The sequence below is a fragment of the Setaria italica genome, chromosome V (assembly GCF_000263155.2).
Source record: "Setaria italica strain Yugu1 chromosome V, Setaria_italica_v2.0, whole genome shotgun sequence".
In the NCBI taxonomy this organism is placed as follows: Eukaryota; Viridiplantae; Streptophyta; class Magnoliopsida; order Poales; family Poaceae; genus Setaria; species Setaria italica.
In genome coordinates this window covers 31217539-31289627 of record NC_028454.1, presented here as the reverse complement: position 1 = coordinate 31289627, position 72089 = coordinate 31217539, and the positions used below count along the sequence as shown (strand labels likewise).

General features: G+C 44.6%; 3 protein-coding genes across 4 annotated transcripts in view; all 3 read left to right on the top strand.

Moving 5' to 3' along the window:
- Positions 1-72, top strand: part of LOC101777187 (inorganic phosphate transporter 1-11) — a 2125-nt gene extending 2053 nt beyond the window's left edge. Inside the window, exon 2 of the mRNA XM_004969303.2 lies at positions 1-72. This exon is cut by the window's left edge and continues 759 nt beyond it. The gene's annotated coding sequence lies outside the window, so the exon portion shown is untranslated.
- Positions 73-13921: 13849 nt separating this feature from the next.
- Positions 13922-20998, top strand: LOC101776106 (restin homolog). Its single transcript, XM_004969300.3, has 4 exons — positions 13922-14059; positions 14224-14289; positions 16730-16897; positions 17221-20998. The coding sequence occupies exons 3-4, from the start codon at positions 16843-16845 to the stop codon at positions 20745-20747; spliced, it is 3582 nt and encodes a 1193-aa protein (XP_004969357.1). The 5' UTR covers positions 13922-14059; positions 14224-14289; positions 16730-16842; the 3' UTR covers positions 20748-20998.
- Positions 20999-62747: 41749 nt separating this feature from the next.
- LOC101775706 (putative leucine-rich repeat-containing protein DDB_G0290503) overlaps positions 62748-72089 on the top strand; it is a 13180-nt gene continuing 3838 nt past the window's right edge. The window contains exons 1-4 of one of the 2 annotated variants that reach the window (XM_022826541.1): positions 62748-62956; positions 63130-63195; positions 68239-68405; positions 68731-72089. The exon at positions 68731-72089 is cut by the window's right edge and continues 945 nt beyond it. In XM_022826541.1, the coding sequence (XP_022682276.1) occupies positions 68351-68405; positions 68731-72089 (3414 nt within the window). In that variant the 5' untranslated portion in view covers positions 62748-62956; positions 63130-63195; positions 68239-68350. The remainder of the gene's footprint in view (positions 62957-63129; positions 63196-68238; positions 68406-68730) is intronic. The other variant, XM_012846256.2, reaches the window with a different exon arrangement.

The following is a 72089-nucleotide window of genomic DNA, read 5'->3' as shown; positions in this document are numbered from 1 at the left end:
AACTTATGTATGTCAAGGACTCATACATTACTGTGTATTTGTGGTGCTAAAACAACCAATCGTTGTATAAGCAATTTTTTACCCTCATGGTTCATGACTCCTTGCTATGTTTTTTTTTTCCAAATGGATCTATCTATTCATTCATCAACAAAGTTATGTCACTAAATTAGTAAATATGTCGAATTTTCAAACGTCGGATCTCAACAAATTGCTCAGATTGCAAATGGCTCACATATAAGCCTCCTCAAACCTATCCTCTTATTGCTCCTTCCCCGCCGCCCCCTAACACCACTGGATCTATCTATACACATGCAAATGCGCCGCGTCCCCACCTTGTTGGCGCCGCCCCTGGTGCCGGCACGGACCGTCTTCCCCATCCACCGGCCGCAGACATTTCTAACCCTACCGTCGCCTACCCTGTCCCTTTCTTTCCTTCCTCTTCCTCTGACTTTGGTGTTCCTGCTTTCCAACGCCACCTTCCGGTGATGGGGTGCCACCAGATTTGCCGCCCTAGCTAACTTCTTCGAAGTTCTAACTGTGGTCCACCGACGCATTGTCATCCCGCCCTTGTGACTTCCATGATTGTTGGGCTGCCAGGTTCTTTGGGCATCTCCTCTATGGTTGCACGCCACAAATCCTCCAAATCCGAGCCCCTAATCCTAAAGCTCGTTGGAGTTAATGGAGGTGATGCCGCCGGGCACGGAGGGGATGGACCTCAGCATGAATGTCGTCGCCATTCTGAGGTAAAATTCGACAGATTTCCTAAGCAAATATCTAGTGTAATTCTTTTATATTTCTTAATAGGCATGTCTCCTGGATAATATACTAATTTTTACATAAGTCATTTTTAAATCCAATGAATGCCTCATTTATAACATAATTCTTCTTTTTTTTCTCCTACATCTCTCCCGCGCCACCGCCACATCTCCTCTCTTCACCTCAACAAGCTATTTATGGTGCCAATAGCCTCACCTTGACGCCTCCTCGCTCCCTAGGCCGGCTCCTTTTCCCCGCCTGAGCCACCTAGCAAGTGTTTCTTGTAATCTTGTTCGACTTTGGTGGCTCGAGCTCCCTCACTACCTCCTTAGCCCACCGATGGGCTCTCACCATCGCAGTCCCACTCGCCTCCCGCAAAACCGCTAGCCAATGAACATCGTGGTACGCTCTACAACCACTACCACAGGTAAGTCCTCAGTTCCCAAATGCTATAATGCTAACCTAAAGTGTTTGTTAAAAATTTGGCTGATTAATAGATAAACAACCGGTCAGTCGATTTAAGAGGAATAAACCTCATTTCTAATTCGTAAGACCTCCTAGCTGTAACTATATTGTAATTTTTTTTTGAAACTGTGGACCCGGCAGAGATTGCCAGGTTTGTATTAATTAATAGAGAAGAGAGTTACAGGTCTAGGTCAAAAAAACCAAAAAAGGCGAAGATCGTACAGAAATTAAAGTGAATTTACTTTTACAAAACAATCACTCCTCTATGTGCCAGATATTGCCCAAGTCCTCGTGCGCCTGCTAAAATCCAACATCGTGCTTCCTCCTTGATTTTGTGAAAGAGTTGATTCAAACTTTTAAACTTCTACTGAAAAACTCTTTCATTGCGCTGCTTCCAAAGTTCCCATGACACAAGAATGATAAGGGATCTTAAACCCTTAAGAGGCGCACCAGGCATAGCCCCTAGTTATGTCCACCATTCGGTGACGGATGAAACTGCAGACCAATCTGGTCTGGGGATTGCTCTGGGTGGTACGTGGGTGGCCGTCCAATCGAAAATTTTATCCCAAAGTCGAACTATGTAGCGGCAATTTGCTAGCAGGTGTAGCAATGTTTCATCATGCGTATGACAAAGCATGCATACTCTTTGATTCGGCCATCCTCTTGTAATTAGTCGATCTGTTGTCCATAGCCTGTTTCGGAAGGCTAACCATGAAAAGAATTTGCACTTTGGCAACGCCCACATCCTCCATATGAGTCGCTCCATATCAGACGATGCTGAATTTTAGAATTGTGCGCTATATGCCGATGCCGTCGTGTACTCGCCGTGTCGAGTAAGATTTCATGTTATGGAGTCTGGCACGTCCGGGTTTAGTGGGATTGTTCTCGTTCAGTCCCAAAGGATAACTTCAGTGTAATCAGTTCGCTTGACAGGTATATTTGTCCGTTTTCAGCTTATTAGCTAAAAATCCTGCAGCTTTGGAACACGAAATAGATCGGGGTCGAACCTTTGAAGAAAATCCCCCACTTAAGCAAATGATATCACTAGTCCTACGTATGCTATTTATGTCGCGAGTAATACTAATACACCTAAAAAAACCTACAAAAATTATCACCCTACATCCCGATGTCGATTTACAGTCGCCAGTTAAAAGATTTCACATGGATACATTGGACGAGATTGATTGTTGTCAGCGTCAGAATTCTTATAGAACCTTTGGTATGTGTTGCATTACTTCTTGAGGCTACGCCGGAGGTGACCGGATCGAATTACTGAAAGTTCGTAAAAAGCGTAGAGGTACCAAGGATTGCACGCATAGCTTTCCTTTCCTGATTCTGGAGCAAACTGGATCAATTAATCGAACACCATTAATTACACCTTAATCAGCGCCAAATTCGAAAGTAAATGATTGATTTTAAAAGAGCTTGTAGGCGGAGGAGGCGTCCAAGGGGTGGATGAGGTAGGTGAGGACAAGCGCCACCAGCATCAGCACGTAGGCGATCCCCTGGTCTACACTTGTTCCTGCCAAAAACCATGAACAAGAGATACCAATCATCATCACCACCATCATCATCATCAGAAGAAGAAAAAGAAATCCCTGTCATCAGGCTGACAGGCTCTTCTTCAATTCGACGCAAACAACGTAGCTGCATAGTGCACTCCTCCCACCTGCATCGGGTACTCCTCCCAAAACCCTCCCCAAGAAAGAGAAGCATGCAGCAGCGAGACTAGAAAAACAACGGTGAAGAGAAGGGGTGGAGATGACTGACCGTCACTGGCGGGTGCTGAGGCGGGGGCCTGGGCGTTGGCCGCGGCGGCGAGCACGGCGACGACGGCCATCACAAGGACTACGGAGGCTCTCGAGATCGGCGCCATCTTTGGGGGGGCTGTTCCTGTTTGTTCTCCTCGCGGGAACGGGGTGGCTGAGACACCGATCAAAACGACGGGCTGCTCCGGGTGCCCCTCCCTCTCGCTCGATCTGGGGGGATCAGGACGAGAAGGAGAGAGCGCGGCGGCGATCGGCGTTTCGACGACTCGGCGGTGCAGGAGGGGGCGCCCCGATTTATACAGCCCTATATCCGGATGGTCGAACGCGAACAGGCATGCAGGCCGAGCCGAGACCCGATCGAGAGGGGACGGAAGGCCTCGTTCCTCGCGCGCTCGGATTCAGGTCACGTTCGGTATCTTTACCTGTCGATCGGTTTCTTTTACCTGGGATGACGATGACTGACGAAGCCTCGCCCGTCGCCTATGTTTAGCATCCGGCGGTTGGAAACTTTGGAATCTGCACCCGAGTCCAGTGTACTATGCCTGAAGTTGTGCAGTGTAAGCAGATACAAGCCTACGAGGCTACAACATGGAGAGCATTTGCGCGCAGCACACAGAGCGACGATCGCAGTACCAAAAAGGTGAGACGATGAGCTCAAGAACCGTACAAATACAAATCTCTCTGTATTTGTTGGTGTCAGTTCACAATGTTGATGCGCCATGTATGGCGCATGAACCATAGACATGTTTCACCTTCACTCGGCCCCTTCATATAACGGAGAGGTATTTCAGACTGACAGACTGAACTCAGGCAGCTGTCAGAACAGATACAGAGCCACATCCGGTTCGCACGGCCAGCAATCAATTTTCCCCCCCGGGATCCAGCATAACCAACCAAACGAACTCACAGAGAATTAACACCAACGTTGATCCGAATCCGAATTAATTGCCAGAACCAAGAATGCAACCAGCAGAACAGTCGATCTGCCGATCCACAGACCACAGGATACAGCAAAATCATTTTCTCTGTCCTACAGATTTCCAGCTCATACTCTTTATCACCTCATCATCAACATCTTAACATGGAAACTAAACGAAGGACATCAATGAGCTCAAACAGTATGATCTTTTAAGTGCAATGCAATTAAAGAAAGAGAGTTACTGCAACCCTGCAACTGCTAGTCATTCTAATCGTTATGATGACTAGTTTCAGCATGAGATGTATAGTACATCACAACAAAACATTGTAACCCCTTCCAGATGATTATGGTAGGGAACTAAGGATATTCTAACCTTACCATGTACTGTTTTGTCACTTTCAGCGGAAGTATGGGTCCTCTTTGTTCCTGTAAATACTGAACAACTGCTCGGAGAATCCCATTGCTACTCTGGCAAGTAAGTCAACGCCCCCAGAATCACGCTTCGCTAGTTCCTCAGCGGTTCTTTTCAGCGGCCCCTGAAGGTTGCCATCCAAAAGAAATTCCGCCAACGAAGCCGCCCTAAAGTAGCAGCATCAAACGATTATAACTTCAGAAACCACTATGGCGAACAAAGTACTGTGGCATTGTTAGACACATAATATTACTATAAATGTCGTTTAATAACTAAGTCAGCATGAATAAATATATTAACTTTGGCAAAGCGTTGCCAAGCTGAATCACAATTTTACTAAATAACGTAATGCATAGATATCAGAATGTTGTAAAAAATATTGCTAGAAATAGCACTGCAATGGTCTTTTATACAAGGGATTGAGCAATGGATCTCAAGGAAAAGGTTTTATACTGGGGAAACACCAGAATCGTAATTTAACTAATGGTCTAATGATGCTTTGCTGAGTTTAAGATTCATGCATAACGGCAACCCATGCCATTGCTTGACTAAATTACAGGATATCTACTCATAGCCATTAAATATTAAACTAGAAACTAAATACTACGCTCATAAGCTCATTCAAGGGGATACACATTTCAAAGTTTAGGATTTCTTTTTGGCATCAGAACACAGTTTGGAAACTTGAACTGAACTGGAGACATCACTTACTGGTATAACCAAATACAAGGCCATTGCTCACTGGTACCACCATACCCATGTTGGAATTAAATTCTTACAGAATTCAAATAAGAATGGCCATTGCTCAAAGTGAAATACAAATTAAGCAACTAGAAAGCTCACAAGGTCCACGACTTGCAAATTATGTGATTTGTGCTTGATCTTGCCTTCAAAATTCCATATGAGTTAAACTTATATGCATGTTAAAGCAGCTTGTTGCTGAATAAAATACAATTCTGAGACAAGCTATAGTACAAAGTTAAAGCCTATGCCCGCTGCTGTCATGCAAAAAACAATATAAGTGTGGACACAAATATGGTAATTATTCTAAAGCACATGCCTTTTAACCTCGAGGGAACTCAATTTCAACATACCTGTGTACATCGGATTTGTTGACTACAGTATATCCATCTTTTCCTTCTTGAATTGATAACTTCTTTTGTCGGAGAAGAGCACAGGCAGCTTGCATACAGATCTCATTATTTACTAGACATGAGGTATACACTTCTGAAGCAGATTCCCAGTTCCTTGTAACTTCTGAAGGCAATGAACTCTTTACTGGCATTTTCTCTGAATGCAGCGTGAGCTGGTTATTCGGCTGCAAGGAGGTGGGCCTCTCCGATGGCATTTGCTCTGAATGCAGCGTGAGCTGGTTGTTTGGCTTCAAGGAGGATGACACCTGCTTATCTGAGGTCCTGAGTCTGGCTCCATCACTAACCTCCCTATTCTGAACTGTACCGAGCTTAACATTTTGCTGCCCGATGCCATTAGTTCCTTGCAACACATCTGTCTTGAGCACTTGGCCTTGTGTTTTCTGTTGCTCTCTAATATCTCTCGCAACCATACAAGCTTTCTCCCCAAATCCATTAGTTTCCAGTGGCGCCTTCATCTTGTGCATTCCACCATTTGTTTTCCCCTGCTCTCTGATAGTATTGAGAACCAAGCTGACAGTTGCATCCAGCGCAGAACCAGTGTTCTCCTTGGGCGTTTCAGCACCGGCTCTCGCTGATTCTCTCACCTGAAAGGGCGGACCAGCAGCAGAACCTTGTTTGCCACCAATTCTTGCTCCGTCTTCAGCACCATCGGCCTTGGAGGATTTCTTCTGGGAGTTGTTCCCAACAGCGGAATCGGTGGGCGGGAGAGTCGGCATTGCCCTGGAGAGTCCTCCGGCCTCCCTCGATTGGCAAATCCTCCCTTTCCCCTGCTCGACAGCTGCCACCTTTAGCTGCTGAGAGGCACCGCCTCTCTGCCCCGCACTTGCCTTGGGGGCTCCCCTGTTTACGGGAGGCCTTTCCGGCGGATGATCCCCCAAAGAAGGTCCGACGGAATTCGCCTGCACATCTCCATGCCCCTTCTTGGGTTCGCCATTAGGCACGGGTTGAGGTCCCCGCCGCTTCTTCATAAGCTGGCTCAGCGGGATTCTATCATCGTCGTCGTCGGGCGAGCCCACGGGCGCGTTCCTCTTGCAAGAAACCCCAGCGCGGCGCCCCTCCCGGCCCTCGGGCGCGGGCCCCTTCGCCTTGCAAGAAACCCCCGCGGCATCCGGGCGGAATTCCCCCTCCTCCCAGTCATCGTCGTCGTCGCCGCCGCTGTCGCAGAGATCGATGACCTCGTCGCGCCCGTCGCCCCGCGGCGCCGGGGCCGCGATCGCACCACGGGAGGGGAGCCTGATCGGCCCGCGGTGCGCCGCCTGGAGCGCGTGGTAGTTTTCCCGCAGGGCCTCGAGCTCCGCGCGCGCGTCCGCGAGGCCCGGCTGGACCTCCGCGAGCACGGCCTGGGCCTCGGCGAGCGCGGCCTGAACCTCGGCGAGCCTGCGGTCGCGCGCGTCGAGCACCCGCGCGGCCGCGTCGTAGTCGGCCCTGCGGATGGTGGTGCGGAGGTACGCCACGAGCTGCGGGCCGGAGAGGCGGTCGAGCGCGGCGTTTCGGTCGGAGGCGTCGGCGCCGGAGCCGGAGGACATCGTGCCGGCGGGGCGCCGGTCGGTGGTGCAGCGCGGAATGCCCTTGGCTGGCCGGGGGCACGGCACGCACGTAGGAAGAAGAAATCGGGGGGCCGCGGTGTGGTGGATGGGGACTGGTTGGGGTTTTTGGCCTCGAGGGTCGGGGGTCGGGCCGGAGTTGGTGGAGTGGTGGAGGGACGTGCTCCAGCGGAGTTGGGGCTGGGGGTTTCTCGCCTCGATTGTTTCGAGGAACCGAAGCGAAACAGGGGGGACAGAGACGGCGGCGGTCGTACTCGTAGCATGGGGGTGATCCTTCGGCTTCCTTCTTCTCTGCTGGCTGGACCAAGGTCCAAAGACTCAGGACTGGGCTTTGACCAAGGACGAGGGAGCATCTTCTTCTTCTTCTTCTTTTTCTCGGTGAAGAAGCAGCAATCAAGTGCAACCAATCATGCAGCCATATGCTAAAGAAAATAAAGGAAAACAAAAAACGGCATGCGTTTCGGTTGGTACCAACGACAAAATGTTTTTTTTTCTTCCACGAGAACATGTCAAGCTAGCTTTAGTTTCTAAGCTAAGAGCAACTCCAAGAGGAATCTCACCCCAATACCTTTTTTTAGGAAAAAAGAGAGAAAAAATGAACTCCAACAATCCACCTAAACCTTCCCTAATTTTTTAGCGGTGCTAAAAAACAGCCTGCCACCGCGTATATTTTAGCGTTGGCGTTCCTCCCCCAATCCTGATTCCCGCACGCCCGCGCGTCCCTTCCGATGAGCCCAATACGATGACGTGGCCTGTGTTTGAAATATTGGGAGCTATTTATTAGCGATCTGCTGTGGACTGGTATGTTTTTGGGGGAAATTTTTTTTAGGAGAACTCCCAATACATAGTTTTGGGGAAGAATTTTTTAGGATACTCTTGGAGTTGCTCTAAAGGGGTGTTTGGAAAAGGGGTGCTAAATTTTAGCACCCGCATTTTAGTCACTTTTAGCCACTAGTGCTCCCAATACCTAGGCTAAAATGGAGGGGCTAAATTTTAGCCCCCATAATCCATTAGCCCCTCAAGAGGTGCTAAAATGGACTAAAGGAGCTAAAAGTGGTCCCCCTATCCAAAATTCCTTCCCTTGCCCCTCTCTCTCTCCTCCCTCTCACTCCTCCAACATGGGTAAATAGGTCTTTTGTCAACATAAGTGCTAAACTTTAACCCCTTACCCAAACACCCCAAGGGCTAAACTTTAGCCTCAACATTTGAGAGGGCTAAAGTTTAGCCCAAGGCTAAATTTTAGCCCCTCCTTCCAAACAAGGCCTAAGTTAATGGGATATCCAAATATCCATTTCATTATTATTAGCAGAATTACTTTTGCAATCTCTCAATAGTCTCATCACAATCCAACTACCATATTAGGAGAGTCATAACTCCTCCTTTATTTAGGGGAGAGTTAGGGTGAATTTTTGGTTGTCTCAATAATTATTGGGAAAAGGAAAAAGTAAACGAAGTCTGTTGGAGCACTGTACTTTTTACAAATTCTTCTAATAAACTCTACTCTAACGGAGAAGACGTACCATTTAGGCCTAGCGACAAACGGCCTGTTCGGTTCAGCTTATTCAGCCGGCTTATCAGCCACCAAACAATATTTTCCTCTCACAACAAATCAGCCGTTTCAGCTTTTCAGCCGGCTTATAAGCTGAAGCGAACAGGAAAATGATTTTTTTTGCGGTATGCACCCGACTAATTTCTAGCATGATGTTTTAGTTCCAAAAAATATTCTTGTATGTTGAGGTCTTTCCAATTCAAAATATATGTAACGGTTCAGTTACAACTATGTGGTGCACGTATACTCCCACAGCAACCGACAAAAACTCTATGCCATCGCCTTTTCAAAATATGAATTTTCTTGGACACAAATAAGAAATAAGGAAAATATCCAAATGTGATATTTTTTCTGTCTTTGAAATAACACTTATATTAAAATATTATGTTTCCAAAATAACTAAATATTATTTGTAATAAACCTTATAGCATGTATCTAGCATCTACTTGAAGGGATACAAGTTGAATACTCTAGCTACAATAAATTATATCTACTGCGTTCGTCCAGGAAACTAAGGGGGTCATGTATCCTTATCACTAGACGCACAACACAACAGAAGAAGAGTTGGAGCAACCGATCCAATATAGATGTGCATCGGCATAGAGGAAGTAGTCGATCACGATCGCCTCATCCTCATCCAGCAGCAACCTCGTGCCGTCGTAGCCGATTAGCACAAAAGAAACACCTTCACGGAGTCCACACGTACAAGAGAGAAATACTTTTGCGCTGGTGTGCTAGCACCGCGCGCGCGGCAAGGGTCTCGGGATTAGGTCGAGAGGAAGTGGCGGCTAGGGTTTTATGGCGTGGTGGGATAATACGTCCCTAGCCCCACCCCTCATATTTATAGAGTACATTAATAGACTTCCATGTTGTAGGTCCATTTATACCCTAATTCCTTGTGGATCAATTATCAATTATCATGTGGACCTTTATTCTCAATTATCACATCACAACACTAATAGCACCTATCTTACATGGCCAATCCATGATTGTTTTCATTTATTAATTTCTATAAAAATGGATTAAATCTGGGATCGGACCCAATTCAAAAAAGGTAAAGTCAAGCTTGGCTAGAGGATAAAAGATGGTGCATTGCATCCAACAGCGCTTGCGAAGCATCCCAATCTAGCCTTGTTGCTTATCACATTCCCAACGGCTCAAAGACAATTATAAAAGGGCCTCTAGGCTATTGATTAGAGCACTTGAGTAACACCTAGCATGCTCGGATTCGACTCTCCGTGGAAGCAAATTAAACGGATCTAGAAATTATATAAAAAATAGGTAGGAACTTCCCTACTAACTTCGATAAAACAGGTCAATGACAATTCATCCACAACGTTTTATACATCAAAGGGGCGTTTCATAAAAAAAACATGGAAGGGGTGATGCTTATGTCATTGCATCTAGATCTCTCTCAAGTTTTTTTTATGCACACGTAAAGTTGAAAAGTGTATCCAGGCTCTCTCTAGTGACCAAAAGACTAATGAATATATTAAGATATGTAGGCAAGGTGTGTAAAAACTTGTGATTGGGTATGATATGCAAATTACCAATGATCATGATGTATGCGTACAAGAGGGGAAGATTTAAATTCATTTTCTATTTTGAAATTGAGTTAGTTACGTCGTACTATAAAGAGAATAAGAGGATGTGCATTGATGAATCCGTGGATGTTAAAGTGCTCAAGGATCAATCTAGCTATCCATGACACGCGCGCGCGCGCACAAATACATTGAAAGGATGGTGCATAAATCATTGTAGCGAGATCTAACAGATTTCTCTGGGTTTTTTTTACGCAAATGTAAAGTCTACTCTATACACACGGTGGTCAACAGCACGTGCATCATGATCGGTCTCTAGCAGAGAGGCCATGGCCCACGGGGCAACCGACGGCGACGACGGTCGTCCACGCTGAACAGCACAACAGCTAGAAACCGATCCTACCGTGGGCTGAGACTTAATTGGGCTAGGCCTTATAGACACAAACCGAAACCTTACGGCCCACGTGCACATTTTATTTTGGGCCAGACCGCACACCACTCACTAGGACGACGTCACATGATTCTGTCATTCAGACAAATCCAGGAAAAAAAAAAGGTCGCTGATGGGTTTGTTGGAACTGGACTGGACTGGAGCGTCTCTTATGCCCTCCCTGTGCGTGCTCCCCAGCTCCGGTGGAATGTGAGTTGATCGCGCATGAACCAACTGCCAACGTTACGGAGCACATGACAGATCTCCCTGCTCTCGCCGTAGAGGGCAGTCTTGCATATATGGAGACAAAGACAAAAGGCTTCCCCGGAACAGCTAACCGATGCGGCTCTAGCGCGCATATGTGCACATGCACCTCGTACAGAGTCCAAGCATGGGCGACGGAGGCATGCACAACGGGCGCTGCAGCTAACATGCTCGCACAGTGCCATCTTGTCTCGCACCCCGTACAGACTACAGAGGCAACGGATCGGCACCCCACAGGCCACCAGGGTCACATGCTCCGTCCACGTCCCCGTTCCGTTGCAGGTGGCGAGATCGACCGATCGATCGATCAGCGCTGCCGAGATCTGAACCCCCAATCGGAATTCGGAAGGAATATTGGGTGAGGGGCAGTGTGATGCCACGCCAGTATGGATGGATCCGTTCCACACCGATTTTTATCTGTAGCTCCTCCACAGTCCGCCTCCCAAAAAGGAGTCAGCTCTCCTATATAGCTCCCAAGTTGCAGTTTTTCTGCTCCAAGGAAACCAGCATCAGAGATTTTCTTTTTTCTTAAAATTCTACAACAGACAAATTCCTACGTGAGAACTGCTTCGGTACTCATCTTTTAACTTTTAGCACAAATCTTAAAGCAGCCCACCAACTAATTAATTCATTTTCTTAATTAATTTTCGCATGGGCCACAAATGGGCCTGGCCCTACCCTTGTCCAGCCCATGCTCCCCCAAACTCATGATCCATTCTCATCCGCTTTCCCGCTAGTCCGTTCCTCCGATCCCCTTCTTCGGAACCGTTTCGTTTCACATGCTGGCGAGCGCTCCACGGTGGTGGCGGCGCCATCGAGCAGTACTCCACGGAGGCAAGGCCATTCATGCCATCCACTCCCGCAGGCACCGTTTCGTTTTGCGTGTCTGGTGAGGTGAAGGCGGCCGCGGCGGCAAGTACGGCAGCAAGGTCATTCGTGCCATGGCAGGCAGCCAGCGGCTGCAGGCTGCAGCTAGTGCTCCACGACGGCACATTGCTAAATGTCATCCGAATCAGATGCAACATGACAATCTCGACCAACTCCCACGAAGAGCGAGCATGGTGCGATTGAAAGTAAACTACTGTTACCAGTGTGAAATTTCCCTGCATCTTTGTCCCATTCCAACGCTAACTTCATATACATATACTTGAGCACAAACAATGCACAAAGTGTGTGACGTCCATCAGGGCGCGGCAGGTGAGTTGAGGAGTGCGGTGCGTGATCTCGTCTGGTTTAGATGTAAAATGAAACAACACCGACGGCGGAGCCCTCAGGTCGATGGCATCGAAACAAAATAACACCGACGAAGGGGATCGAGGGGAAAGGAAGAGACGAGCAGCGAAAGTGAATGGGGATGGATCATGGTGTCGCGGGCGTGGGCTGGGGAAGGGTCATGCGAAGCCCATTTGGGACTAATATGAAATTTAATTAAGAAAATAATTAATTAATTAGTGAGTTACTTAAAGATTTGTGCTAAAACTTAAAAGAGGAGTATCGGAGCAGTTCTATGTCCAAACAACAATCTCTTTATTTTATGAGTCGTCATACTTATCAACGTTGTCTACATCAATTGCATACTTGCACGCACCGCATCATGTGGTTACATTACAAATTGTTACTATCAAGCTTAGGGGGCTTGAAAAAATAAAGGGAAAAATTAGTTCCTATCAGATGCTTGACTGCTACATGCGCTTCGTTAGGTTGCACGGATAATTCGATACTACACGGATACGTGATACTTCGATAATCCGATATGCTATTTTTCTAAGCGCCCTTTTCCTATTCATCATCATGCTCCGGATACATATGCTCCAGATACATATGGTTCTCACGTTGCTCATCTGACGTACACAAAGGTATACCTGTCACTAGAGAGGGAATGGACAAACTCACTTTTGTTCACGCCCAAATCTAAAAATAATTATTATCCACTCTTTACCCTCTCCAATCCCACACATATTCAATGGATAAATTGTACCCTCCATATTTTAATAGGTATATAATTTTCTACCGATACCCTCCCTATTTAAAATGGGTGTGGATTTGGTGTGGGTATATGGATAACCAGTGAGGCAGACACAGAGGGTTACAGTTTATTACTATTATATGCAGATAGCAGATGAATGCTATGGAGTCCACGGAGCTGAATCCCCAAAATATTCTTTCCTGGGCAAGGCAACATGAACAAAAGCAGAGCCGCGCACCATCTGATGGACGAAAATGAAGGAGGCCGTCCTCGTCAGGCCCCAACATTGCTCCACAAACGTGACCAATGATCATGGCATTCAAAAAAGAAACATGACCAATGATTGTCTGCACAAGGAACAGAGTGGCACGGAATGCTGCCGCTCTTCATCCCACCTTCCATCGTCCTGAGAAACTAAGAATCGAGCCTTTTTGAAAGGTCATTGCAATTCATAGAAAACCGTTTTATTTGTATTTATAAAAGCAGTAGAATTTGTATTCTAGAAGTGCAAGTATCCTATGACCAAGACTCGTATTTTGCTATACATTTTTTCGAAACAATTCTTATACTTTTCCCAAGTCTAAACTAGAAATCGCAAACCGTGTTTTCATAGCAAATTACTGCAAGACTACAATAGCTTAGCTTGATGAATGTGAGACCCATGCTAAAAGAGCATGGCTATTCTATATTGACCCTAGCTTATGTAGGACGGATGGTAGTGATTTTGCATATACATGGTTTGAAGAATTCTCTTTTTTGTGCGTGGAATGAAAAAATGGTTTCATGATAATTTACCAAAAATGTTTGCTATTTTCAATGCATTCTAGCGCTTCTGCAGTTGTGCTTTGCCCATGGGTCCATGAGTTACGTTTCCTATGTCCTGATGTAGAGGATCCTGGGCTCCCTAGCGTTAAGGCGGGAACGCGGACGAGACAAAAAGGCCGGCCGCGGAGCCCAGCTGGCTCCCACGCCCCGCCAGCTCGGACCCCGCCCGTCGCGGGCCCCGCATGGCAGCTGCCGCTTGCTACTCCCTGCCCCGGCCTCCGGGTGGCCGTAGCTCGTGCTCTCGCGCTTGCAATGGCGGGAGCGCTGTTTCGGTTCGGTGGCGTTCTCGTAATAAGGTATCAAAACGGGGGGCTCTCTGGGCCTCAGGCAGATGCTCCAGCGGCTTCAAAAAGACAAGGCGAGAGTTGCTCACTTCAGAGAGCCTAGTGGAGAAGAAGCCTCTGGGGCTGGTTCTCTGCGGCCTCTGCTTGCTTCGTCGACCAAGCGATTCATCCTAGTCTTCAGGTAACTGCTCCTCTCGCGCCTTGGTCTGGTTTCATTTTCGTCTCTTCTTGTTGGGGGCGTGCTCCCTGTTTTATCTGACAGGTGACAGGTCCCTGTGATTTGACTGGTTGCAACTGTGGTGTGCAATCTTTGATCATGCTTGGTTTCTTTTTCGTTTTTCTCAGATCTTGTTTTGGGTTCAAGAAGTGGTGGGAGATAGCTGTAGAGGAGGAGGCGGCGGCACTTCGGCGGTATGTGTCTTGATTCTCCCAGTTATTTTCTCCCTCTAGTTCCTCGTTTCTCTGATCTGGGTGTGCTGCTGCTGTGATACTAATGTTCTTGCGGTAGTGGAGAAATTTCCGTATGGCTGTGTGTGTTCTTGGATGGATCGTTGTTGGGTCGTGTGCGTTCTGATGTGGCAAGGGGCAACTGACATGGAGTGATGGAGATGCTAGATTAGAATAAGCGTTAGTGCCATAAGCATCTCTCTCTGTTACTAACCTCCGTCTTTTGTTTCTTTTGTTCATTTTTTTCCTTTTCTCCCTTTCTTGATATTTGAATATATTTGCCGAGTGGTTAGCACTTATCACTTCTTAATTCTGTCTTCTTGGATTAGTTTGCTAACTGTTTCAGCACTGGCCGGGCCGGGTCCCGCGTGTCGTTACCATTCGTGTTTTTTATTGATTTTGTATGACAAAAATTCCTTCGGGCTGCTATTTCCCCTATAGGAGCATATCTAAGAGTGCCCAAAAATGGAGTCCAAAAAAACTAGTTTTGGGACCTTGCCAGAAAATATTAGGAGTAAAAAAAGCACCCTCTCCAACAGTTCCCAAAAATACTTTCCCAAAAAAATTTAAATTGTGCCACATCATCAAGAAGTGGGCCTAGGTTCCGATTTGGCCTGTTCGTTTCAGCTTATAAGCCGACTGAAAAGCTGAAACGGCTGATTTGTTGTGAGAGAAAAATACTGTTTGGTGGCTGATAAGCCGGCTGAATAAGCTGAAGCGAACAGGCAGATCTTTGTACCAAAAACTAAGTTATTGGGAGTATTTTTTAGGCTCTCTTGGAGATCTCTAAGATCGCATATGCGTGCTGTTTTTCAAACACACCACGATAGTTCCAGGCCGAAAATACTACCATGTTGTACTTCTATTAGCAGAAGGCTCACATTCAGCATGGCTCACTATGGCCTACGGCCTACCCATATGCATTTCAGATATGTCTGAAGTTATGCTGCCCAAGAGGTTTGTAAATTTTGGGCACCCACTCGACTTGGTAGATGGAACTGGATTGAACTTTTTATAATGTACTCATCCAGGCATTGCAATTTAGCTTAGTCTGACTCTGGTTTTGAGATGGATATGGTTTTTTGGCATGGAAGATCAAAACATCCATGCGGCATCATCTCAAACCTTTAGTAATGACAGAGAAGAAGAATCTGCAAATATTGATGTGGTTATTTAGTACTGTTCATGTGTTTATCAGCAATCTTTGCAAAATCATCAAGACTGTCTTCTTTCTTATTACAAATCTAAGATAATGCAACATATATGGGCTTCCAAAGTGTCTTCCACAAGTACATAGTTTATTATGTACCTTAGTCTCAATATATGCCGTTAATGGGCACACTGTTGTAGTTTATAAAAAGCTTTTCCTGTCAAGCATAGTTTGCCAAGATCCAAAATGCAAAATGTAATGATTTTACAAGTGATTTGCCTTCCAGGTCGCCAACCATGGCATCATATCTGCCTATTTATCACTGAGTTACATTTCCACTTACCCAGTTTATTCCCAACGTCCAGCGATGGATTTCTGGTGCTCTAGATTTGCCATGTAATGCGGCTATAGTATAGACATGCCTCCTCTCATTTTCTTTCCAGGCTACGGCCTGTCATTTTAAAACTTACTATTACCAGCACGCCGGCATCCCCGTGGTAATATATTCAGGTGGGGACCCATCGTCTCCCCAGTGATTGCATCAAAAAAAGATGTTTTTTAAGCATGATATAATGAAATTGTCCTAAAAAATCACAATATAGCTGATGTTTGCAAAATATTCCTAGTTAGAGGGTCAAAATTGACGTTTTAGACTTTTAGGCCATAACAATTATTTGATTAATAGACCACTTACGATCCATGCTGTATATTACCGCATACAAATGAAGGAGATCATGACATAACAACGGGCCTCCAGAGAAATCATTTATTTGTAAATTTAATCAAGACCTTATAACGTAAATTATATTACTTTATAATTCGAAGTGCATATTTAGTTATAGAATATACGATCCAAGCTTGAAATATTTTCCATTCTGCTTCGTCTAAGTGCAAGAGCATAAAGGTTACTGCTGCTACTAACTTAGGCTCCAAATTCTGGATATAAGCTTCACAAATTAATATTTCTGTGCACTCTGGAAATATAGCTGTACATTCAACTCCTATTTTGCAAAAGTTGGTTATATGTACCCCTTCAGAGGGGGCTTCCATCTTTTCCAATTTATACTTATTCAGCTGTTGTGCGTGCTGAGTGCAGATGATATTTTTCAGTCCTTAACTAGTTAAATAGTTTCTATTGAACAACCTGTATTTTTTATGTTGATCTTCCTTTCGATAATTTTGCTATTGTAGATGAGATATTATCCACAGGTGACTTCCCATTCACTGTCTTTGTGTTTTTTTTAACCCTTTCAGGAACAAAGCTATTCAGGATTGCAGCATCATACGACCTCAATTATGATCAATTTTGTCTGAGAAAGATTTCCTGCAATAAAAATAGCAAAGCTTGTGGATACAAGAACATCATTATGACAAAGAAACACAAAATTAGGAAGTCCAAGCATCTTTTGGAGAGCAAAAAGGGTACTGTCTGAATTCATGACTAATATTTACTCAAAGGAGTTTTTATGTTGGCACAGAGATCTCGAAGTGCAGTTTCTACACAGATGAAAACTCCTACTGATCTACTGTTGTTCCTTTCTGACATTCTTGTGGCTGATCTCAACGTGATTCTAATACCCACCGAACATGAATGATCTTATATGTTCGTATTTCACCATTAAAGTGTTTTTGACATTGCTATAATTACATTTTTCAAGAAGAATTCTAGCTTGTTCAACTAATATCTATCCTATTTCTAGCGAGACATAGTCTGAGAACAATAGTTGTTATTTTGTTTTTTTCAGATGTTGATGAGAATGTGGAGAACATTTTGCGAATGATAGGAGAAGAGAACGAGCAAATTGAGAATGAACAAGATGATTATGGAAATCCTGTCAAGAAATCAAAGCTGTCTTCCCTTGTGAAGGGCTTCCATGAGGACTATCAATACCTTCACAAGCACTACAAACAACTAGTTAGCAAACTAGAAAATGTTGGCCACCGTTCCTCTGGTTCAGATTCATCTGATTCAGACGCAGAAGGAGACAGCTCAGACAATGATGTCACTGCACCAAAAGTAGCAGTGAATGAAGAAAACGGACTAAACCATAAGCCTACTAAGCATAATAACATGGAAGCAGAGATTGAGAAGCTGAAACAAAGTACAGAAGAACAGGCCAAGGAAATATCTGATCTGAAGCAGCTAATTGATAAAGCAATCAAGGATAAAGAAGCTACAAGTTCAGAGATTGCAAATTTGTCATCTGAGTATGAAAATCTGAAATTGTTAGTTGAAACTGCAAAGAGGGAGGAAGGAGAATTGCTTAACACCTTAAAATCCAAGGAGACCGAGGTCACAACATTGTCTGGTGAGAAGCAGATTATTGAAGAAGAGAGAGATAACCTGAAGATGTTAATTGTAGACATCGAGAAGGAGAAGGAAGATATGAGGAATCAGCTGAAAGATACAATGGACAAATGCAACCTCCTATCATCAGAAGTTGAGAAGGCCCAACAGGCTGAGAAAGAAGTGCATGCCTTGTTGGAAGAAAACCAGAAGCTGAAGAATGATAACTTGATGCTGTTGGTTGAGCATGATAACCTGAAAGCACTTCATCAGAATTTAGATGTTGAGTGCTTTCAACTGAAGGCAGCCATTGCAGAAATCACCGCTGAAAATGAATCCTTGATCACAGAAAATCATTCAGCTGAAAGAAAACTCCAGCAACTGGGGTTGGAGATAGATGGCCTGAAAGTCGAGGCCGCAGAGTTAATGAACAATCTAGACAAGGAGCGTAATAATGCAGCAGAAGAAAAAGAAAGACTAGTATCAGAAAATTCCATATACTTGAATGAGATAGAGAAGGCACAGTCTAGTATTAAAGATCTAGAAAAGGAACTGGAATCAACAAGAAATGTTATGAATAGTAATATGGCCGAGCTACAGGAGGAGAAGGATTCGGCCATGTCAGAGGTAGAGCAGCTAGAGGCTTCTTTGATGAATCTTAAGACTGAGCTAGCACAACAACTTGAGAGGATTTCAGATATGCAGAAGACTACTGAAGAACTGGAGCTGGCAAATTCTAACATGCATAATGAAATTGTAGAAGTAAAAGGACAAAAAAATGAAGCTGCTGCTTCTGTTATTAATCTTGAAAGCAATTTAGAACAACAAGTTGAACAAATTTCTGTTCTGCAGCTTTCTAATGAAGACCTACAAAATAGTAACTCCAACCTGAAGATGCAACTGGAAGAGGCGAAGGTTAGTCACCATGCTGAAATTTTAGCATTACAAGATGAAAGGAACAAAATAATTTCAGATCTGCAGCAGTCTGAGGCTTCTATCAAGAATCTTAGAATTGAATTGGAGCAAGGAAAAGAGCAAATCTCAAAAATGAATCTAGCTAATGAAGATCTGAAGAACAACATTGCTATATTGGACAAGCAATTGGAGGAGGTCAGGAGCAGTTTGCATGCTGAAATTGCACAACTACAAGCAGAGAAGGGCATAGTTCTATCAGAGTTACAGGTGTCTCAGGCTTCTGTCAGAAACTTGGAGAGTGTGCTAAAAAAGCAAAGTGAGAAGATTTCAACTCTGGATCAAGCTAATGATCAGTTACAGAAAAACATATGTACCTTGACTGAGCAATCAGAACAAACCAAGGCTGAGCTGCAGAAGGAGGTTGAGGCAACACAAGAAGAGAAGGATACAACACTAACACAACTAAAGCAGTCACAGACTTCAGTACAAAATCTTGAGAATGAGGTGACACGACTGAAAGAGGATCTTTCAGTTCAGCTAGAAAGCAATTCCACCTTGGACAAGCAGTTGGAAGAAGTCAGGAGCAGTACGCATGCTGAAATTGCAGAACTACGTGCAGAGAAGGACGCAACGCTATTGGAGTTACAGACGTCTCAGGCTTCTGTCAGAAATCTTGAGATTGCCCTTCAAACCCAAAACGAGAACATTTCAACTCTACAGCAAGCTAATGATGAGTCACAGAAGATCATTTGTACTTTGACCGAGCAATCAGAACAAGCCAAGGCTGAGCTGCAGCAGGAGGTTAAGGCTACACAAGAAGAGAAGGATGCAGTGCTAACAAAGCTGAAGCAATCAGAGGATTCAGTACAAAATCTTGCGAATGAGGTGACACAGCTGAAAGATGAACTTTCAGTTCAGCTGGAAAATAATTCTACCTTGGAAAAGCAGTTGGAAGAGGCAATACTAAAAGTATCTAACCTACATGAGAATCTCGAGAAGGCTCAGGCTGAAGCAGCTTGTCAAATTGATGACATGAGTACAAAAACAAAAGATCTGGAGAAGACAATCGCTCTATTGTCTTATCAAAAGACCAAGTTGGAGGAGGATCTAAAAATTATGATTGAAGCATGCACAGTAAACATGTCATTTATGACGGAATTTGAAGATAGAGTTACACAAAAAAATTCAGATCATGAGGCTGGACTTGTGGTTCTCCGCCAGAGCCTGAAAGGGGTTGCTAGCAGCTGTCAGAGGCTTCAGTATGCATATGATGAGGTGTCCTCGAGGGTCTCCCAGCTCGAGATACTTAAGAGGCTTCAGATTGAGCAGATAGGTCAACTAGAGGAGAAACACACAGAAACTTTGGAGAAACATCGACTTCTGGAAGAGGAAAATTTATCTGCAAATAAGGAGAACACAAAGCTACAAAAGGATGTCCAAGACCTTGAAGTTCAACTCCAGCTAGCCAAGCAGAAGCTTAAAGTTACCGAGGCAGAAAGCAAATGCAAAGAAGACAGCTACGCAATGGCAGTGGAGACATCACAGGCAGAGATCCATCATCTTGAACAACTGGTAAAACAATTTTCTGGGAGAGTCAACTTGCTGGAAGAAACTCTCATGCAAGTAAAAGGACATGCCGAATCAGGGGTCTCTGAATTGGCTGACAAATTGGACGAGCTAGAACCACTCTTGTGTCAGAGTTTTGCACTCTTCGTTGATCGTTCATCTGCATGTGGTGAAGAGCTTAATGTCCTGAGGAAGAAGCTACATGATCATCTTGATGAACAGAAGGAGCTTGTCAAGGAGAATGATGAGATGGCTGTCAGGTTGAGAGAGAAAGAAAAATTGGTGTCAGAAATGGTGAAGAACACAGCTGATGCAGAAGCGAAGATGGTCCAGCTCGAGAAGACGGTGGCAGAGAAAGAAGAAGAGCTAGCAGCTAGAGTGCAGGAGAAGAGAGAAGCCATTAAGCAGCTGAGCGACGCGATTGTTTACCACAAGAACTATAGCGATGATCTGGTGCGCTACATCCGCAGTCACAATCGCCCTCGCCTCCCATTCTGTCTGTAAATCTGGATATCAGTAAACGATGTAAAGGCTTCATTCTAGCTGCGAATTTTTGCAGAAAGGATAACACTGCAATTGTTTCTTATGTATCATAAATAGGGCTGAAATACTTTCTGGAAGTAGCCATACTGAGTGGCTTGTGCATTCTCTTAGCAGAGAGGACTGCTGTAGTAATTATTTTTTTTATCCATTCCACCTTATCTTGTTACTGGAGCGATCAAATTACTATGAGACTGTGTCAAATGTTCGACAAATATTCAGGTTTGCTGTTTTCAGTCCCAACTCGCACAGGCAGGTAATATGACTGATGGGAAAGAGTCTGTGCCACACCTTTTCGTTCATGGCAAACTTCAGGATTATCTTTGCACGCTTCCTCAGTTTTGGTTTAGATTTTTCCCCTGCAAATTCACCATGCATTGTAGTTTATGTTTGCACTTTGCTCGTCTTGATGGCTAAAAGATATCTGAAAAATATATCAACAGATCCATCGTTGCTCGTGCTATGTCGAAACCTGCAGGCTGCGTTTCTATGCAGACTTCTGGTGACAATTATAGGACATTCAGTTTTGCTACCAGTAACCATCCCCTTTTTTTTTTCAAGGGTCACCTGTAATCATCATTGATGGCTTATTTGTGAACTCACGCAATCTGGTTTACATACAGTGTTCCATTTTCTTTATCGGAAAAACAGTGTTCCATTTTTCTTTTGCTGTAGTAATGCTTGACTATGTGATTCCTGCTGCTAAATATGCCATCACCAAGTTTACTTGGGAGAGTTGGGAGAAGGGGTTGTGAAAAAAAAGGTTTTGTCGGAGTTGGTGCTTCCATACCTGAAATTGAGTTGGCAATGCGGTCATCGGTGGAGTGAGCATCGTGGTGGCAAACGCGCGGCGGCGAACCGGCGCGCACAGCTGCGGCCAGGGTTCTGGCTGGCGGGGGCGGAGTGCGCGTGCCGTCGCGTACTCGCCTGAAGCCCGCGATGGAGGCGGGCAGGCGGCCGCCGAGGCGCCGACGGGTGCCCCGCGCCCGTGCGCGTGCGGGCCAGGCCGCAGTTCTGCTGACACACCCACACCTGCAAGAACTGGGCTTGGGTTCATAGCCAAGACGAGCCCATAGTTGCCATCATAAGCGACAATTGCCCATATCGTTTAAAAACCATGGCCCATTTTGTCAAAAGAAAAAGAGAGTGCATGGCCCATTCCGTCTAAAAGAAACTATTGGACCATACGGTCCTCCCAAAACTGAGAACCCTGCAGTATAAAGGACGGCATGTCCCGTTTAGCAAAGTTAAGAGCAGCACAGCCACATACTACCGGAGTACTGTAGCAAAGTTTGAACGGGCCCTTTGTCCTTCGCTGCCTCTGGGATATACTGGGAGGTATTCTTTTCTTTTCCCGATTGTCACACTCACGAGCTGTACTCTTTCAAGAATTCAAATACATAAACTGCCACTATTTTCTTTAGAACTATTGATCAATCATTTTTGCTCAATGCATAAATTACTGGTTCCTACAACTATATAGGGAGAAATCACTCTTGACGTTCTCGGAAGGAAATGACGTCTAGAAAATGATTGTTTTTCACCGCCGACTAACATAGAATTTTTGGTCTATGTACCACCTAAATAGAAAATGATTGCTCTTCACCACCGACTAACCTAGAAATTTTGGTTGTGATGTATCACCTATGTTTCTAAAGTGTCCAATTGTCATGTTTATTTGACTTCTTTTTTCTAACGTGACATCATACATGATAAGTATGTATGCTCTCTTGTTTTTTCATTCTCTAACACAATATCCACATAGGTACCCTGTAATCTTTATAGCAGTTTGGATCATGTGTTCATCACATCCTTTTGTGTTGCATATTCTGGTTTCTAGTAGACTACAGTGGAAATACAATTGGAGTTGCTTGTTAATTACATCCATGTATAGGTGTAGCTACCTTGAAGTTTCCTTCTTTTCTTTTTATTGCTATATAGTAGTAGGAATAACTCAGCCGTATATAGTACTTTTGAACATTTTTTCTATTACCATCTTCGATCACGTGTTTTGATGTTCAGTGAAACACGTTTGTGATTTTCATTTCCCCATAACACACACTTCCTTTCATATGAAGTTCATTTGGAAGTCAAGTATAGCAGTACAAATGTAACAATTACTTAGGAGAATATGAAACTTATTTGTGCTTGAAACTTGAGAGGATGCAGGACTTGGTATTACTTTTTCCATTCCAAAATCATGTGAATTTACAACACGGAATGCAAAAAAGGGAAGTTTCTTTAGAATCTAGTACAAACCTTCAGGGGAATGTTCCTGATTAGGTGAAAATCAAGTGAACGGAGAAGATTTTTCCGATGCACTGGTAGTCTACTGGAGTCCTAGTATGGACTATGGACTATGGAGTGTGGACTTCTTGCTGCATCACTCTCCAGTGTTTGTAAACTTCTCTCCTAGTTCACTACCAGAAAACCAGAGATTCCTGTCGGTTTTTATTTTTCCTGTCTGTTTTCTTTGTAAACTTCTCTCCTAGTTCACTACCAGAAAACTGGAAATTCCTGTCGGTTTTTATTTTTCCCGTCGGTTTTAAGAAAACCGACAGGAATCCTTGCACAATCCCATCGGAGGGGAAAAACCAACAGGAAACCAGCCCCGAATTCCTATCGGTTTCGCTAAACCGTCAGGATATTGGAAAACCGGTAGGAATTATGTGGTGGTCCCGATGGTAGAAAAAACCGACAGGAAACCTTGTTCCGTCGGGCGCTCGCACTGAACCCGCGTAGCATTTCACTCCCACGCGTCGAAAAATCAGTCTTGGGCAAAAAATTGGCCGGGCGCACTTCTATCCCGCCCTATCCCACACTCGGACCCACGTACTAACACCAATGCATCAAAATACCCCAAGCCTCTCCTCCCCTCGGAACCCTATCCCAATCTCACCGCCACCTCGTGCTTGGCCGCTGTTGACGGCTGTTAGCACGCCAATTGTGAACCGCAAACGTACGGATCAGTTGTAGCTCTTCCCTCATAGTATTCTCCTAAGGTTTATCAATCCATAGAACTTATAGCATAAGATCTATTTCAACTAGCATTGTTAGTATTAACTTGGTGTTTATGAGAGATTCAGATCCAATCTACTGAGCATGTATAGACAGATAATAGATAGATCAGAGATAACCAATCTAGAGCAACCTAGACTATGCATATGTTGTAATTCTGAGCATGGATAGCAAAATAACATAGATATGATTCTAGTAAAAAGCATCTTTAAATCTACACCTCCGGTCCAGATCCTGAAACCCTCCACCTTACATAAGAAAGATCCTGTCACGATCACCTTTATCAGCGCAAGCAGGTTAAGGGCATGATCAAGAGAACATGTCATACTCATCGGTAGATCAGCCATGCAAATCTAGTCATCACGACCACAAGAACACCCTAAACAATATATCATCGATCCATAGATGGAAAAGCAAGCAAACTCGATAAAGCATAAAATCATCAAAGGAGATACTTAGATCGCTAAGAATATGAACACATCTATTACTTCATCATGAATGATTGTACATTGCAAGATCACCACAGGGATCCTACCTTGATCTTGATGATTGCTAGCTCCAGAACTCCAGTGTGATCTTCCTCGCAGGGTGATCACGCCGGCAGAGGTTCAGCTACGCTAACCCCCAACAATTGCACGGCTCTCGGCTCTCCGGAGAGGTGTCCCTCAAGCTCGTTTTGCTTCTCTACCGCTTCACATCGAGTACATCATCTTGGATATGGGGCTCGATGGATTTTTGAGGTATTTATAGTCTAGAGAGCGCATGGTAAAAATTAGAAGGCGAGGGGGCGAAGGAAACTCCCAAGTCTTCTTAGATGCTCAGGTGTCTTATTTTCACTTGCATGTGGGCCTGGCATGTCGGTAGCTTCGGGATGAAATTGATCTTCAATAACTTTCCAAATCTCCGCTTAATCTTTTTTGATTCTTCTTTGATCTCGAAGTCATCCTTGCCATGTTTTTACAAACTTAGCTCTTAAATCATCTCGAATGATTGCTTGCCAAAGATGGGCATCAGGAGGCGCTAGAGGATCCTAGGCCGATCGGCCTGGGCTCCTCTTGGCCGATCGGCCTAAGCCCTTCGTAGTCCCGTTGGCCTTCGTCTTAGTCTGGTTCGATGCTCATTCGGTGCTTTATCCAAAAATATGCTTTTAGGTACAATTCCCTGCAAAAACAAAATATCCTCCAAAATATGTTGCACATGTGAAAATGACCGATTTATTAGGTGTGATCATTAGTTTATGTATTAAATTCATGTCATTATTAAAGATAAACATGGGAAAAAGTGTGTCAATAAAGAGCATCAGCAACCGCTCGGCCAACATGCGCATCCCCGCCGCCACTCCCCCAAGGCCCTGACGTCGTCCCTCCGCTGGACCGCCACTCCCCCGACGCCGTCCATCCACCACGACCGCTGCTCCCCCGACCGCCGCTCCCCTGCCGTTGTCCCTCCCCCACTACCGCTGCTTCCCCTCCGCCGTTCCCCCCACTATCGCCGCCGCCCTCCTCCCAAGTGCCATTGCAAATAGCAAGGAAGCCAAAGAAAGAAGAAGAGGGGACCTACCAAGCTAAAAAGACCCCCAAATGGCTAACAGATTCCTATTAAACATGTTGGAGATGAGTGAGTACATCTTCTGATACCCTTTTTCTTTGGGAAATTCATAGAATTGATTCGTTTCATTGCCTAGTTAATGTTTCAGTAGTGGTTCACTAGTGGTTGTCTATGTTAATGCTTTAGTAGTGGTTTTCTTTTCTAGTTAATGGATATGTAGTATTACTGTCCACAAATTTTCTTGTATAATGTTGCTATCCTATAATAAGTCTTCACTTTTTCTCATAGACAATTTAAGTTTGTGAACGATTCATCTGATAAGGAAATAGTGATTGGTGGTCAAATAACAGAAATCCTAAAACTTGAATACCCTTCCATTGTTAAAGATGGTCCTAAGAAAACATTTTATGCAAAGATATGGGATCATTATAGTATTACCAGAGATGAGCATTGGATGAGCTTATCATTTCAGAAGAGTTTTGGGTGAGTAAAAAAGTTCAAACATATGTCATCTTTTTGTTCAGCTTTGTAGGATTTATTAGCATAGGTGTACATGGGCTGAGTATTCTATTTTTTAGTGCAGAGTATCTATTCAGTGAGTGAGGAAGACAGATTACATGCTGAGGAAGTTGTTGAGAGATTTGCTGCCAAGCAATGCAAAAACATGATGTATGAGCTTCGTGTGAGTGCTGTGAAGGCCTATTATGACGATTTCCTAGATCAGCGGATAAATGACAAAGTTGCTCGCAAGAAATTGCTCCGTGAAACACAATATTTGAAGGTTTGGCCAGAATGGATTTCTGATGAGGCATGGCGCAAGATATGTGCTTATTGGTGCTCACCAGGTTTCTTAAAGAAGTGCCGTCTTGCTCAAGGATCGCGGATGCAGCCTGACTTTGCTCAAAACAGAGGCGGATCTCGACCACATAGCCAGACCAAGTGATATTTGGTAAGTCAATGTGACTTTCTATCTTGTATTTTAGTTACTTCTGAATTGTACATTAGTTTCTGTTGAAATAATGGGCCTAGCCCATAAGGAATTTCAGAATTTCAAATAAATCTCAAAGGCCCATGTGGGCAAGAGGTGGAGTGGTGCAAGTCTTTAGTCCCACCTTGCTAGTGGAGGGGAGGGATGACCAACTTAAATATGGAAGTTGTCTCCACTCCTCCAAGCTATGTGTGTGGGGAGGGAAGAAGAGCTCCACACGCGCGCGCTCGCTCGCCACGCCGGGCCGGGCCGGGCGAAGGGCGTGGGCGCGCGGCACCTGCGTGAATGGTCCGCAGAAATCCGGTCCCTCGCCTTGCGGGGGCGCGGCTTCCTTTTGCCGTTTTATTTTTTGGTTACTTGGTCTTTAAGTCAGCGAGATATATGGAATCCTAACGGGTTTAGATCACGATCGCGACGTGAGAATCGTGGGCTCTCCTATATATGCGACCTACCGGCCTCTACCATAAACAAATCTATTCGAGCTAGGGTTTTTGCCTCCTCTCGCTGCTGCGCCGCCACCGTAGTCTACTCCATCCCGATTGTTGGCGTGCACCGGCGATTGGGAGAGCAGGTCTACGGAACCATCGCCTTCAGCGATCCTGCACCAGGAGAGGGCGAATAAGGTTTTTGGGAAGCGCTCTGCGCGACTGCTCGATCGCTTCCTCCGCTTCGTCAAGTTCTTCGTCGACTCCTTCACCACGGCTCGTCTACCTCTTCGTCGCTCGGGCCTCACTCGCCGTCGCGAACAACGTCATGCTGCTGATCGTCATCGGCTGCTGTACCCAGTAGTCGTCCAGGAGCCGGTCTTCATCAAGAAAGAAACGTACGATCTCTTAACTCAAATTATGTCTTCCATACTAGCTATTATGATCTGTTGCAGTCTGATAGCACTGGATAGTATGGTAGAATGTGTGATTCTATTTGCAATGAATAGACTTGTCTAGATCTTTGCGTAGACATGTCTAGTTTAATCTGCTGTCTGTTCATCTTATTCATGATTTATTTCTAGATTAAATTAAAACTAAAAGTGCTTATATATCCAATAATCCAAAAACCTTATTGTAGGCACTTTAGTTTTATGGCTGGATTTCTTGATGCACTGAGGCCAGCACTGTTTGCTGGCGTGCACTTCAAGAGGTGGCAGGTGAAAGCCACGCTGTGGCTTACTACCATGAAGGTGTTCTGGGTGTCCAATGGCAAGCCGGAAGGGGTTCTCTCTCCTGAAAAGGAGAAAGAATATTCGAAAGCCAACACAATCTTCTTGGGCGCTGTGATTGGTGCACTTGCAGAACATCTGCAGGATGTGTATCTTCATCACACGGTCGCAAAGGAGTTGTGGGACGATCTGACTGCCAACTACGGTGGCTCAGATACTGGCACTGAACTGTACATCATTGAGCAGTATCATGACTACAAGATGGTTGATGGAAAATCTGTAGTCGCTCAGGCTCATGAATTACAGTGCATGGTGAAGGAACTCGATCTGCTAAAGATTGTCGTGTCCGACAAGTTTGTGGCTGGGGGCATTATTGCCAAGTTACCTCCATCCTGGAGGGATTTCGCCACTTCTCTCAAACACAAGAGGACAAAAATTTCTGTTTCAGACCTGATTGCGTCTCTTGATGTTGAGGAGAAAGCTCGAGCTAAAGATGGACGATCTAAAGCTGTTGAGAGTCAGACCAGTGCCAATATGGTGCACCAATCACATCACAATGGCAATGGTGGCAAGGGCAAGGGTAAGAACAATAAGCCTAAGCAGTCCACTACCTTCAAGAAGAAGAAGAACAAGGAGAACGAGAGATGCTTCGTGTGCGGTTCTACTGACCATTGGGCAAAGAAGTGCCCAAACCGCAAAGGAAGAAAACCTCCACAGCAGAAGTCTGTGAGCATGGTGACCAGCGCTGGAGACGGAAATAGTGGGTATGGTAATTTACCTTCTGTTTTTTTAATGTTTCAGTCTACTAACACTTGGTGGCTTGATACTGGTGCTAATATTCATGTGTGTGCTGATGCCTCCTTATTTTCATCTTACCAGGTCGCTCGGGATTCCTCCATCCTAATGGGGAATGGGTCACATGCTTCTGTTCATGGTGTTGGTACGGTAGATCTGAAGTTTACTTTGGGAAAGATCGTGCAACTGAAGAACGTGCAGCATGTCCCTTCTATCAGGAAGAATCTAGTTAGTGGCTCCCTTTTGTGTAGGGATGGTTTTAAGGTAGTGCTTGAGTCTAATAAAATTGTCGTGTCTAAGAGTGGACAATTTATTAGTAAAGGCTATGAGTGCGGAGGCTTGTTCCGCTTTTCCCTTTCAGATTATTGCAATAAGTCTGTGAACTATATTTGTGATGGTATTAATGAGAGTGATGCTAGTGTTTGGCATTCACGTTTATGTCATCTGAATTTTGGTTCTATGTCTCGACTTTCTAGCCTGTGTTTAATTCCGAATTTTTCCATTGTCAAAGGTTCTAAGTGCCATAGTTGTGTGCAATCTAAGCAACCTCGAAAACCTCACAAGGTAGCCGAGGAGAGACACTTGGCACCACTTGAACTCATTCATTCTGATATATGCGAGATGAATGGTGTGTTGACCAAAGGTGGAAAAAGATATTTCATGACTTTGATAGATGATGCGTCTAGATATTGCTATGTATATTTATTGAAAATGAAAGATGAGGCTCTTAACTACTTTAAAATCTATAAGGCTGAAGTTGAGAATCAACTTGAGAAAAAGATCAAGAGAATTAGGTCTGATCGTGGTGGCGAGTATTTCTCTAATGATTTCGACTTGTTCTGTGAAGAACATGGTATTGTACATGAGAGGACGCCTCCCTATTCGCCCCAATCAAACGGGGTTGCCGAAAGAAAGAATCGCACCTTGACTGACTTGGTGAACACCATGTTAGACACCAGTGGATTATCTAAGGCATGGTGGGGGGAGGCTATATTGACTTCATGTCATGTCCTGAATAAAGTACCCATGAAGAATAAGGAGAAAACTCCCTATGAAGAATGGATTGGAAGAAAACCATCACTTTCATACTTACGCACTTGGGGTTGCTTGGCCAAAGTTAGTGTGCCAATCAACAAGAAACGTAAGTTGGGACCTAAAACTGTGGATTGTGTCTTTTTGGGATATGCTCATCATAGCATAGCCTATAGATTTTTAGTGGTTAAATCAGAGGTGCCTGATGTTCATGTTAATACCTTGATGGAGTCTCGTGATGTTACGTTCTTTGAGAATATATTTCCTATGAAACAATTGCATAGTATGTCTAGACTATCTTCTGATATGATTGCTGAGACAACTCTTGAACCTATTGTGCGTCCTGATCATGCTGAACAAACACTTGAGCCAGTTCATGAGGAGGTTAACAGTGAAGCTCCTAAGAGGAGCAAGAGACAAAGAACTGCAAAGTCCTTTGGTGATGATTTCACTGTCTATCTCGTAGACGATACTCCTAAGACTATTTCAGAGGCATTTGCATCTCCAGATGCAGATGATTGGAAAGAAGCTATCCATAGTGAGATGGACTCTATTCTTTCTAATGGAACTTGGGAGGTTGTTGATCGATCGTATGGTTGTAAACCTGTGGGTTGCAAGTGGGTGTTCAAAAAGAAGCTTAGGCCTGATGGTACTATTGATAAGTACAAGGCTCGACTTGTGGCTAAGGGTTATACCCAGAAAGAAGGTGAAGATTTCTTCGACACCTACTCACCTGTTGCGAGATTGACCAGTATTCGAGTATTACTTTCCCTTGCTGCCTCACATGGTCTTCTCGTCCATCAGATGGATGTTAAGACAGCTTTCCTTAATGGAGAGTTGGATGAGGAAATTTATATGAATCAGCCTGATGGGTTTGTAATAAAGGGTCAAGAGAACAAGGTGTGTAAATTGCTGAAATCTTTGTATGGCCTGAAACAAGCACCTAAGCAGTGGCATGAGAAATTTGATACTACACTCATATCAGCAGGCTTTTCTGTCAATGAGGCTGATAGATGTGTGTACTACCGCCATGGTGGGGGTGAGGGAGTTATATTGTGCTTGTATGTCGATGACATACTGATCTTTGGTACAAATCTTGATGTGATCAAAGAGGTCAAGTTATTTCTGTGCCAAAATTTCGACATGAAAGATCTTGGAGAGGCTGATGTAATTCTGAATATCAAGCTGATCAAAGGAGAGAATGGGATTACTCTCACGCAATCTCATTATGTGGAAAAGGTCTTGAGCCGGTTTGGCTTTAAGGATAGTAAGCCTTCTCCCACACCTTATGATCCGAGCTTGATACTTCGGAAAAACAAGAGAATTGGTAGAGACTAATTAAGATACTCTCAGATTATTGGATCACTTATGTATTTAGCCAGTGCTACTAGGCCTGACATCTCATATGCTGTTTGCAAACTGAGCCAGTTTACCTCTAATCCGGGAGATGATCATTGGCGTGCGCTTGAGCGAGTCATGCGCTATTTAGTTAGCACTATGGATTACGGAATTCACTACTCCGGGTATCCTGCAGTACTGGAAGGCTATAGTGATTCAAATTGGATATCTGATGTTGATGAACTGTATGCCACAAGTGGATACGTCTTCACTCTTGGTGGTGGTGCTGTTTCATGGAGGTCATCCTAACAGACTATCTTAACGAGGTCTACCATGGAAGCAGAACTTGCAGCATTAGATACAGCCACAGTTGAGGCTGATTGGCTACGTGAACTCTTGGTGGACTTGCCTATTGTCGAGAAACCTATGCCGGCAATACTTATGAATTGTGACAATCAAACAGTGATAGTCAAAGTGAACAATTCTAAGGACAATATGAAGTTATCAAGACACGTTAAGAGACGTCTGAAATCTGTCAGGAAAATGAGAAACTCCGGAGTAATATCAGTGGATTACATCTCAACTGATAAGAACTTGGCAGATCAGTTCACTAAGGGGCTGTCACGTAATGTGATAGACAATGCATCAAAGGAGATGGGTATGAGACCCATATGAGCTACACCGTGGTGGTAACCCAACCTATGTGATCGGAGATCCCATGAAGTAGGATCTGGGAAGAACAAGCCATGGGATAGCATGAGAGTATCCTACTAACCCACTCGAGAAATGATGCAACACTCTCAAACCACTGCATGGCAGGCTGGCTACTGCCTTAATATATTTTGTTGGCTTTAATTAGCAAAGATGTTGCCCCTGCAGAACATTTTGGAAAAATATACCTATATGAGCCCGACTGTTGTAAGGTCGCAGTCTATGAGACTTGGGTGATCTCTATTAAGCTCATGAAGAGACCAGGGGGTACGACCTATATGCCCCACCCGCGGGGTAGGCTACAGGCAGCCAGGTACTAGTCCCGACTTTGAGTGAAACTTGTCCGCACAAAACTTGCAATTCAAGGCTTAGTCCATTGTTCAAGTTGTGGATGAATGTAGCTTGAAGCTCTAGGCGAGAGTTCAACTTAACAGTCCTCACCGAAACACTAGTATATAAACATCAGTGAGAAACAGGCAAAATCTCTGATGGGCATTTGAGATCTGGTGGGGGATTGTTGAAATAATGGGCCTAGCCCATAAGGAATTTCAGAATTTCAAATAAATCTCAAAGGCCCATGTGGGCAAGAGGTGGAGTGGTGCAAGTCTTTAGTCCCACATTGCTAGTGGAGGGGAGGGATGACCAACTTAAATATGGAAGTTGTCTCCACTCCTCCAAGCTATGTGTGTGGGGAGGGAAGAAGAGCTCCACACACGCGCGCTCGCTCGCCACGCCACGCCTCGCCTCGCCTCGCCTCGCCTCGCCTCGCCGGGCCGGGCCGGGCCGGGCGAAGGGCGCGGGCACGTGAGAATCGTGGGCTCTCCTATATATGCGACCTACCGGCCTCTACCATAAACAAATCTATTCGAGCTAGGGTTTTTGCCTCCTCTCGCTGCTGCGCCGCCACCGTAGTCTACTCCATCCCGATTGTCGGCGTGCACCGGCGATTGGGAGAGCAGGTCTCCGGAACCGTCGCCTTCAGCGATCCTGCACCGGGAGAGGGCGAATAAGGTTTTTGGGAAGCGCTCTGCGCGACTGCTCGATCGCTTCCTCCGCTTCGTCAAGTTCTTCGTCGACTCCTTCACCACGGCTCGTCTACCTCTTCGTCGCTCGGGCCTCACTCGCCGTCACGAACAACGTCAGGCTGCTGATCGTCGTCGGCTGCTGTACCCAGTAGTCGTCCAGGAGCCGGTCTTCATCAAGAAAGAAACGTACGATCTCTTAACTCAAATTATGTCTTCCATACTAGCTATTATGATATGTTGTAGTCTGATAGCACTGGATAGTATGGTAGAATGTGTGATTCTATTTGCATGATAGACTTGTCTAGATCTTGCGTAGACATGTCTAGTTTAATCTGCTGTCTGTTCATCGTATTCATGATTTATTTCTGGATTAAATTAAAACTAAAAGTGCTTATATATCCAACAGTTTCTACTATATTTTGTTATTGCCGCTGTGTTGCTGATTGCGTCTCCTATGTCCAAGGCAAAGAAGTATGACCCTGAAGCTGCCGCTGACATCAACACTTACTGCTGCATGAAGTCAGGTGTAAAAAATTGTGATAGCAATGGCAAAAGCTGTCTAATCCTAACAGAAAAGGCCCAAAGGCGTGTTGTAAGTTGCCACACTTTGTTCCTTTCAAAATTTTAATGTTTATAACCTGATCTGAAAGATAACTTGAGGTTTTTCCTTTATTAGGATGATTATTTTGCTACTCTTGAAGCTTTGCATCCAAATGACTTTGAGCAGCGTAAGAATGATGGGAAGCTTGATGCTGATGCCCTGTACCAAGTAGTAGGAATGGCTTGGCTCATGGCCGTGTGCCAATAGCAAATGGCGCTTTAAGGAAATGTGATATGAAAGCAAGTGCTAGGGGTACAAGACAATCAAACTCGGGGTCTTATCAATATCTTGTAAGGCGGAACGCACAACTGGAGAAGGGCTACCAGATTGGTCTAGTTTTGTGCAAACATATGCCGGTAATTGAGTTACCTCAACTCACTTTGTAGCCACCTAATGATTCTTGGAAGCATTTCCTGATTGTGCCACTGTTAGGATCTTTTTGCCAAGATGAACATGTCAGTACTAGAAGAAATAGTCGCCATTCTGCAAGAAGCAAATACTTGTGCACCATCAAGCGAGCAGGTGCAGTACTACCATGCACTTTATTTGATCTTGTTCTGTACATGCTGCTGCAAATAGGATCATTGCATATCTCAGAGGATCATTAGTGTTACTGTCCAAGAATACTTTATTTGATCACTAGTGTTACATGCTGCAACTCAACTTTCTGCCCTGGAACTGAGCCTATTTACTTAGCAGTTTTCCAGCTGCTAGTTAGTGAGAATAATAAGCCAACCAAGGTAGTGATGGCTGTAGCTATTAGCTTTCAATTACAGGTCCTATTGTAGGTCTCGGCTGCGTATAAATAGAGAAGAAAAAAGAAAAGGTAGCGAGCAATTGCAGCACAAAAAAGACTACTGTGTATGTGTGTGTTCTGTGCGTGAGCTCCTGGGTACCTGTGAGGCTTTAGGCCTTTCAACTATAAATTTTGATTCAAAGATATGCTGCTGACAGTGTCAAATTAAAGACACATTCCAAGATATGGTCTAGTTTACCCCCCTTGACTGTTGTAAACACATTCCAGTATGTCTAAAATGTTACTGTCCATCATGTTCATATCTAATCTATCTTTGTGTTAAAATGTTACTGTCCATCATTGTGTGCTGGATGGAACTAAATTTTTGGTGCAATGCTTTTAGCAGTTGAGATCTAATCAGACATGTTGAGCTTCTCATATGTAGCCAAATTTATATTGCAGTTCTTCCAACCATTCACCCTTTTGATTTCTATCTACTTGCAGGTTAGTCAGTCGTCATCCGAAGCTGAAAATGGTGCTGGTAGCGGCACTTTAGGCAACAGGGCTTGTGGCAATGGCAACTATGCATCTGGCAACAGCATCAGCGCATCTGGCAATGGCAATGACGCTTCTAGCAATGGCAACGATGACAATGAAGATGACCCTACTCTGGAATGAAATGGTGAAGGGTACAGCATGCCTCTTTTCTTTTGTGAAGACTTGCTTTTTGTGTAGTATCATGTGGTAGAAAGTGAAAATGCCTCTCCTTTTGCTAGCAGTAGGACTTGCTAGTTTTGTGCAGTTGACATCCTATGTAGTCGACTCATGAACTACTGATCTTGACTTGCTCCTTGGTTAAAGTGTTGGAGCTGGGCATGCTGGACATGCATGCTGCTATGCCTATGTGCTAGCCAGACATGATGGACACTTTGGATGATTGTATCTGTTAGTGCTACTTGAATTAATCTGGATGGCTCATGTGACATGTTTAATGTGTACTGTGTCTTATCCTGGACATTTGAATTAAATTGATGTTGTATGAATGTTGTGGGGCCATTTGAATTAAACTGATGATGGTAATAGATACAAAATGCAGGAGGTTTTCCCTATCGGTGCACACCGTCAGGAACACTGATGAATTCCCGTTGGCCAACAGGTCTATCCTGACGGGGCCCGCTGTCAGGGGAACACGTTTGGTTCCTGTCGATTTTATGTTTCCTGACGGTAATTCCTGTCGGTTGCGGCCACAGTAACTGCAACTGGTCGGCCGGTTCCTTCCCGTCAGGAGCTGCCGACGGGAATTGTTTCCTGTTAGACACCCGTCAGGAGTAACTGGTCTTTCCTGAGTAGCTGTCCCTGTCGTCGTGTTCCTGTCGGTTCCCCGTCAGGAAGGTTTCCTCGCCCCTGTGGTAGTGGTTGTCTTTCTAATTCAAAATATACGTAACGGTTTCAGTTACAGCTATGTGGTGCACATATACTCCGACAGCAACCGACAAAAACTCTATGCCATCACCTTTTCAAAATATGAATTTTCATGGACAATTATCCTGAAGATATTAAAATAAGAAATAAGGAAAACATCCAAAGGTGATATTTTTGCTGTCTTTGAAATAACACTCTGACGGCCGATTTATATTAAAATATTACGTTTCGAAAAAAATTAAATAGTATTTTTTTTGATTCATTGTTTGGAATTGCTGACCCATACCACGAGGTGCAATAATTAAATATTATTTGTAATGAAACTTGTAGCATGTATCTAACATCTAGTAGCACCTATCTTACATGGCCAATCCATGATTCGTTTTCATTTATTAATTTCTAAAAATTGACCAACATCTTGGACCAGAGGCACCGCAGTACTCCCAATTCAAAAAAAAGGGTAAAGTCGAGCTTGGCTAGAGGATAAAAGATAATGCATTGCATCCAACAGCGCTTGCAAAGCATACCAATCTAGCCTTGTTGCTGATCACATTCCCAACAGCTCAAAAACAATTCATCAGCAATCGTGCGTGGTGTTGCCGCGGCTGCTCTCACAGCGTGCATGGTGTCCTCTGGTGACAGCGGGGACATCCGAGTCTGACATCCAAGTTTGGTGGCGGGATCAATGGCTCACGTGGTATGGCGAGGGCAGCCTGTGCACGGGGTTCGGGGATCATGGTGAAAGCCATGCCTGCTACAGGCCGATGATGGTGACGTGTTTAGGCGACGTTTACTTCGTTGGAAGTGCCTATCAATTTGCCCCTTTTCCCCTTGTGCTGCCCGTGTTTATCTAGACTATCTGGTCAGGCGACGGTGACGCCAGCAGCGTCATACCTCTCCCTGGAGGCGTCACTTTGGAAGTTCATGCCTTGCTTGCCTTGCTAGTGAGGAAGAAGTTAATAAAAGAAGAAAAAGAAAAAAAAAAGAGAGCTGGTGGCAGGCCTCACGGGTGAGGCGTTCTAGCGGTGTGGTAGCTGGTGGTGACCGGAGGTGGTGCTGTTGTTTAGCTGCGGCGGAATCATGTCTTTGTACGACATGTGTTGATGTCACAATTCAACCGACTGGAGATAGTTTCATTGTATCGAGAGTGGTGATTTGTGTTGTGCGGCACATGTTGATGTCCCAATCCAATCCTGCGTTATTGTTATTTGAGTTGAGTAGTTCGATGGAACTGTGTGGCTGTGCTGATGTTCCAATCCAACCGGTCGATGTTATTGTTTGTTGTTTTATCTAGTCTGGATTCGTTCTTTTTTTTAAATATAATCGGCAGCTCTTCCGTCTGGTTCATTTCAAAGAAAAAAATCATTAGCAATGTTTTATACATCAAAGGGGTGTTTCCTTGAAAAAACATGGAATGGATGATGCTTATGTCATTGCATCTAGATCTAATAGATTTCTCTCAAGTTTTTTTATGCACACGTAAAGTTGAAAGTGCATCAGGCTCTCTCTAGTGGGTTTGGTTGATTATAATGATAAACATAACCAAAGTACTAATAAATATGTTAAGAATACGGACAGGTGGCAAGGTGTATAATAAAACTTGTGATTGTGTATGATCTGCAAATCCCCAATGATCATGATGTATGCCGTACAGGGGAAGATTTAAATTCATTGTCTATTTTGAAATTGAGTTAGTACGCTATACTATAAAGAGAATATGTATCGATGAATCCGTGGACGTTAAAGTGTTCAAGGATCAATCTAGCTATCCATATGACACACACGCGTTGAAAAGGATGGTGCATAAATCATTGCAGCGAGATGTAACAGATTTCTCTGGTATTTTTTTACGTACATGTAAAGTCTACTCTATACACGCGGTGGCCAACAGCACGTGCATCATGATTGTTACCGTATGTTGATATAGCAGAGAGGCCATGGGCAACCGACGGCGTCGACGGTCGACGCTGAACAGCACAACAGCTAGAAACCGGATCCTACCCGTGGGCTGAGACTTATTGGGCTCAGCCCTATAGGCACAAACCGCAACCTTACGGCCCACGCGCACATTGGGCCAGACGGCCAGACCGCACACCACTAGGACGCGGCAATCTTCCGGAAGCCAGGAAGCTTATATGGCTTCCGATCTTTGAGATTGGTGCGCGTGATACAGAACGTCCGATCTATTTTCTTCTCCACACCCTTCCCCGTCCGCTCGTTCAGGCGTGACGCTCCGCCACCATCGTGGGAGGTTAGGGTTTCAGGAGTGGGGGTTGGGGGTTCTTTGGTGTGTGCCGGCTTAAAGAGGAGGTCGGGGCGGGTGGCTTGCCCGGCAGTGGTAGCGGGCGAGACGGCGGCGGTAGCCACCGGCCGGGATGACGGGAGATGACCGGATGGGCGGGGTTGGGATGGTGGGATGGGAGCAAGGCGGTGCAGTAAGGCGATGGGAGCCGCCGACCGCGGTGGCGGAGGCTTTTGGGGGTCGTCATGTCACGGCTCGGTTAGCGATGGTGGGGCAACAGAGGCAGATCCGGCGGCGGCTGTCACTAGAGACAAAGTGGTTGTCCGGCGAGGTGGGGGAGTGTAAAAGCTGCCAATTTAGTCATCTAAGTGACTTTAAAGAATTAAAAAGCAAATTGAGAAGAAAAGAAAAAGAAATTGGCCGAAAATCAAATTCGGGTCAAATTTGACCGAAATTTGAATTTTGAATTTGAAATTCAGAAAAATTCGGCAAAAATGTGGAATGCAAGTGTAAGGGTAACTAGGACTTAAGAATCAAAGATTTGGAACAGAATTGGTGCTAAATAGCTCAGAGAAATTAAAGAAAGAAAAAGGAAAATGGAGTTTACTGTTCCTCGTCTGAAAATAAGAACACAGAAAAACAGCAGCAGAGTCTGTTTTCCAAATTGAATTTTGAAGAATTTTCCAAATAAGTGCATCAGGACAACTATACCATATTGAAGTACGAACTTTGGACTACAAGATTTGGGTGTTGTTGGCTAGGAACATGGAAGAGAACAATTTCGAAATATAGCTCAAAGTCAGCACATTGTCACAGTTGACTGTCACTGAAAAATGGTTAAGTCTGAAACCGACAGCATAGGGTCGACTTTGAATTTGAATTCAAAGCAATGTAGATCAAGAAGGGTAGGTGTTCTTGGGCAAAATGGAAACTTTGGAGGTTGTAGAACATCATTGGGAAGAAGTTGAGCTACGGGAAGGGAATTTGGATCACCGAAATGGATCACTAAGTCGGGCAAATGAGCACCTTGATTGACTGACGAACTGAATATCAGTTTTAGTAAACTTCAGAGGAACCCGAGAAACAAATCAAAATTCAACTGTATTTGATGATTATCTCGGGTCAGAGCCAAAATAAAAAGTGAAGGGTTTGAGTTTATCTCCAACTTCTGTTAAAGCGCTTGGGGACCGTTGGATTGAAGATCGGCCGTAATTTCGCTCTGAAGTCACGGGCGTTAGAAGAAGAAAAGAGGAGCGGTGACAGAGCAGCAGGACGTGTCGCTGCCGCCGTCGTCGGTCGCTCGCTAGCGCGTCTAGCTAGGCCACCTCCTCACCACATAAGCCTATGGGTAGGCCACGGTGTCGCCCATGCGCGCGGTGAATGCTTGAATAACTACCGCTCCCGCACCGCCGTTTTCACCGCCGCTCTTTTTACCGCCGCCAGCACCTCCTCTGTCAAGCACCGCCGTCGAGCAAAATTCCACCGCCACACCGCAGCTCCCGTCGATTCTTCCCGTCCACACCTCCGCTTACACCCCACCAGCAACCTTAGCAACTTGTTGCCCAGCTTCTTCGCCGTCACGCCTTGAACCGCCGCCGCTTCTGTCCGCCATCGCCGCGCCGCCCGCTCACGGTGAGCCCTACCTTGCGCTGCTCCTCTTCCTCCTTAAGTAGTCGTAGGCGAGTCCTTAGGGTCCTAGGATGGTGTAAAGGTAGTTGTTTGAGTAGGTTGTGCCGTCGTCGTGAGTAGTCACGACCGGCCGAAGGTGTCGCCGCCCGCCGCCGTGGAGGGAATGGCTCCGGCCATCTCCCGAGGAGCTGTTGCCGCGCACGGGTGCGTGAAGGTGTAGGGGTGCTGTCCTGACCTAGCATCGCCGCCGGTGGGGCGCCGGCCGGCGAGTCGCGCCGCCCCCTGTTACACGCGCGTGTTTTGGCAGGAGGAGGAAGAAGCGTCTGGGCGCTCGGGCCCGCGCGGCAGTGAGAAGGGAGAGGGGGAGAAAGAGGCCGGGAAGGCGCGGCCGTTTGTTGGGCCGCGGCCTTGAAGCCCAGCGATGCGCGCGCGGTCAGCCGAAAAAGGAAAAAAGGCCGGAGGCCTAGGGGAAGCAGGTCGGCCTCGCGGAGGAAAGGAGAAAAAGGGAAGAGGGCCGTTGGGCCGGTGTCGGGCCGAAAAAGGAGAAGGAAAAAGAAAAACGGCCCACGGGGCCCGTCAGAGGGAGAAGGGGGCCGGCGGGTAGGAGGAATAGGAGGATAGATGGGTCCGTGCCGTGGGGCCCAGTGCGCGTGAGAGAGGGTAGAGTGGGGCTGGGTAAGAAAAGTTTATCCGGGTGTTTTTCGGAAAAAAATTAGATTTCCTTTAGGAAAGTAATTAGTTTAAATCCATTTTACACCATTTTAATCACAGAAATTTCTAGGAGTGTCCAAAATTAGTGAAACCAATTTTGTTAGGCTTGTTTTATTTTCCTTTATGCATTAAAATTTTTACACCCTAGAAAAATAATAAAAAAAATTCGGGTATTTATTTAATGCCTTCCTTTTAAGGTAATTAAATAAATACTTAATATTTATAAAATGTATAAAATATGAATAACATTTTATTAATCACAAATTATCCTTAACTCATAGGAAATTAGATTTTCAAGTTAGAAAATAATTATAACTTTTTCTAAAGATAAAAGAAAAAGCTATAAGGAGGGTTAAGTAAGAAAAATAAAATTGTGGGTTAATCTTTTGGGTTTTTGTGTGTTGGCTTGCAACTTTATCATGATAGGTTGTATAGTCCTTGTTGTCTTGCAACTTTATCATGAAGGAGAGTTGTATAGTCTTTTATTCAAAATTTTGCATTTCTGACCCCTGCATGTATTATGCTATAGATCCCGAAGCACCAGAAGGAGAATATTCGGAATTTTCAGAAGGACCTTCGGAGTTCAAAGAAGTTTTTGAGTTAGTCCCCTGTGAAGCCAACCCGTCAGAGAATACTAACTTTTTAAGTGAACAAGGCAAGCCCCGGTGCATTTATACCTATCTATTTTGGAATCGTTATTTCATGTGTCCAATTATCGGTTATTTGCTATATGTATGCACTAAGTCTAGGAGTTGCTTTAAGGACATCTTTGCCACTTGTTCAAACCTTAGAAGATAACCCAAGTCTAGAAATGCTTAGTTGCTTGAATGCTTGGTTTACCAACCTTAAGGAAAAACTTTTAAGTCATACATGTTGCTTATGGAAGATAACTTAGAAAGTTGAAAGCGGACAGAAACTAGAGGTGTAGTTCTGTCTGCTAGATTAATTTGGTTAAGGCCCGATTCGTTGTCTTAACCTTTGATCAAGTGATAAACATCTGATCACTTACTGGGTATGGGACCAGTAAAGCCCAGTAGGTTAGTAAACTCTATGATCGGGAATACTTCGTACCCGCGCTTGACGTGCTGGAGATTGGCAGGGATGTAGCCTGAAACTCACATGGTGATCGGGCCAGACGTGGGGTCCCATGTGGGGGTGCATCCCTGGGTCCGGGTAGTCGTATTCCTAATCATTGATTTTGCTAATCGAGAGGTTGTTAGATACGACCTGGACAGTCGTATAACACTGGTGATCAGGGTACTCTCCTGCAGGATGTAATTAGATCCGGATCGCCGCAATTCTCGGTTATGAATGCACTTGATCACTGTTGAGCATCGTAGTATCAATTCATGCAATATATATATATATATACCTTTGGTTGATATTTGATGTATGGCTTAACATTTATGGTTGTTTTTACTTTCTGTTATCATTTAGAATGGTTAGGTAATAACTTAACCCAAATAAAAGATAAAACTAAGGCATTACTCGTAGTAAGCTTTTCGGCAAAAGTTGTGTTAGCCAAACACACCCAAAAGCTAGCATGCATTCCAAAGAAAACTATTATATTGGGTAGTCGGGTAAGACTTGCTGAGTACCCCGTACTCAGGGGTTTCCCCTTGTGGCTATCTTTCAGAAGCTCCGCAGGAGTCTACAGAGGAGGAGACCCCGAAGCCCTAGGGTATTGACCGGAATCTCATAATACCCTAGAGAAAAAGTTTTACCTGCGCATCCTCTCCTGAACTGTTTATGTTTAAATCTTAGAACTCTGTCTAACACTGCACTGTTAAGTTTGTTTCAATCTATGTTCGGTAATAACTCGTACCTTTTATATGTATGTAAAAATGTAATATTTGTTGATATTACCCCATCGCGGATATTATCCTGATGTATGGCTATGAGACACATCGTGGATCCTTCGAGGAGTCCTAGGGACACTCGACGGACTACCGGACTTATGCTGTTTTAGGTGCATTTCGGATAATTGCTGTTCCGACAGCGATTAGACGCACTTAAACCAGCTTAAGTTGGGCGGTTCCGCCACAGGGAGGACGGCCGGAGAGGAAGGAGAAGCCGTGGACAAGACGGCGGCGGCGGCGCTGGAGGAGGAAGATGACCCATGATGGGCCGTATTGGGCTTTAAAGCCATCTCGTCGATTTTTTATTTCTATATTTTGTATTTTATGATTTTACAAAAATAAATACACGTGCAAAAAATTAGCAGAACTAGACCTATACAGCCGGATGAAATGGCTATAGCTGTTTCAAATGGTGGTAGGTCAGTCCAAAAAGAATAAAAATAGATACCGCCGTTTGAATCGGTGGTTAGGCACGTGGCGGTGATGCAGGGGTAGGGACCCTTACCACCGTTTGAAACGGCTATAGCCAGTCCAAACGGCTATAGCTGTTTGAAACGACGGTAAGATCCCTCCTACCTTCTTCCGCTAGTTGTAAGAGGTGGACAAGCCTATAGCCAGTTGGAACGGCTATAGTCATGTGAGATGGCTATAAGTTCTAGTAATTTTATTTTATTATTTTGATTTCATGATTGTTTTCTTAGATATGAAAATGTAAGTTAGGTTGGAAGCGCTAAATATTTGAATATATCATTATTAGTTGCAATACGAAACTTCCAAATTGGAGAGAGAGCATGCTTCGATGAAATATTGCAAATTGAATTAACTCCCGACTATAAAATACATCGACTCTAGACTAAACAATTAATTATAGATTGTAGTGGCATGTGCGGTACGGATGCTATTTTAAACATATGCCGTTGCTAAACCTAACATGCCTTAGGTAATTGAAATAGTCAGGGATAAAGCCATCTCTACTTTCTAGTAGAACTGGCTTTGCGAGAGCTGGGAGGGCCCAGCCTCATAATATCCAGCACCCCCAGAGGAAGGCAGTGACGATGGGCGATCCTTGTTGTGGTGGTAGGGGTATTTGCACCATGGATTGGTACAAATCAAGTCACCTGCGATGTTAATCATGTTAACCGCTCAAGGATTTGCATCAACTTCGGATTGAAGATCCTCCACCCTACGCTCGAGGTCAAAGATCTTGCACTTAAGGTAGTGGATGTACTCTTGGGTTGACTCAGGAAGTGAAGGATCGACCCACTTCGCATAACGGTAGTTTCCTTCATCAAGATAAGACTAAACATGATGTTAGTTTGTAGCACGAAAAGCTTAGCAAGAGTAAGGAAGTAATAAGATAACTCACCAAGTCATACGGGCATCGAAAGAAACACCGGCTTCCATCATCGTAGCCATCAAACAGTTGCACAACGCAAGCCACACCATGGTAACACATTCGCCATGCATCATGGCGGTTGTCATAAGGTTTAAGGCATTTTGGAGGGGCATAGTTAGCCCTATCATACAGAGTGAAGTCATCGAGGGGTTCCTCATACTCCGTTGGCTAAAAGAACCTAGCCAAGTGATGGTGGGAATAAGAACATCCCCTCCTCCTACAACCTCTCTTTCTTGCTGATGCCATTGTTCTTCCTCCTACTCAGTGGTGTGGAAGGATACGGGAGAGGGAGGTTCATATAGGAAGTGTTAAGATGGAGATGCATTGTGCCTCCATTTGTTTAGTACCCCGTTGTGTTCAATCATCCTGAAAAAGCTTAGATATAGGCTTTGTAGGTGCAGGAACGTAGGGCTCAGTGTGGAGTCCCATCTGCCTGAGAAGGCTCACGTTTAGGATCCTTGCAGTGTATTGTGTAGGCTTTTTAGTGACGGTTCACGTCAACAATGGATTAGCACTATTTGAGTACTATACTGGCAGCAGAGCAGTATAGTGGCAATAGGGTGGAATCTGAGTACTTAAAGCATCAAGACGAAATGTTATCACAGTACAAACAACAGTACAATAGCATGTGAGGCGCCCAATATGACAAACCTAAAAAGCACCTTGCCTAGGATAGAATGTCTTAGGTAATGTAAATTGGTGGATCACAACTAATGTTCTACTGAGTGAACCGGGGAAGTTTCCCCATCCTTGCTGTTTTGGAGGAACATTCTCCATCCTGCTTCTTCAAGTTCTTCTGTCGCTCTTTTTCTTGTAGGAGTTGCACCTGACGAGCTTTGAATTATTCCTCCTGCCATTTCAGTGCTGCCTCTCAAGCATCTAACTGCTCGCACTGTCTCTGCAGTTCATCCTCCTTGCCCTTCAAACGGATCTGTTGTTGGCGGATGCGTCGTTCTTGCTCAAACCGAGTAAGACATGCTGCCTCTCGAGCCTCTTCCAGCCTAGTATAGTATTGGCCTTTGGTCTCTAGCTCCACTGGGATTATGCCCACTTCCCCTAAAGGTCTATTGTCGATCCATTCCATAAATGTGCAAGCTTGCATGTTGATTCATGATTAGTTAGTTACCGGTACATAGAAAACATATTTAAAATGTTTATGAATGGACGGACCTTGAAATCACCATCAATGTTAGGACACTTGAAGTACCTATACCCCTTCTTTCCTTGAGGTAATCGATCCTCCCATACTTGCAACCACACACGGAAGCCGCAGTGGCATTTGGGGTGCCCATTCCACGGTAGAATTCCATTTTGGTCATCCCTCCACGATGACATTTCTTAGAGGGAAAGCTTCACGATGCTCTTTTGTATCACCTTGTCCATGTACTCTGTCATCTTGTATCCATAAATTTTATGATTATTGGCTATTGACTTATTGGCCACCACGTACCGATCCCTGAAATAATTAATGGTGCGGTATAAAAATAATTCCACGATACCAACAAGGGGCAGTCCCTAGCACCTCCCTCGTCATATAGTAATGCCCACTTTTCCTTTGGCTCATGCTCAATCCACTGTGAGAATGTCTTAATGGACCTACCCCGTCTTCGCCTGACATTTGTACCATCCAGTCCGACATCCTCTAGAGACACAGGGTGGTCCACCTCACTGTTTACCGGCCTCTTACCTAGCTCTTCAGATTGTTTCTCTGTAAGCTCATGAAGTTTCTTCCAAAGTAGATTGAATTTCCTCTCCTGATTCTGGGTACGTAGCCATTTAAACAGTTTCATAAGGATCTTGTTTTTGAATTGGCTATGAAAGTTTGCCTCCGTATGCCTCATGCACCACCTACTCTTCAAGTCTGACCACTGCGTTGTCCTGTGACGTTCCATATTGCCATTTAGTAGGTCTTTGATTGCTCGTAGAATGCCTTTGTGCCAATCATGAATCATACAAATGGCCTCCACATCCTTCACAATCATCTGCTTAACCCTCTTCAAGAACCAATACCAACTATCTACAGACTCTTTCTCCACAAAGATGATCGTCAGCTGCAACACCTGGATGTTACCATCGGACCCAATAGCTGTCAAGAATGTGCCTTTATACCTACCATTCAAAAACGTGCCATCAATGCAAATGACTGGGCGACATCACTAAAAAGCCTCAATGCAAGGACCCAAGGCCAAGAATGACCGCTGCAGAACCTGTTTGCCTGGATTCTGAGCCCAGGGATAGGCTTTCAGGTCGCAGTAGCTTCCTGGATTCCTCTAGCATATGATGTGCAATAGAGCAGGGAGGTTATCATATGATGTTTTGTATGTACCCCACTTCATCTCTAACGCCTTCTGTTTGGCTCGGTAAGCCTTGCTGTAGCTAATTTTGTACTTAAATTTCTCCTCTATAGCACAAATAATTGACTTGGGCTCATAGCTAGGATTCTCGACTACCTGAGGATACATGTATTGAGCAACAAAATCAGCAGTGAGGTTGCGGTGTTGTGCTTCCAATTCATCTAGCACGCATTCATGCTCCACCAATCTAGTCACCTCCCAGTAATCCTTCCACTTGCCCTTGTATGCGTGCACCCTAAACGGGCAATTGCTTCTGACACAACACGCATCATATATTGTCCGGCTGCTCTTCACCATCTTGAACTGCCATTGCAAAGATAAAGTCGACCATCGCTTTATAGCTGTCTTCACCTCATCCCCACTAGGGTACAAAGCACCGACACAAAGCTCATTCTTCCTGTACTCCCAAGAATATTTTCCCCTTCATTTATTGCTAGGTTTGAATGGTCATAACTTGACCAGTTCTGCAGGATAGGATTAGCATCCTTATATGACGAGTCATCATCCATGGCATGAAGATGCTCTTCTCCTTCCCTCTCTACCTACTCAACTAACCCAGGGATGTGTTCCCCCTCATCAGCATCGCCATTTGGCTCATGGGGTGCATCCTCTGCATCTTCTTCTTCTACCCCATGTTCAGTATCTTTTTCAGTTTGCCCATCGATAATCTCCAGGCCTTCCTCGCCTCTAACTTCCCCACCACCAACTTCTTCTTGCAACTGATTGCTAGATCCAATCTTCTAGAACACTTCAACAAAACAATATCAGTGGTAAATCGCGCTCAGTAGCAGCATTTACATAGGCCCTCCAGTTCTGGGTTCCTTCAAGCGGCATCAATGTGGCGGAACCGCCCAAATTAACCTGACTAAAATGCATTGAAGTCACCTGACACGCGATTATGCACTTTAAGCAAGTCAACTTGGTCGACCGTCGGATTCATCCGATTAACCACATAAACAGGATTGAGAAGCATCGCTCACGCGAAGGTGAGTAGCACAGAGGTTACAACATTCCATCACAACAACATAGTTCAACATTTTATTACATCAGAGTTTTCGAAATTCAGACCGAAAAGCGAGGTTTGAAAGTCAAATAAAACTAGCGGAAGCCAAACGTCGATACATGACATCACGACGGAGCCGATCATGACATCAAAAATTCCTTCCTTCGCCGTCCGAGGAGGGATCCCACTCGACTGTCCAGCCTGTAAGGAGCTGGGTAGGCCAAGTGGTACCAGCAACCAAACTATTGACATTACCTGAAAAAGATTAGTCACAACAAGGCTGAGCAACTAATACTCAGCAAGACTGACCCGTCGGGGGGAAAAAAACACGACCAAGACCTAGACATGCAAGGCTTTCTGGCTCTGGGGTTTTCTTTGCCAAAAGCGTCTAAAGTCAGTCCTTACTTTCAACATTTTAGCTCATGTTCTATGTTCTTTATCCAGTCTAGATTAGCAACTTATACTAAACAAGCATGATGTCCAAGCAATTAAAGAACAAGCATCAAGATTAATATCATCATCATGTTCCATCTTTACTCAGTGCAGAATAGCGATCAAGTAGTCCCAAACTGTGAGAGGCAGACGAATCGATTCGAATTTATTAACCATGCATGGAAAACCTAATCTCACGACATCCGCGCACCACGAAGGGTCGCTTCATTTGTCAGCCATCCCCATCGATCCCTTAGGCACGTGTCAGGGCCAACTACCTTTGGCGTGCAATGCTCCACAGTCCCGGCCTATTGCTGCACTGTGACCGCACTTGCACCCACATGATGCACCATGGGAACGACGTTCCAAGGACAGCCGGAGGGTATGCCACGTCCCAGTTCAATCAGGTACTAGGCTTCCCCATCCCATACTAGGTATAAGATTAGTACTTTCAAACACTTGATCACGAACGTCGACACGTTTCGACCTTAGTCCATTTTCATTTAGACAGACGGGGCAATCCACCAAGTATCGAACATAAGCCTGACCCCGTCCGTCATCCTTATAGTTGCGATATAACTGAAACATTCAACTCCTATAACTCGCGAGTGACAGGAAATCACTCGACTTTTACCGGGACCTATTAAGCATTGCAACTACTTGACCTTAGCAACTAGTATTCAAATCAAGGTACTAAGTTTATGCATCTACGGTTCCAATCAACTCCTACCAACGTAAATGCACAATCATAAGCATCAATAAGTGGCATAAAAGTAAAACAGGGAATTCATGCACCGGGGCTTGCCTTCAGGAAAAGTTAGTGGGTCCTCGGGGTCTTGCTCCGGTTCGGGCTCTCCTTCGAAGGGGTGAAGCTCCTCAGCGGGGTCTTCTTCCGGTGCCGGGTGGAGCTCGTAAGTCCCGTCGGCGAGATTTAACTCTACACGGAAATGCAATGCAGGGGTTAAACATTTTAGATGATTATTTCAACACACTCGCATGTTTTAACTCAGACACTTGTAGCAAAGCTACAGGAAAGGTTGGGGAGTCCAACTTCAGTTGGTGGAGAACAGGATAAAAGGGTCGAATTTGGAGAAACTGATGGTCTGACCCTCAGATTTAAGGAAAAACCATACCGAGGTCCTCAGACTCAACACAGAGAAATCCCTGAAAAAAAAATTCACCGATACCCTCGGGTCAAAGAAAAAGATACAGCCGAGCCCTCGGGCGAGGCGGGGAAAGGTCGGCAAAACTGACAGGGTCGGGCGAGACGAAAATAAAGGGGTCAAGCGACCGAACAGAAGGGGGTCGGGCGAACCGAACAGAAAGGGGTCGGGCGAACCGAAAAAAAGGGGTCGGCGGCTTACCTCCAGGTCTACCGGTGAAGCCTTGGGGTCGAAAAGGAGTAGACTTGGGCGGAAGGTCGTACGCACTAAGGCTTGGGCGGTGGCGAGGCTTCGACGGTGCTCCGGCGGTGGCGGAGCTTCATGTGGACAACTAGCAAGCTCTAGTACCGCGCGGAGGAACAGGCGGCTGGTGGGTTGGGAGAAGCGGTTTGAGCGGAGAGGGAAACTTCCTCAAGAGTGTGGCGGCGAAGTGGCCGGAGTGCGGGGTGGCACAGAGGGATGAGCTCCACGGAAGCTCAGCGGCGGCGCAGAGGAGAAAGCGGTGGCGCGGGTGTGGGCGGTGGCAAGGGGTGGCATTGCCGCTGAGGGGGTTCCTTTTATACGGCCGGGGTGGGGCGGAGGGTCGAGGCGGGGCTCGGTGGGGAAGGGATAAGGCAGGGAGCGGCGAGTGCGCGGGCAAGGTGGTCATTGGCCAGCGGCGCCATTGGGCAGAGGAGGCAGAGCTCCGGGTGGTCTTCGACGGCGATTGGCCTTGGGCGGCGCGCGTGTGGGGCTTCCGGTCTGTCGGGTGGGCGAGGCGGAGGGCTACCGTGGGGGTTGGGCGAGCAGGCGGAGGCGCAGGATGCCATGGGCGTTGCACCTTTCCCGGCAGACGGGCGGAACGGGGTTGGCGGAGCAGAGCCATGGCAAGCGGAAGGCGGCACGCGCGCGGCCGGCGGTTGGCTAGCCCGGCGTTCGCCCCGTCCTGTCGCGGGCGTGGGTTGGGCATGGCCTTCGTCCTGTCGCTGTCGCGCTGGTGATAGGGCACCGGCGAGCTGCCGGTGGCCGGCGGCCACGCGGCGCGCGATCGAACATGCTCTGGCGCGCGGGCGTCGAGGCTCCCATCGGGCAGCAAGCCCGACCAGCTTTGGGGAGATCTTTCTTCGGATTTTTCAACACAACTTCCAAAACTCTTTTAAACAAACTTGCTCAAGTCTAGACGTTCTTCGAACTTTGTTGAAGGTGTCGGTTTAGATTGTGAGAGGATTCGAAGATATTTCATGCCAAAGTTAGCCAAAAATCTGGAATTCCAGACTTGGGATTTTAAGGTATCAGGGGTGAGTTGACTGTTTTACCTCACTTTGACCGGGGTTTTGAATAGGTTCGGGCCGAATTTGGATCTGGGTTAGTGTAACAAGGTTGGAACACACTCGAGGTACTACAACTTTCATTAAGGCCCTGACTCGAGTTTAGATAGGAATTTGTGAGATGAAAGCTTGCAAAGATGGAGGAAAACTCGAATTCCAGGACTTAAGAGATTTTTAGGGTCCTTTAGTAAACAGGTTTTGATTGCTGTTTTTGACTCCCTTCCGCTCCGAATTAGTCAAAGTGCCTTTAACAAAAGATGTTTGAATTAAAAAGTTTTAAAACTCTCATTTGGGCAAAAACTTAAGTTTGTATATAAAATTTCAAGCTTTATTTCAAACTCCAAAAAGAGCTTCTTAGGGTTATAAAGGTCATTTCACTTCTTTAATTAGGGATTTATCACTGGTTTATAGTTAAAAGCACTTAATTTAGGGAGAGTTGTTACAGCCTACCCCCCCTTAAGGGAATCTCGCCCCGAGATTCAAGTGCAGAAAGAACTAGTGTGGCTGGTGCAACGTACCTCCCTGATCGAAAAGAAAACCGCGGAAGTTAGCGTTGAGATACTCTTCCGTCTCCCATGTCGCTTTGTCTTCCGTATGGTTACTCCACTGAATTTGGTACATTTTTACCATCTGCCGACGAGTATGCCTTTCCTTCCGGTCGAGGATCTTAACAGGATACTCCTTATATGATAAATCGGGTTAGATCTCTAATTCTTCCGGGGCAATGATTTCAGTTGGAATCCTGATGCACTTCTTGAGTTGCGAGACATGGAAAACATCGTGTACCGCTGCGATCTTCTCTGGAAGTTTAATTCGATACGCTACGGGTCCACACACCTCTACGATCTCATAGGGGCCAATATAGCGCGGAGCTAACTTTCCCTTTACTCCAAAACGTTGTACGCCTTTGGTCGGTGAAACCCGTAGGTATACAAAATCCCCAACCTTTAATTGGATGGGTCTTCTTCTTTGATCGGAATAGCTCTTCTGTCGAGACTGGGCGGCCTTGAGATTTTCGCGGATAACTCTCACTTTTTCTTCGGCCTCCATGACCAGGTCAGGTCCATACACCGTTCGCTCTCCGGGTTGCGACCAGCTTAGTGGGGTTCGGCATCTACGTCCATAAAAGGCCTCGAAAGGTGCCATTTTCAGGCTATCTTGGTAACTATTGTTGTAGGAAAATTCTGCTAATGGCAAACACTTGTCCCAGTTCTTGTCATAATGAATAGCACAGGCACATAACATATCTTCCAAAATCTGATTAACCCTTTCAGTTTGCCCATCGGTCTGAGGGTGATATGTGGAACTACGGATCAATTTAGTGCCAAGTGAAAACTGCAACTGCTCCCAAAAGCGTGCTACAAACTGACTACCTCGATCAGAGATGATCATTTTAGGTACACCATGCAAGGAAACAATCCGATCAAGGTACAGTTCTGCATATTTCTGTATGGCGTGGGTGGTGTGTACTGGAAGGAAATGTGCTGTTTTGGTTAGTCGGTCTACTATAACCCATATGGAGTCATTCTTGCGGGAGGTATTGGGTAGTCCGACTATAAAGTCCATGCTTATGTCTTTCCATTTCCACGAGGGAATAGGCAGCGGCTGCAAGGGGCCAGCTACCCTTAAGTGGCTTGCCTTAACTCGCTGACAGGTATCACACTCTGAAACATATCGTGCAATGTCGGGTTTCATCCCACTCCACCAGAAATTTTGTCGGAGGTCGTGATACATCTTGGTACTACCGGGGTGAATCGAGAACTTGGAAAGGTGTGCTTCATCCAGAATTTGTTTCTTAAGCTCGGGATCATTTGGAACTACAAGTCGAGCTTCATAATGTACCACTCCTTTCCAATCCTGTCGGAAACGTTTATATCCCTCATCCTCTTGTGCAAGTTTCCCTTTGATAAGGTTTATCTCTTTGTCCTCTAGCTGTGCTAGAATTATTTGGTCAAGCAGGGTGGGCTCCAGAGAAATATGACTTAAGGTGCCGTGGGGAACAATTTCCAAGTTGAGTTTAGCCATTTCGTGACACAGGGTCTCGGCATAATTAACCGCCGATAAGCAGTTACAATGGATCTTGCGGCTGAGGGCATCTGCAACTACGTTGGCTTTACCTGGGTGATAAAGGACTTCTAGGTCATAATCCTTGATTAATTCTAGCCATCTCTTCTGGCGCATGTTGAGGTCTGCTTGAGTGAATATATACTTAAGACTCTTGTGATCTGTATAGATGTTGCATCGGGTTCCCATGAGATAATGCCTCCATATTTTCAGAGCATGAACGACTGCTGCTAACTCGAGATCATGAGTAGGGTAATTCAACTCATGTGGTCGTAACGCTCGTGAGGCATAGGCAATGACTCGGCTGTCTTGCATAAGAACACAACCAAGTCCAGTGCCAGAGGCATCGCAATACACGTCAAATGGCCTAGTGGTGTTGGCTGAGCTAAAACTGGCGCAGAAGTCAATAATTGTCTCAAGGTGTGGAAAGCTTCTTCACATTTGTCGCTCCACACAAACTTACTTCCTTTCTGCAGCAGTTCCGTCATTGGCTTAGCTATTTTTGAGAAGTCAGGGATGAAGCGACGGTAGTAACCGGCTAAACCAAGAAAACTTTGAATCTGATGAACTGAAGTGGGCGGCTTCCAGTCCATTACTTCTTGCACTTTGCTTGGGTCTACTGCTATACCGTCTTTGGATATGGTGTGTCCCAAGAATTTAACACTGTCCAGCCAGAAGTCACACTTAGAGAATTTGGCATAGAGTTGGTGGTCTCTCAAACGTTGGAGTACAGTATATAGGTGTTCTGCATGTTCTTCTTCATTCTTCGAGTACACCAAGATGTCGTCAATGAATACCACGACGAATTTGTCGAGTTCGGGCATAAACACCAAATTCATGAGATACATGAAATAAGCCGGTGCATTAGTAAGCCCAAATGACATGACTAAGTACTCGCAGAGTCCATATCGTGTAGAAAAGGCAGTCTTTGGAATGTCGCACGGGCGGATTTTGATTTGGTGGTAGCTAGAACGGAGGTCAATTTTGGAAAACACTCTAGCTCCAGCCAACTGATTGAACAGAACATCAATGCGGGGTAGTGGGTACTTGTTCTTTATCGTCACCGCATTGAGAGGTCGGTAGTCCACACACATACGCAGACTATCGTCCTTCTTTTTCACGAACAAGGCGGGGCAACCCCAAGGTGATGTACTTGGGTGAATAAAACCCTTTTCCAACAAATCATGCAACTGAGTTTTCATTTCTGCCAGTTCGGCTGGTGGTATCCGATATGGTCTCTTTGAAATTGGGGCAGTACCTGGTTGCAACTCAATGGCAAACTCGATATCTCTCTCAGGCGGCATACCCGACAAATCATCTGGAAACACATCCGGATACTCGCATACCACTGGAATATCTTCCAATCGGGCTTCAGACACGGGATAGGCACAAGAAGTTTGGCACTCTCGGGGAGGTAAGTGTATAGTTGAGCTACCATACTTGGGTGAATTTATATGGATTGCCCTGGCACGGATATCTAGGGTCACTCGGTGTCGGGTCATCCAATCCATACCCAAGATAACATCTATTCCTTCTATCCCAAGGGTAAGCAGGTCTTCCTTAAGAAGGGTTCTCCCTAACTGGATAGGTACTCTGCGGCTCACTTGGTGTGAAGCTACCTTTCCACCCGGGGTAGAGATTATGTAGGTACCTTTGGTGTGACAGAAATCTAACCCACACTTAGCACTGGTTCTAGTCCCAATGAAACTATGAGATGCTCCTGAATCAAACAGAATAAGGACGGGTTGGTTATAGATAGAAAAGGTACCCGTCATCACTGGTGCGCCCTCTGGAAGTTCAGCAAGGGTGGTGAAGTTCAGCCGGCCTTGTCGGACCTGAACCTTCGGCTTCTTCCCCTTGTTTCCTAGTGCATTGCTCTGACCGGGTCGTTGATTCTTGTTGCGGGGGCAGTCCTTGGCAAAGTGTCCTGGGTTCCCGCAAGTGAAACAGCGGTTTCCAGTGACTGGGCGCGGCGGCATCGGAAGAGCAGGTCGGGGCCCTTGCGGCTGGAATCCAGGGAAATGAGGTGCTGCCTGCGGTGGAGGTCGAGCAACCCATCTCCCAGGCTGTGCGGGCCTGCGAGGCGCTTGTGGGGGAACCATTCTGTATTTTTGGGCAGGCGGGCCGGGTGCCGGCATTGGGGCCTTCCTCTTCATGTCGGCCTTGAGGGACCTCATGCAATCTTCCTGGGAAATTGCCAGGTTCACCAGTTCATTGTAGGAATCCACTTTGATGGGATTCAGCCTTTCCTTGAGCTCCAAACTCAAGCCTCTACGGAAGCAGTCTCTCTTCTTCTCATCGGAGTCCGCATGATAGCCTGCATAGCGACACAGGTCATTGAAAGCCTGCGCATAGTGCAGGACATCGCGGCCTCCCTGGGTGAGAGCCAGGAACTCGTTGAGCTTGCGCTCCAGAAGACCCTCAGGGATGTGATGGCCCCTGAACGCCGTCTTGAATTCCTCCCAACCGACAACGTGGTCGGCTGGCTGCATGGCGTGGTGATGATCCCACCACAGGAGAGCAGAACCACGCAACTGCTGCGCGGCGAATCGAACCTTGTTCTCATCCGGGCAATGGGCGGTGAGAAGGGAGAACTTGGACTCGATAGCGCGAATCCAGGCATCGGTGTCAAGCGGGTCCTCCGTCTTGTGAAACAGAGGAGGCTGGGTCCCCAGAAAATCCTCGTAGCGAGCAACATGGGGCTGTTGATGGGCCCTTCCTCCCTGGGGCGGCTGCTGCTGCTGCCCCTGAGCGATGTGCCTCAACAGCTTGGTTTGAGCTGCCAAGATCGACTCGAGGGTGGTCGGAGGCGGAGGTGGGGGAGGCACCTCGCTGCCACTGGGAACGGAGCCGGAGCGTGTGCGATGCGCCATCTGCAAGATTCACCTTTCCATTAGTCACATAGCCCCAAAATCTTGTTTAACCATAAGGAAACATTATGTGCGGAAAGGATAAAAGCTAGTCTTGCTGATGGTGCAAAAACAACAATCAACTTTGCATATCTCTTCTTTGAAGGGCACATGGTTCTCATCGTTAAGCGAGGGTTAGTATATGTTGTTCACAACCACCTTCAGGTTATGCTTGTTGACCGAAAAGGAAGGGAAAGAGGTCGTTTAGATGTTCTAGCAGGTTGCTGTCCAATTGATTTTTCAGCAAGCTGAGCAGTGGGATTTTGGCTCTAGCGGGCGTTTGACAGATCCGAAGGAGTTGAAACTTTACGAGTAGCTAGGATAGAAGTTTTCGCACAACTTTGGTACACGAGCTTTGGCTCAAAAACGAGTGGAGACAGGGGTAAAATTGAGGAGAAACCGTCACTGCAATTCTACCATAATTTTCAGACATTACACCAGAGGTAGCAATGACAATCCTACATAGAATCAGTTTTTTTTTCCAATACCCAAATACTCAACTCAAGCTAACCTATTACATCACTGGCCAAAATATAGGTCGTCGAGGAGTAAAAACAAAAGAGAACTGCTCAACAACCAGCCAACACAACTAGAAGTCGTCGAGGTTGCCCATGGAGGCAAAGCTAAGGACCGGAGAGTGAGCATCACCAACTGGAGGCTGCGGAGAGGCATCCTCATAGTCCATGCTCGAAAAGCCTTCGATCTCCTCGGGCTCCTCCTCCTGGGCCATCGGCTCATCCTGCTGCACCTCTAAGGCGTGGATGGCATTAAGCTCATCGTGATGCTCCTGCAGGTGCTCATTGGTGTTCGCCAGCTCCATGTTCACATCATAGAACTGGTCAGCCAAGATCTCCATATCGTGCTCCATATCCACAATCTCCTCTTCCAAACGAGTAATCTTTTCCTGCATCTCACCAATCTGGACATCCTTCTGTACCAGCTCGAGCGATTGGTCCACCATGCCACTCTGCACGGTAGACAAGGCAACCTGGTTGGCCACTGCCATCCCGATCACCAAAGCCATCGCTCGACTCTGCAGCTCAACCATCCTGTAGAACACGTTCAGGCAACGAGCTGAAACAAAAATCGTGCACTGTGGATCAATAAGCCCGAGCAAGTCCATATGCTCCATACGATCCAACCAGTCCGGGTCCCTCGTATCCCGGGCAGGGAACAACCCAATCGGGTCCAGCACGATCTCAAGAGGGTGTGCCCGGCAGAACTGTGTCAAGGTCTGCAAGGCTGCAAACTCCCAGGTGTCGTGGAGCGTGTGTCCCTCGGCCACCACCTCCAACAGCGGCCATTGTGGCTGATCCGGAGGCGGGGGTACCCGCACGTGCACGCGGCTCCGCGGAATCCCGTGGTCCTGGTACGCACGTCCCGCATAGACCGGCGGCGACTGGTACCCGAAAGAGCGCAGAGTGTCCCACAACATAGCTGGGAAACCCTCGTAGTGAAGGCACCGTGAGTAGGTGGTGCCATCCGTACCGACTGCAATGTGCACGGGCTGCGCCATCTGTAACCAAAGGTCAAGTGAGAAACAGAATTAACACTTGGAAATCAAACAGATTTCTAGCAGTTAGAGAAAGCTCATAACTCAGCAAGTATTCCTCCAAAATTTCTCAAATTTTACCAGCATGTTCTTTAGATTGTGTGTAACAAGTTTGGTATTCAAAGGTAGGGCTAGGACAGAACCTAACAAGGTGGTAATCTCAGATTTCCATTAAGTGTACATGCTGGAATTTTTCAGATCAAGCCAAGATAATCTGAACATAACTTCCAAACCAGAGACCTAACAAAGCTGAAATTCTACCAGTAAGTCCTTTACTAAGTTATGAAAAACTTTGCTTAAAGGACTCCTCACAGAAAAGGTCCTTAAGGTGGTCGAAACAGAAGAAACTCCGCTGGTGTGCACTTAGGGCTAACAGCTAACAGGGGGTCACAAAACTGATCACAACTCTCAACCCAAATGGTAGTACCTTGTGAAAATTTTTCAGCAGTTTACTTGGGAGATTTTAACACAACTTTCTTATATATAAAGTTTCTAGAGTTATCATGCGGATCCACCTGAAAGATTAATTTTACCGTGCATGGCGGAAAAAAGGACAGCTAGACAATCCTTAACGTGGTGCATTTCTTTTTACGACGCACTCGAGTTTGGTTTTTATTTCCTTAGGTTGCGATTTTTATTTCTTAATGCATGCACGTCCTAGTGGTCCTCTCAATCAAAAATAATTGCCAAAAATCTTTGGACTTACGTGGTTAGTGCCGGTGGCAAGGCAACAATACAACTCTCACTATAATAACTAGTCGAGTTACTAGGCATCGTTTCGAACGCAACGTTGTTAGTGTACCTGCAGAAAAACACATCACAGCTTGAACCTTCCATGCTAGCACTCAGGAAAGCGTCCACAATCATTACCGTTCACTATAGAAACGACACCCATGCATTTAACGCTGCATGGACAGCGCAACAACCGTGGAAATAGGTTCCTTTGAATGGACTCCTATAACCCTTCGCATTCTCGTGATGCGGAATCATGCACACGTATAATAAACGTGGGCGAACAACCATGATGATAGGCTCGTTGAAATCGAACCATACCATCCTTCGCATGCATTAACATACGGAACCTGCGCACGTATAATAGATGTGGGAGAAGCGGTTTGAGCGGAGAGGGAAACTTCCTCAAGAGTGTGGCGGCGAAGTCGCCGGAGTGCGGGGTGGCGCAGAGGGGTGAGCTCCACGGAAGCTCAGCGGCGGCGCAGAGGAGAAAGCGGTGGCGCGGGTGCGGGCGGTGGCAAGGGGTGGCATTGCCGGTGAGGGGGTTCCTTTTATACGGCCGGGGTGGGGCAGAGGGTCGAGGCGGGGCTCCGATGGGGAAGGGATAAGGCCGGGAGCGGCGAGTGCATGGGCAAGGCGATCATTGGCCAGCGGCGCCATTGGGCAGAGGAGGCGGAGCTCCGGGTGGTCTTCGGCGGCGATTGGCCTTGGGTGGCGCGCGTCTGGGGCTTCCGGTCTGTCGGGCGGGCGAGGCGGAGGGCTACCGTGGGGGTTGGGCGAGCAGGCGGAGGCGCGGGACATCGTGGGCATTGCAGCTTTCCCGGCGGACGGGCGGAACGGGGTTGGCGGAGCAGAGCCATGGCAGGCGGAAGGCGGCACGCGCGCGGCCGGCGGTTGGCTAGCCCGGCGTTCGCCCCGTCCTGTCGCGGGCGCGGGTTGGGCGCCGTGGCCTTCGTCCTGTCGCTGTCGCGCTGGTGATAGGGCACCGGCGAGCTGCCGGTGGCCGGCGGCCACGCGGCGCGCGAGCGAACGTGCTCTGGCGCGCGGGCGTCGAGGCTCCCTTCGGGCAGCAAGCCCGACCAGCTTTTGGGAGATCTTTCTTCGGATTTTTCAACACAACTTCCAAAACTCTTTTAAACAAACTTGCTCAAGTCTGGACATTCTTTGAACTTTGTTGAAGGTGTCGGTTTAGATTGTGAGAGGATTCGAAGATATTTCATGCCAAAGTTAGCCAAAAATCTGGAATTCCAGACTTAAGATTTTAAGGCATCAGGGGTGAGTTGACTGTTTTACCTCACTTTGACCGGGGTTTTGAACAGGTTCGGACCCGATTTGGATCTGGGTCAGTGTAACAAGGTTGGAACACACTCGAGGTACTACAACTTTCATTAAGGCCCTGACTCGAGTTTAGATAGGAATTTGTGAGATGAAAGCTTGCAAAGATGGAGGAAAACTCGAATTCCAGGACTTAAGAGATTTTTAGGGTCCTTTAGTAAACCGGTTTTGATTGCTGTTTTTGACTCCCTTCCGCTCCGAATTAGTCAAAGTGCCTTTAACAAAAGATGTTTGAATTAAAAAGTTTTAAAACTCTCATTTGGGCAGAAACTTAAGTTTGTATATAAAATTTCAAGCTTTATTTCAAACTCCAAAAAAAGCTTCTTAGGGTTATAAAGGTCATTTCACTTCTTTAATTAGGGATTTATCACTGGTTTATAGTTAAAAGCACTTAATTTAGGGAGAGTTGTTACAATCAACTCCTAAAATATTATATTAGTTCGAAACCTCACTACAGCCCTAACAGACAGCTCAACTTGATCTCTATCAAGCTTGAAAGATTTAAATAGCCAATTGCATATTGATGCCCAAGTCTTCTCTCTTTCTCTTGGTACTTGTTTCCAGAACGACTTAAATTCAGACAAATCTACCCTTTCTGAAACATATCTAACCTCCCTCGGACCATAGAACACTTGGAAAAATAAATTGTCTGACATGCCTATCAATATACACGACATGAACAGATATTTTTACTAAATGTTATTAATTTTAACTAACTCCAACAACACCTACATTTAAAAAACTATATAAAATTATAACTCGTGCATTGCCGATAGTATTAATTTTAGAGTTATCTAAATATATCAACAAATTAATTTTACTTCACCCTATCATTATACACGACATTATACACGACATCAAGAGAGATCATTACTAAATATTAATAAATTTAACTAACCCTAATCACACCTACATTCTGAAAAACTATATAAAATTATACACGACCTGAATGACATTATTACTAAATGTTATTAATTTGAACTAATCCCAAAAATACCTACATTCTGAATAACTATATAAAATTATAACTCGTACATTTCCAATAATATTAATCTTAAAGTTATCTAAATAAATCAACAAGCTAAATTTACTTTAACCAAAATAACTAAGCTAAATTCAACTAATATTTGTCTATCTCATATGTACACCTAGATTTGATCTAATACTTAACACTACACCATTTATAAATCACATCGACTACTACATCTACTAACTACAAGTTAAGATAAACTGCGAGCTTTCAAATAATACCTGAAGCGAAGAGCAAATCCGGTAGAGCTTCGCTTCAATCTCCACCCTCCTCCCCTCCCCTCCTCTCCTCTCCTCCCTCACTTTCTCTTCTTTCTCCCCGAATGAACCGGCACGCACCTCTGGCTCGGTCCCGGCCGTTCTTTGCGTTTTAAAGGGTGGGGACGCCTACCGTTGACTGATCTGGCGGGATCTTCCCACTCCCGTCGTTTGAATCGATGGAAGGTTGTTACCGTTGCTTCATCCGGCGGTAACCAGCTACTACCGTTTCATCCGGCGGTAAGTCAGTGGGCTCCTCGGCTGCTAATATTCCGCGTGCTGACCTGGCACCACGGTGTCGTAAGGTTGTTAACGTGACACCCCGTTTCCGATTTTTTTTATTCGTTGCATATGTACCGCCAGTTGAAATGGCGGTAACTTTTCTTACCGTCGGTTGAAACGGCGGTAGCCATTTCATCCGGCGGCATACGTCTATATTTGCTAATTTTTTCCTCCGCTATTTATTTCTGCAAAATCGTAAAAAAATATATAAAAATGAAAAAAATTTCCATCTCGTCTATCCAGCTTTACCGCCATTTCATCTGGCGGCATACGTCTATATTTGCTAATTTTTTCCTCCGCTATTTATTTCTGCAAAATCGTAAAAAAAATAAAAATAAAAAAATTCCATCTCGTCTATCCGGCTTCGGTTCGCTATAGGCGACGGAGGCATGTACAACCGGCGCTGCAGCTAACATGCTCGCACAGTGCATGCCGTCTTGTCTCGCAGCCCCCGCACAGACTACAGAGGCAACGGATTGGAGCCCCCACAGGTCACGGTCGCATGCTCCGTCCACGTCCCGGTTCCGTTACAGGTCGGTCGATCGATCGATCGGCGCTGCTGAGATCTGAACCACCAATCGGAATTCGGAAGGAATATTGGGGTCAGGCGCAGTGTGATGCCCACACCAATTTTTATCTGTAGCTCCTCCACAGCCCGCCTCCCTAAAAGGAATCAGCTCTCTCCTATGGCTCCCATGTTGCAATTTTTCTGCTCCAAGGAAACCAGCATCAGGTTTTCTTTTTTTCTCAAAATTCTACACCGGACAAATTCCTACATTATCTCCAAACAGCAATCTCTTTATTTTATGAGTCGTCATACTCGTCCACATTGTCCACATCAGTTGCATGCATCTCGTCATGTCGTTACAAACTGTTACCATCAGGCTTCAGAGGCTCAAAAAAAAAAAAGAAAGGGAAAATGAGTTCCTATCAGATGCTTGACTGCTACATGCGCTTCGCCTTTTCCTATTCGTCATCATGCTCTAGATACATATGGTTCTCACGTTGCTTATCTGATGTGCACAAAGAGTTACAGTTTATTACCATTATGCGTCTCGTCATTGCACCGATTGACAAGTCGTAAACGCAGTGAACGGCTACGCTTCACCTTTTCCTATTCGTGGTGCAATTGACAAGTCGTAAACGCAGTGAACGGCTGCGCTTCTCCTTTTCCTATTGTCATCATACTGCATATGCATATGGTTCTCACATTGTTTGTCTGACGTGCATAAAAGGTTACAGTTCATTACCATTATGCGTCTCGTCATTGCACCGATTGACAAGTCGTAAACACAGTGAACGGCATGGAGTCCACGGTGCTGAAACCCCAAAAGATTCTTTCCCGGGCAGGCAACAGGAACAAAAGCAAAGCCGCGCACTATGTGATGGACGAAAATGAAGGAGGCCGTCCTCGTCAGGTCCCACCATTGCGCCACAAACATGACCAATGATGGTGGCATTAAAAAAAAGAAAAAGTGTATTTTTCATCCTCATGTATTGCAAAAGTGTGACATTCACCTCTCATATTTTATTTGGTGCAAATCAACCCGTTAACTAACCAAATTGGTGCATTTATCATCCCACTTAATCTAACAGTGGTTAAGTGCTATATAACGGAGGTTTATGCCGCACAATCATCTGACTAATCCATGCTTAGCGTGTAATATGATGAGTTGAATATATAAAGTCAAAAAAACCAAAAATCCTCTAAATTGCTTATCCCATAAAAATTTATCAGAAAATCAACAGAATGGATTCACACCGAACTATTATACCGATTGACTCAACATCAGACGCTGCTAAGCAGGGACTAGATTACATGGGCAAAACTGATATTATATAACACTAAACCATTGTTGAATTAAGGTGGGATGATAAATGCACCGGTTTAGTTAGGTAAGGGTTTGATTTGCACCAAATGAAACATGAATGATGAATATTACACTTTTGCAATATTTGAGGGAAGAAAAGTACACTTTTTTTCAAAAAAGAAACGTGACCAATGATTGTCTCCATGAGGAAGAGAGTGGCACGGAATGCTGCCGCTCTTCATCCCACCTTCCATCGTCTAAGAACCGAGCCTTTTTGAAAGGTCATTGCAATTCACAGTAAACGGCTTTATTCATATTTAATCTAGAAGAGCATCCTATGACTGGGACTCGTTTTTTTAAACAAAATGGATATGTAGAGAAAAAGCTGAGACTCGTATTTTGCTATACCATTTTTGAAACAATTCTATCTCAAACCGTGTTTTTCATAGCAAATTACTGCAAGACTACAATAGCTTAGCTTGATGAATGTGACGTTTATACACATGTTAACATACTGAGACCCATGCTAAAAGAGCATGGCTATTCCATATTGACCCTAGGTTATGTAGGACGGATTTTGCATATACATGGTTTGAAGAATTTTCTTTTTTTTGCGTGTGTGGAATAGAAAAAATGGTTTCATGATAATTTACCAAAAAGGTTTATGGCCCTGTTTGGCACGGCTCCACTCCTAAACTCCAGCAACTCCATCAAAAAATTCAGCCAAACACCCCAACTCCAAAACTCCATGGAGTTGCCAACTCCATGGAGCTGTAGTGCAAATGGAGGTGGAGTTTTGGAGCACCTCTTTTGCTACTTCAGAAACCTCTCTTTTGAACCTCCTCGTGGAGTTGGTGGGTAATTACCCACCAATACCACTGGTTACACAAAAAAATATTTCATTCTATTCTCCCGAGCCCCACTCGCCGCCAGAGCCCCGCCCGTCGCCGCCCCCGTGGCTGGCCGGCCCCGCCGTCCGTCGCCGCCCGCCGCCCGGTCGTCGCCCGTCGCCGCCCAAGCTGCCCCACCGCCCGTCGCCGCCCAGCGCCGCCCCCGTCGCCGCCCACCCCGCCGCCCGTCGCCGCCCACCCCGCCGCCCGCCGCCCACGCCGCCGCCCGTGGAGGGTCTCCCGTGTGCGGCACAGTGCAGTGGAAAAAGGGGAAGAAGAAGATGGGATAGAGAGGATGACAAGTGGAGCCTTAATTGGGGGGCAACAATGGCAATCCACACTGAAATCGATCTTTTTTGGAGCTGAGAGCACCCATCTAGCCAAACATCCCATTTTTGTTCTGAAGTTTTGGAGCGGAGCTGGCTCCATGTGAAATTCTGGAGTGGAGCAGCTCCACCCGAAGTTGGAGCCATGCCAAACAGAGCATATTCTAATGCATTCTAGCGCTTCTGTACTTGTGCTTTTGCCCATGGGTCCATGAGTTACGTTTCCTATGTCCTGAGTCCTGAAGTAGAAGATCCTGGCTCCCTAGCGTTAAGGCGGGAACGCAGAGACAAAACGAGACATGGACGATACAAAATCACAAAAAGGCAGGCCGCGCTCAGGTAGATGCTGCAGAGGCTTCAAAAGGACAAGGCGAGAGTTGCTCACTTGTGTAGTTGTGCGCATTTGTAACGCTGCCCACACATCAGAGAGCCAGAGCCTAGTGGAGAAGAAGCCTCTGGGGCAGGTTCTCTGCGGCCTCTGCTTGCTTCGTCGAGCAAGCGATTCATCCTAGCCTTCAGGTAACTCTGCTCCTCTTGCGCCTTGGTCTGGTTTCATTTCGTCTCTTTTTGTTGGGGGCGTGCTCCCCTGTTTTGATCTGGCAGGTGACAGGTCTCTCTGCTTTTCCTACTTGCAATTGCAACTGTGGTGTGCCATCTTTGATCATGCTTGGTTTCCTTTTCGTCTTTGTCAGATCTTGTTTCGGGTTCAAGAAGTTGTGGGAGATAGCTGTAGAGGAGGAGAAGGCGGCACTTCGGCGGTACGTTTCTTGATTTTCCCACTTATTTTCTCCCTCTAGTTCCTCGTTTCTCTATCTGGGTGTGCTGCTGTGATATTACTGTTCTTGCGGTAGTGGAGAAATTTCCGTATGGCTGTGTGTGTTCTTGGATGGATCTATGTTGGGTCGTGTGCAGTGGCGGAGCTGGCAGATTTCTACGCCTAGGGCCACTTATCTAAGCGGTTGAACCACCCAGATTAGCTCCCATAGCGATAGTCACAGCAGCAAAATATCAAATGCATGCTATGCTTTTTAGAGTATCTTACTATCACTAATTGGAAGTTCTTTTGAAGCCTCCAGGTAAAGCCACCTGTGGTTCTTAGGTGGACACTCTTAGAAAAGAGAGAAACCTAGAAATTCATAAAAAAAAGCAAAACATCTGTCGGTAGACTCAAATCATCGTAGCCATTGAATCTATTATATTTTCTAAAAAAAATATCCACTATACCATTATGAAAATAGTCTAAAGTAACCCCTAAATCTATATCTAAATTACCCATCTCTGCCATTATATAAAATTAACTAAAATAGCCCCCTATCAAAATTACCCACTTATACCATTATAAAAATATTTAAAATAACCCCTAAATTTGTAACTAAATTACCCACCACTAATACTTAAAAAACTTAAAGTAATTCCTTAAATTTGCATCTATGTTACCCATGTATGCCATTATCAAAAATAACATGAGGTAACCCTGCATTTGAATCCAAATCACCTTAATTAAAAATATACATCAATATATGATTCTAAATCATATATTTCTTACACCGTTGGTATATGATATAATAATTAAGATATACATGATGTGTGTCACCATTTATAAAGATATAAAGGAAGTGATAAAAATATAGATTTCTATGTTAAAATTATGGCTCAAAATTAGGGTCCATTAATCAAATGCAAGCGCATACATGTGATGTAAAGTGAAAAGTTAAATACTATAAATGTGGATGAAAATATTATAGAGTAATTACTAACTAATATCTGTCACAATCGGATGAAGATAATAAGTATATATCTATATAAGTATTGTGTTCGAATATTTAACAAATAAGAGGTAGCTCAAGTTTTGTAGCAATGTGGTCTTATTTTTTTTTCTATTGGAGACTCTGTATTAGTTCCCATGAGGCACGGTAGAAAAAAAAAGGACAAATAGAAATTCTCACAAAAATAAAAACATATCAATCCTATAAACTCTAATAATCATAATCATGGATCTATTATATTTTCTAAATATTTACCCACCACTATCATTATGAAAATATTCAAAAATAAACTCCAAATTTATATCTAAATTATAAAGCTCGGCCATTATAAAAAATAATCTAAAATAACCTCATAATTTTCATCCAATTTACTCATACATCTCATTATATAAAGCATAACTTAAAATGCTGTTGTAATTTGTATCTTAGTTACCCTTGTTATTAAAATAACCTAAAGTAAATACCTAAATCTTAATCTAATTATCTTCACGTGCATAATAAAGAAATGTTATATAATTCTAAATTACCTATTTATGTTGTTGTGAAGATAGAAATACTAAGTTAAAGTATATGCACATGATGAGTGTCACCATTTAGACCATTTATACATGTATGTGAGAAATTGATGAAAAATATTGATTTTTATGCTAAACATAATGTATAGAGGTGCGATACAAGATGAAAAAAGTGTGAATGTGAATGAAAAAGTGTGTAGGATAACTATTAATTAAAAATCAATCACAGCTAGGCAAAGATAAGTACATACCTATATGAGTATTATGTTGAAGTATTGAAAAAATGATAATGCCCGTAGGTAAACAATTTTGATTATTAGTTAGGAATTTATTTTTAAATAATTTTTAAATACGATGGCTTTAAAAACATTAGCCCGTGCGGGAGCACGGGTTGATGGACTAGTAGTCTTAATTCCAAACCTAATTTTTTAATGAACTCAATAAAAACTTGGAAATTTTCAAAAAATACCTAACTGGTGCTGATTTGGTCCGTCCACACCTATCATATGTTCAAATGAATTAGGCAAGGAAAATGCAAAGTACAGTTAATTTGTGAAAAAGGATAATGGGGAATGCATAGCCCAGTATTAGCGACAAGTACTTATACTGGTAGCACCCATTCCTTCTGTTTCTATTTCCTCTTCATTGAGTAATTCTAGTATAACTGTAGAAGCCCACAAATTGCAGCATAAATAACAAATTAATTAAATTTGTTCAATTGAAATAGAAAGGATTGGGGAGATGAGGAGGAATTAATAAAGGATGGAGCATGGACCTGCCGCATGTGTCTCGCGCACCGCACGAGCGCACTGGCGCCCGCCCGTTCCCACCTTGCCGAACCCGGCTGCATGGCGCCGCCGTAGTGGCGTGCCGGCAATAGCGCGCGGCCGCACACACACGCCAGCCTCAGGTGCCGCAGGACCAGCCTTGAGTATCCACTCCTCTGAGAAGGCTGTGCGCTGCCGCTCTACTGTCGGTCGCTGATGCGGATTTCCGGATTTGTTGAGAGGGAGAGACCGTGGAGACTGTAGAGAGAGAGGGGGAGAGAGAGAGGGAGAGAGAGAGCGGGAGAGAGAGAGAGCAGGCAAAGAGGGCAGCATCGGGATTCCGGGACGCGCAGTTGCATGGAGTGGCGAGGGCACGACTGCACGATGCCGTTAGCCGGTCAGGCGGCATTTCATCATTTTCTAAAAAAATGTTGAAATAATATATTATTTGAAACAGTATACTAAAAATGTTGAAATGATGTATTAAAAATATTTAACTATTACATTAAATGTTGAAACAATGTACTAAAAATGTCGAATGATGTATTAAAAATGTTGATATATTATATTAAATGTTGAAAAGATATATTAAAAATGTTGAAATAGTAAACTAAAAAAATGTAAAATAACATACTGAACCTCGTTCTGTTACAATAATTTAAAAAATTGCTATGGTTCAAACGGATTTCAAATTGGATCTAAGGTTCAGGAGAAAACACGATTAGTTGGAAATCTCGTTAGAATCCCACCCACTTCCCTCCACTTGCGACACGACACCTGTCCCTGCATGGCTGCACGCTGCTGCTCCGCACGCACCTCGAACCACGCATAATCTGATAGGTCGCACGAAAAACATTAGTCCCACCTTCCGAAAGATAGATAGGATTCCCGGGTCAACATGTGCCTGTACAACTTGGGCTGCGTGGGCCTTTGCCCTTGCTGGCTGCTTGCCTGCCTGCCTGCTGGGCGACGCCTAGGCCAGTCCACAGAAATGCTAGCTGGGTCATGGAAAATGTAGGAGAGGTATAAGGGGCAATTTGGGCCACGCCTAGGGTCGTGGCCCTAGGCCCAAATCTTCCCCTGGTCGTGTGCGTTCTGATGTGGCAACTGGCAACTGGCATAGAGTGAGGGAGATGCTAGATTAGAATAAGCGTTAAGTGTCATAAGCATCTCTTTCTCTGTTCCTAACCTCCGCCTTTGTTTCTCTTGTTTTTCATGTTTTTTTTCCTTTTCTCCCTTCCTTGATATCTGAATATATTAGCGGAGTGGTTAGCACTCGTCACTTGTTAATTCTATCTTCTTGGATTAGTTTCCTAACTGTTTCAGCACTGGTCGGGTCCCGCGTGTCGTTACATTCGTGATGTTTATTGATTTCGTATGACAAAAATTCCTTCGGGCTGCTATTTCCCCAATTAGATCGCATATGTGTACTGTTTCCAACAGAGACCATGATAGTTCCAGGCCGAAGATACTACCATGTTATACTTCTGTTAGCAGAAGGCTGACACTCAGCATGGCTCACTATGGCCTACCCATATGCATTTTAGATATGTCTGAAGTTGTGCTGCCCAAAAGGTTTGTAAATTTTGGGCACCCACGCAACTTTGGCGGATGGAACTGGACCAAACGTTTTATAATGTACTCATCCATGCATTGCAATTTAGCTCAGTCAGAATCTGGTTTTGAGATGGCTTTGTTTTTTTTTTTGGCATAGAAGAATCTATAAATATTGATGTGTTTATCAGCAATCTTTGCAAAATCATCAAGACTGTCTTCTTTTATTACAAAGCTAAGATAATGCAACAGATATGAGCCTCCAAAGTGTCTTCCACAAGTACCATTGTTTGTTATCTAAAAGAAGTACCTTAGTCTCAATATATACTGTTAATGGGTATACTGTTGTAGTTTATAAAAAAAACTTTTCCTGCCAAGCATAATTTGTCAAGATCCAAAATGAAAAATGTAATGATTTTACAAGTGATTGTCTTCCAGGTCACCAACCATGGCATCTTATCTGCCTATTTATCACTGAGATTACATTTCCACTTACCCAAATGTTGTTAAGCATGATATAATGAAATTGTCCTAAAAATCATGATATAGCATATGTTTGGAAATATTCCTGGTAGAGGGTCAAAATTGACGTTTTAAACTTTTAGAGGCCATATCAATTATTTGATTAATAGACCACTTACGATCCATGCTGTATATTACCGCATACAAATGAAGGAGATCATGACATAACAACGGGCCTGCAGAGAAACAACTATTTGTAATTTTAATCAAGACCTTATGACGTAAATTATATTACTTTATAATTTGAAGTGCATATTTAGTTATAGGATATACGATCCATGCTTGAAATGCTTGCCATTCTACTTCGTCTTAGTGCAAGAGCATTAAAGGTTACTGCTGCTACTAACTTAGGCTCCAAATTCTGGATATAAGCTTCACAAATTAATATTTCTGTGCACTCTGGAAATATAGCTGTACATTCAACTCCTATTTTGCAAAAGTTGGTTATATATACCCCTTCAGAGGGGCTTCCATCTTTTCCAATTTATACTTATTCAGTTGTTTTGTGTGAAAAGTGCAGATGATATTTTTCAATCATTAACTAGTTAAATAGTTTCTATTGAACCACCTGTTTTTTTTATCTTGATCTTCCTTTCGATAATTTTGCTATTTAAGATTAGATACTATCCACAGATGACTTCCCATTCATTGTCTTTGTGTTTTTTTAACCATTTCAGGCGCAAAGCTATTCAGGATTGCAGCATCATACGACCTCAGCTATGATCAATTTTGTCTGAGAAAGATTTCCTGCAAAGAAATAGTAAAGCTTGTGGAGACAAGAACGCCATTATGACAAAGAAACACAAAATTAGGAAATCCAAGTATCTTCTTGAGAGCAAAAAGGGTACTGTCTTAATTCATGACTAATATTTACTCAAAGGAATTTTTATGTTGGCATAGAGATCTCGAAGTGCAGTTTCTACATAGATGAAAACTCCTACTGATCTACTGTTGTTCCTTTTTGACATTCTTGTGGCTGATCTCAACGTGATTCCAATACCCACCGAACATGAATGAGTCTTATATGTTCGTATTTCACCATTAAAGTGTTTTTTTGGCATTGCTATAGTTACATTTTTCAAGAAGAATTATGGCTTGTTCAACTTATAGCTATCCTATTTCTAGCGAGTCATAGTCTGAAAACAATAGTTGCTATTTTGGTTTTTCAGATGTTGATGAGAATGTGGAGAACATTTTGCGAATGATAGGAGAGGAGACCGAGCAGACTGAGAATGAAAAAGATGATTATGGAAATCCTGTCAAGAAATTAAAGCTGTCTTCCCTTGTGAGGGGCTTCCATGAGGACTATCAATACCTTCACAAGCACTACAAGCAACTAATTAGCAAACTAGAAAATGTTGGCTACAATTTCTCTGGTTCAGATTCATCTGATTCAGACACAGAAGGAGACAGCTCAGACAATGATGTCACTGCACCAAAAGTAGCAGTGAAGGAAGAAAACAACCTATACCATAAGCCTACTGAGCATCATAACATGGAAGCAGAGATTGAGAAGCTGAAACAAAGTACAGAAGAACAGGCCAAGGAAATATCTGATCTGAAGCAGCTAATTGATAAAGCAATCAAAGATAAAGAAGCTACAAGTTCAGAGATTGCAAATTTGTCATCTGAGAATGAAAATATGAAATTGTTAGTTGAAACTGCAAAAAGGGAGGAAGGAAAATTGCTTAACACCGTAAAATCCAAGGAGACTGAGGTCACAACATTGTCTTGTGAGAAGAAGATTATTGAAGAAGAGAGAGATAACCTGAAGATGTTAATTGTAGACATGGAGAAGGAGAAGGAAGATCTGAGGAATAAGCTGAATGAAACAATGGACAAATGCAACCTCCTATCAGCAGAAGTTGAGAAGGCCCAACAGGCTGAGAAAGAAGTGCAGACCTTGTTGGAAGAAAACCAGAAGCTGAAGAATGATAACTTGATGCTATTGGTTGAGCATGATAACCTGAAAGCACTTCATCAGAATTTAGATGTTGAGTGCTTTCAACTGAAGGCAGCCATTGCAGAAATCACCGCTAAAAATGAATCCTTGATCACAGAAAATCATTCAGCTGAAAGAAAACTCCAGCAACTGGGGTTAGAGATAGAAGGCCTTAAAGTGGAGGCCGCAGAGCTAATGAACAATCTGGACAAGGAGCGTCGTACTGCAGCAGAAGAAAAAGAAAGACTAGTATCAGAAAATTCAATGTACTTGAATGAGTTAGAGAAGGCACAGTCTAGTGTTAAAGCTCTAGAAAACGAACTGAAATCAACAATAAATGTTATGAATAGTAATATTGCCGAGCTACAGAAAGATAATGATTCTGCCACATCAGAGATAGAGCAGCTAGAGGCTTCTTTGATGAATCTTAAGACTGAGCTAGCACAACAACTTGAGCGGATTTCAGATATGCAGAAGACTAATGAAGGCCTGGAGCTGGCAAATTCTAACCTGCATAATGAAATTGTTGAATTACAAGGACAAAAAAATGAAGCTGCTGCTTCAGTTATTAATCTTGAGAGCAAGTTAGAACAACAAGTCCAAGAGATTTCAAATCTTCTGGAGGCCAACAAAGACCTCAAAGCAGCCAAGACTGATCTGTATAATGAGGTTACAATACTGCAAGAGGAGAAAAATACAGCACTCACTCAGTTACAGCAATCAGAGGCTAACATTAAGAAACTTCAAAGTGACCTGGTACAACAGCAAAATCAAATTTCACTTTTCCAGCGAGAAAATGAAGAGCTGCAGAATACAAATTCTAGTTTACACAAGCAACTTGAAGAGATAAGGACTACTCTGCAAGATGAGATCATTGTGCTACAAGGAGAGAAGGAAGAGGCCATTAACAACTTACATCAGTCAAATGATTCAGTCAAGACCTTAGGAGCTCAGTTAAAGCAGGCAGTTGAACAAATTTCTGTTCTGCAGCTTGCTAATGAAGACCTACAAAATAGTAACTCACAGTTGAAGATGCAACAAGAACAGGCGAAGTTTAGTCACCAAGCTGAAATATTAGCACAACAAGATGAAAAGAACAAAATAATTTCAGATCTGCAGCAGTCTGAGGCTTCTATTAAGAATCTTGTAAGTAATATTGCCGAGCTACAAAAGGATAATGATTCTGCGACATCAGAGATAGAGCAGCTAGAGATTTCTTTGATGAATCTTAAGACTGAGCTAGCACAACAACTTGAGAGGATTTCAGATATGCAGAAGACTAATGAAGGCCTGGAACTAGCAAATTCTAACCTGCATAATGAAATTGTAGAATTACAAGGACAAAAAAATGAAGCTGCTGCTTCTGTTATTAATCTTGAGAGCAAGTTAGAACAACAAGTCCAAGAGATTTCAAATCTTCAGGAAGCCAACAAAGACCTCAAAGCAGCCAAGACAGATCTGTATAATGAGGTTACGACACTGCAAGAGGAGAAAAATACAGCACTCGCTCAGTTACAGGAATCAGAGGCTAACATCAAGAAACTTCAAAGTGACCTGGTACAGCAGCAGAACCAAATTTCACATTTCCAGCGAGAAAATGAAGAGCTGCAGAGTACAAATTCTAGTTTACACAAGCAACTTGAAGAGATAAGAACTAATCTGCAAGATGAGATCATTGTGCTACAAGGAGTGAAGGAAGAGGCCATTAATAGCTTACAGAAGTCAAATGATTCAGTCAAGACCCTTGGAGTTCTGTTAGACCAGCGAGTGGAACAAATTTCTGACCTGCAGCTTGCTAATGAAGACCTACAAAATAGTAACTCCAAGTTGAAGATGCAACTGGAAGAGGCGAAGTTTAGTCACCAAGCTGAAATATTAGCACTACAAGATGAAAAGAACAAAATAATTTCAGATCTGCAGCAGTCTGAGGCTTCTATCCAGAATCTTGTAAGTAATATTTCCGAGCTACAGAAAGATAATGATTGTGCCACCTCAAAGATAGAGCAGCTAGAGGCTTCTTTGATGAATCTTAAAACTGAGCTAGCACAACAGATTGAGAGCATTTCAGATATGCAGAAGACTAATGAAGGTCTGGAGCTTGCAAATTCTAACCTACATAATGAAATGGTAGAATTACAAGGACAAAAAAATGAAGCTGCTGCTTCAGTTATTAATCTTGAGAGCAAGTTAGAACAACAAGTCCAAGAGATTTCAAAACTTCAGGAGGCCAACAAAGACCTCGAAGCAGGAAAGAGCGATCTGTATAATGAGGTTATGGCACTGCAAGCGGAGAAAAATGCAGCACTCGCTCAGTTACAGCAATCAGAGGCTAACATCAAGGAACTTCAAAGTGACATGGTACAGCAGCAAAACCAAATTTTACTTTTCCAGCGAGAAAATGAAGAGCTGCAGAGTACAAATTCTAGGTTACACAAGCAACTTGAAGAGATAAGGACTAATCTGCAAGATGAGATCATTGTGCTACAAGGAGAGAAGGAAGAGGCCATTAACAACTTACATCAGTCCAATGATTCAGTCAAGACGTTAGGAGCTCAGTTAGAGCAGGCAGTTGAACAAATTTCTGTT

Excerpts from the sequence above, each read along its gene's own strand:
- LOC101776106 (XM_004969300.3), top strand. The coding sequence starts at position 16,843 with ATGACAAAGAAACACAAAATTAGGAAGTCCAAGCATCTTTTGGAGAGC. Across the intron at positions 16,898-17,220 it reads TCTTTTGGAGAGCAAAAAGG|ATGTTGATGAGAATGTGGAG; the intron begins GTACTGTCTGAA and ends TGTTTTTTTCAG.